At 38.7% G+C, this 72,089-nt stretch overlaps 1 protein-coding gene across 1 annotated transcript; it reads left to right on the top strand.

The window, feature by feature from the left end:
- The first annotated feature begins 30,535 nt into the window (after nucleotides 1–30,535).
- Nucleotides 30,536–33,368, top strand: LOC149173944 (uncharacterized). The gene is made up of 6 exons (XM_089428046.1): nucleotides 30,536–30,829; nucleotides 30,923–30,999; nucleotides 31,162–31,201; nucleotides 31,604–31,748; nucleotides 32,265–32,682; nucleotides 32,894–33,368. Exons 1-6 carry the CDS (start codon nucleotides 30,700–30,702, stop codon nucleotides 33,236–33,238), a joined length of 1,155 nt encoding a protein of 384 aa, XP_089284172.1. The 5' UTR covers nucleotides 30,536–30,699; the 3' UTR covers nucleotides 33,239–33,368.
- The last annotated feature ends 38,721 nt before the right edge of the window (nucleotides 33,369–72,089 follow it).

The raw sequence follows: 72,089 nt of genomic DNA, 5'->3' as shown, positions 1-72,089 counted from the left end.
GGAAGGGGGGGGGGGGGGGCGAGATGTCAGGAGAGAGCTAGGGGGAGAAGGGGGGACTTCATATCATTATGGTATGTTAGCTGCAACTTTTCCACATCCATATCTATCCATTGAGGCTTTATTTCCAGCCTACATATAACTCTCTTCATTTTCTTAAGGAATTTTTGTCATGCTCACGACATTGTTTATTACACATTTTTCCTCCTCCAAATGACTTGCCTTATTGGCCTATCTACCAACATCATGATTATTTCCCCTCAAGACATGATAAAAGGTCACCGAGTTGAAAACAAGGATCAAGTTCTAGGCTCTCACAATGATTTGATTTGGGTTAGAGATCTTAGCCTTTAAAGTGTTAATCATATGCCTTATAATGATCATGGGGTCTCTTAACACCTGGATTTTTTTTATATCCCATATCTTTGTGCCGGGATTAGTCCCAGGAGAATGCCATAAGCTTCATCTTGGTTATTGGTCTTCCGGCCTAGCCCCCAAGAATAACTAAATTCAATGATTCCTTCGAGATTAATGAGAATCCATCCCCCTCTTGCCACCCCATGTAAAATATATATTTATATAGAAGTATTATCTAAGTTTTATTTTTCATATTTGGTTAATTTAATTGATTAGAATGTAACTTCTATGTGCTTTTATTTAAATTTGATGTCATTTTAGCATCTACTTTAGAGAAAAAATAAGGATTCACATAGAACATCATCAAAGTTGTTTCATGGTGGAAGATGTCAAAGATGTCAATTTGATTATATGTGTGTGTGTATTTTGTATATTTCCAATTTAATTTGAATCAATACAAGAATCAATGACCTTAGTAGCAAAACAAGGATCCACATGGAAGCATTTTCCAAGTTATGTCCTTCATAAATGACCACTTTGATTACACACACAATTGGTACAAGAGGATCAATGTGAACATTAATGACCCTAGATGTAAAACAAGTATTGACATGGAAACATTGTCCAAGCTATGAATTTCATAAATCATGGAAGCAATGTCCAAAGTGTGCACTTCACAAAAAAACAATGTGAACGAGAGGATCAATTCCAACATTGTACCTACTAGCATGAGAACTAGTCAAATGTGAAATAACATTGGTGATAACAAATTGAATTAACCCCTTTGGATATGTAATTACTCATTATATAACTACCATAAAATCATATTTAATTTAATATATACGTAATTATTGATGAGATGCTATTAATTTAGATAGTAAAATAACGTTAAACTAATATTGGATTAATCTTATAAGTTTTCTAGATGTTACAATATGATATTATGATATGATATAGTTCAAAAGTAATGGAATAAATATTAAGATCTTACCCTCACCACACCCTTCTCCCCCTTCCCTCAATTATTTTGGGAACAATATTAGTTACACTATGTTCATGTGTGATGTAATAATAAAAAAGCTTCATTTTTTCTCCTCTTCCATGTTTACTAATGCATTCCTATTAGTAATAAAAAAACAAGGATGCCACAAACCCCTTATGCAGATTAAGTGCTATCCTTGGATGGTTGATAGGTGAGTCTCTAAGGAAAAAATGACTAGACTTATGTTAGTGGCATGAAAAAAATATAAGATATCTTGATCACATTAGGTGTGATTCTCAATACCTTATTCATGAATTAAGTAGTTAAAAAGGATGTTTTAGAGGCCAGCAATAGAAGATATTTAACATTGGTGGAATAAAAAAAGGACTAGTTCACCTGTGTGAAACTTGAAATTTTTAGTTTAATGTAAAGGAATCTAAGAACTAAATGTTGATCTAGATTTATAAGTCATTTTTGGCTTAGTGGGTCCTGACCCAGGTTCAGAGTTAAGTTTTCCAAGAAAATCCCTACACTACTGGCCATTTCGGCATCAATTCACGGAGTGCAGACTGAAATCTCACTCGAAACAGTATGGGGGGATGCTAGAACCAAGTTTTCGCACCTAGAGATGACTGTGATGTCATTTTATGCCCTAAACCTTCCTTCGCGTAGATCAATAATACCTTAAGGCTTATCGATATTACTTCCTATTACTAGCCTCTAGTCTTTCGCGAAGGTCTACGACTGTCTTTCGTGGACCCTAAACAAGTGAATCAATCACTTATGCGCCTCTGTAATTACTCCTACTTGTATATTTACCCATATCATCTTAAGTGTCTGATAACTTTACCATGCATTAAGGTATTCTTCGTGTAAATAGATATTATTACTTGCGTCCTAATAACAATGTCACATATGTAGAATCATGCATCAATACGATATTAAATCATAAACCCATCAATTATCATAACATGAACGCAATCATTCATAAAAGAAGTAAATGGAAAAAAACACAGATATTTCTAGAATAATCTCTTTATTGATACTTCAGTTCTGCTTACAGACTCAATACTACCTATGCACTCAGTTGTAGGGGTCTGTGCACTCAGCTGCGGACTCTACTCTAGGCCTCTGTGCACACACCTGCAGATCCTCTCTTCTGTTAAGCACACACATTGGTATTTTGGCTCTGGCTAGAACTCTGAAACTAGTGTGGCAGGTTTTGGCTCAGGCTCGCTTGATGTGGCTTTGAAGCTTGTAGATGACCATCATTTCCCCCCCTGTCAGATACAAGGTGAGGTGATGGAGAAAAATAAACTGCAAGACTGTTCAATACTCTTGAACAAGTTCTGACATGTGACTGAAATATCTTCTTGGTTGTTGATGCCCATTGCAAAGAAGCGATCCATCCAATATGAATCTTTGTTCTTGCAGGAGGTTTGTTTCTGAAGCATCTGTTTGAAGAATGACTGGTTTTATGACAGTGCTTACATGGATGAAGATCAAAACAGTGATATTTCAGATGGCCAACTCGATCATAGTGTTGGCATTTCAAAATCTGTTGTGGTTGTTGCGGAAGAGAACCAGAATATGAAATAGCTGAAGGTGAACTGTCATGAGGAGCAGGTGAAGATGAATCGTCTTGAAAAAATCCAGCACTTTGAAATTGGATTGGTTTGGAGTAGTCTAGAATATGAAAGGACATGTCCTTGCCATATCTAAGACCAGTTCTGTGCTTGTTGTGGACAAGATCTTCCCAAGGTCTGATGATGGGCTTGGAAAGTGCAAACTAAACTTTTGCATCTGCATGTAACCTTGCTGCTTTATTGGGCACGAGATCTAAATCAATTTCAACAATATTGATGTGCTGCTTATGGGAGTTTGACTCCTCTATTTTAATTCTTCTTGTTGAAGCTGGGATTCAAGCTCCAAAAATTCTACCTTTTCTTGTGTATAGTGCAAATAGGATTTAATACCACAGAGAGTGTTCATCAAAGTTTTCAAGAATTCTAATACTTCAGTAATTTGAGCCATATTCTCCATTGTCAAAATTACACCTTTTAAAAACTAATCACAACTATGACCCAATTTGGAAAAGTAACACCCACTCACAATATAAAGACACGACAATATCCTCTATAAATGTGCACCAATTGACCAGTGTGCAACAAGAAGCAACAGGTAGAATTCAAATACGCTGCAACCAAATCAACTTGAATTGATTTACAGGAGTCCAAGAGAGTCTTGAAGCATACCAGGAAGCAACTTAAGTATTCATTCAACACTATAATTCTTTCTTTCTCAAAATTTGCAAGGAGCCAACAAACTAGACAATGAAGATTGGTTCTTATTGAAAACTTTTATATCTCAACACTTGCTGCAAACAAAAATAAAAGAATGCCAAAATACCAATGTGTTCCCACTGGAATATCTTTTTTTTTGCTGACTTCACTCTTTGAATAGCATAAATCTGTTCAAACTTAGAGCCACTCCTACAACTGTGACTCTTCTACTAACATAAATTTGTCTTCAATGCACATATAAAATTTATTGAAACCAAATCACATATTTAACTCCAAAGTATAACCCGCACACATATAGTCTATAATCTCAGTAATAGCATCTACAATAGACCAATTTTTGGCACCCAATCTCATTATCTCATCAAAACTATCTCTCGCTAAAAGAGTAGCTGTCGAATCAAACAACTTACTGAGGCACCTTTAGTCAATATAGAATCCATAAATGGTGAGCTTCTTAGGTTCATCACAAGTACCTTTTGAATCCACCTCCTCGATAAGAAGAAGAATACAAGAGGATACATATATTTTCATCATCCACTAATTATTTCCACATCCTATGCCACAGAGAAATAGGCTTAAAGATTACTGGGGACTTTCCTTTTATTTTTCAGGATAATTATCATGTGCAAGTCATTGAAAATGTCAATCATCCACCCGTTATCAGCGACCTACTCTAATGGAGCTTGGATGGCCAACAATAATAGCATATTGGAAGAAAATTGAGTATGCATGTTACAAAAACAACAATGATTCCTTGATAACCTAAACAGAGGAGTTCCAAAATCAATTCCGAGAGATTAGAAGCATAAACATTTCAACAATAAAAGACCGACTATTTAGAAAATCTAAAAGGTTATTTACCGGAGATTCTGGCATATCTTGTTGGGAATTTGATATCTCAAGAATCCTTTTAAATTCTTTGGAAACGTTATCTCTGTTCTCGTTATGTGTGGAACGATAATGTTTATGTTCATTGTCACCACCAATCCCCTGAACCCACTTTCGTCTGTGCTCAGCTACAGCCCTCAATCTCCCGCCATCGTCTAGCTTCACCATCAAAACTCTATAATCCTAATGGAATATTAATAGTTAACAGTTCATTCTAATGGAAAATATCATAACTTCATCCACCTAAAACTGTATAATCTTAATGGAAGGTTAACGGTTAAAACGCCTTAAGAATTGGCATTTTGTCAGATTCTGGCACTCAGGCGAGCAATAATTGGCAATAGCATTGAGCCCGTCGATGCATAGTCTAAAACTCTTGAGAGGCACTTCCAACCTCGTCTCCTTTCCCTTTCCAACCTTTTTGGCTAGTAAAACACCGTGAATATTTGGAAATACACCACCATTGGCAATTGTTACAGCACCTAGCAATTTGCTGAGCTCCTCGTCATTTCTGATAGCTAGCTGAATGTGTTGAGGTACAATCCTGTTCTTCTTGTTATCCCTTGCTGCATTTCTAGCCAACTCAAGCACCTCTGTTGTCAGATACTCTAAAACCCCAACCATATAAACCAGAGCCCCTGCACCAACGCGCTCTGCATACTTGCCTAACTTTAGGCAATGAGCAATCCTTCCAACCGAAAATTGCAGGCCAGCCTTATGAGACCTCGAAACAGACTTGCACTTGGTGGAAGAACGGTCTTGGAAATGATATGGGTAGGTATGGTGGAACAAAGAAATGTGTGCCCATTACGAGATTCTAGAGAGGGTCGGGAGCGGAACTTATTCGGATGTGTACAGAGGGCAAAGAAAGAAGGAGCAACATTTATGTAAATACTATTATATACTCGAAATTAGCTGGTAATGAATTTAAAAGTGGTGATGGATCTGAATACGTAAAATTGAGGGTGTCAGGTCCTCTGATACTGGCAGTGCAAAGGTTGGCATGCAGAGAGGAATTTTATTTTTTTTAAATGACAATTCCAAGGAGTTCTAGGGAAGATAGATAAGGAAGGTGAGTGTTTCCAGCAAAAAGGTACATGGAGGAGAGGCAGCAGATTTCTAACAGACAGTAAATTAATGGAGTGTTACAGATAGTGGGCAGAAATGGGATGTAATGCATAGGCTGTCGAGAGGGCAGATGGGTCAGGTTTCAAACCAGAGGAGCGCTCAAGTGGAGCATATTAACATAATTTCTATATTTGGATGACTGACCAAATAGAGAAATGACAAACAAATTCTGGAAAATCTGAAAATGCCGAGGCCTAAACTTGGCTCACAGTGATTATGTAGGGCAGGAATACGCCTGCTACTCTGACACCATGTTAAACACACACATGGCAGAAACATAATATGAAAGATAAAAACATGAGAGTACATTTATTATTAACAAATGATATACATTTATAGTACATGGTGTGACCGTTGGGTTTCACATCCCAAGGTCTCTTGGACTTCCTTAGTCTATTTGGCTTCGTCACTAATCCTTAGAGGATTAGGTGTCCAACATCTTCTACTCTAAGACTCTTTGCTCTTCACTTCTAATGACCCATTACATCAATATCATCAACTATGAACTTGACTGAACTACCTTAGACTCTCTAAGACTCTCATTTTTATACAATCCCATGGCCCGTGGACCATGGGTAGATTTACTAAAGCTGACACATATTACATAAAATAAGGGAAAATCCCTTTGTGGCACATACTATCTACGCACTCCACGATCACAACTTTTGGAGACTTTACACTTTACATAATAAAAACTTGGGCTTTCTGCCCCAAAACTTGGGCTTTTTCCCCAAAATTGACTGTATGGGACCTTGTCCCAACAGGCCCGCAACACAAATATTGTGACTCACCCTCGAGTCACTCTTCTGGCACAAAGATATTACTACAGAGACCACCCAACTCGACCTGTGCCACTACTACCTCGGTCACGCTCTGTGTGACTAGCTGCTTGATCTGCTCCACCAGCTGCTCGGTTGTTGGTCCTGCGCTATCTTCCTTTACCTTTTGTTGTGTCCTTTGTAGGCTCACTGGCTTCTCTTCAATGGAGGCAGAGATAACATAGGCCTCATCTAGCGAAGGCCCCAATCTGGCCTTGAGGACAACCTCTTTTCGTTGTGTTTCCTCCACCTATTTGAGCAATTGCTTTGCCTCATGCAACTTACCCAGTCACTGTGATATAGAGACAGTGCGCACAGTCGCTCTTGAATCGTCATATTTCTGATGCAATTTCCAAGCCTTTGTGTTCAACCTCTTCAGGTTAGGATCCTTCTGCAGAGTCGTAACGACCTCCATCAACTATTCAAAGAGTGCGGTGCAATCTGCCACCACGACATCTACTATTCCAACTACATCCTTCACAATGGCTTCGCATTATGCTTTGACCTCTGGGGTAGTTGAAGGCTGTGACTTCAACTCAAGCTCTATGATTTTAAGGTTTAGTTCAAATTGAGCCTTGGCCATCTTTGTCCTTGCATCGTGCACACCTGCCACCAACTTCCTAATCTTGGCCTCCACTAGTGCTTCTTTTGGGATATGCAGCTCTGGAAAGGTTCATCTATCACAACTACGGTTCACTCATTCTTCTCTTGAACCTTCTTCCATGCTTCTAGCATGGTTGTCTTCTCAATGAATATTTGTTTTTTTTTTTACTTTCTGCTCGTTGATCATGCTCAACGCGCACTACTCTCGGGCCTTAAGCTCTTGAATCACACCTACTTGCGACATGTGAAGGAATTCACTCGGGAGTGCGACCAAGTTGAGGCCAACATTCTTCAACATGCTGAAAGTAGCCTTATCAGCTTCCACCTCCGCGCTCAGAGCTCCATACAGTAGTGCGACTACCCAGAGATCCAAGGACCGAACCAACTCTGCTTCTTGAGTGGTCCTCGGTGCCAAACTAGTTGATGTTGCACTGCTCTGCCCCGCACCTTCTTGTAGTCTAGTTGTTTGGATCTGTAGCTCGAGCAGACCCGTCTGCATAGAGACCCGTGCTTGCTTCTGTTGTTGCTCAAACTGATGCAACAGTTCTGTCATCTTGTCCCTCACGTTGTCTCCAATATCATCCAAGTCACTCTCCGTCAAGCTGATTGGGTCGAGCAACAATTTTGAGGCTTTGGTCTTCTTTCGTTGTCCCTCCTTTTCCTGTTCCCTATGTTGCTTTACGTGGAAAGGAATTCTTTCCAGATCTCCACCTCCCTATTTTGACTATTCATTATCCTCCATTGGGGGCGAAGGAGATTTATGACTTCTGTTAGAGTCGTGCTCTTCCTGCTCTTCTTGCTCCTTTGCAGTGCACTCCACTTCTGCGTGGGCCTTCTCCTCTGTCTCCTTCTTCCTCTTTTCTACCAATTGCTACACCTTCAGTCGGGCCTCTTCCTTTTTCTGATTTTCCACAGACTTTCTAGTCCTAGTAGCCAAATCCAATGGTGTGTTCCAATCTGCTGGCCATTGCTTAAGGACTTTGGCAATGGAATCATATGTAGCCAAGTAAGGAAGATCATACCACTTCTGATCTATATCCTTCAACTCCCTAATGTACACACAGTGGAAGTCTGCTTTAAACTCCGCGTACCCAGACAGCTGCTCAAAGATGGTTGGTGACAACCACAACTTTCGGTTGATGGCCATACGAATGCTCATCTCCATCAATACCCAATAAAATTTAGTTTCTCGAACCCGCGCAGCGTCCTTTGTGGCCCATCGCGAAGAAAACTTCGCTTCTTCTGGTAAATCTATCTGAATCGGTGGAAACTGGCTGTCCTCCGGAAAATCCCATGCGACCAACACAATTGACAGTAAGAGCCATGAGAAATTGAACGTTTTACTCAGGTCTTGTGCCTCTCTACAGTTTGCAAGGAACTCATTGCACAGGTAGTGCCCCCAGTTGAACTGTACACCCTCCACACACTGAGCCCCTAACAAAACCATTGGTGTTACCGGGAAAAGTGTCTATTTAGAACTGCTATATCCCACTAAGGTGTGGTAGCTGCCTTAGAAACAAACAGAGAAAACTACTTTTGTATTTCCTTTATGAACTATAAATAAAGAGGAATAGGAAGAACCAACCTGTGTCTTGCGCTAGTCCTTTGATCCAATCTCTCTCCTCTTTGACAGCTTCCAGCTACCTGCTCCCTTACTTGCCCAGCTTCACCAAGTACATGTAAGATCACAGAAGAAGAAAAATATACAAAGACATGGATTTATATTCATAAATAACTTAGGATCAGATTTAAGTTAACCATACAAATGTAACAAGCATCAATGATACACAAGAATGGAGGAAAAACTCAAATAGTTTTTATTGATATAACAAGAAGATCCAGGAGGAGTTACAACCGATGATTCCTGACCCAGCATCAACCTCCCAGCAAAGAAGCCCCTCTTCACCTCCAACAAAGCATAAATCACCCAATACTCTGATCTCTGTCTCAAAACCAACATCAATTCCTTACAATGTGCAAGATTCCAGCCTCTGGATCTCTGGGATGAGGGATCCATATATAGATGTATGCAAGGAGGATGAGTCAGCTTATGATTTGATTAGTGGCTTCTCTCTGTCAGTTCTTGCTTCCACTTGGAGACTGAAGGCCTCTTACTCATCCTTGGTCGAATTCAGTGAGGCAAGTGTCATAGGAGAAGATTCTGGAAGCTTCCATTGTCTCTCCACCTCGCGGAATGACACTGCCATTTGTCATTTCCCGCTCAACGCACCCTGATAGTGCATTTAGGTGCATTGCAACGCACCCAGCTAGTGTGTTTAGGTGCTATGCAATGCAGCTAGCCAGTGGAGCAGCTAAAATGATCCTGTTTTGACTTATTCTGAGCAGTTTCTGGTGGAGAACTTCTGGGAGAAGCTGTAATTTGTTGACCTTGTTCCTTTAGGGGTTAGAACAACACTTTTAGGGACTTAGGAGCCCTTGGTTTATGGATATTTCATGCTTGGAGATGCAAGGCACAAAAATGTCTATAACAGTTGCCCCCTAAAGTATGAGGCCGTTTATCGGGTGAAATGCTTTATTATGAGGATCCGAAGTTCTTTCAATGCTGGGAGGAGACCTGTAATAAGATTATAATACAATACATTATCTTCATACTGTTTTCATGATCTAGTTGAGGCGGGCATTCCCATGCTCAGCTTTATAAATTCATTTTCATGTACATAGGACAGACAATCGTCTGATGGTAGACTGATGATTCTGATAGAGCCATCATCCTTTTGGTAGGATGATTATCTGTGCTGCAATGTTGTACATTTTAATGTCTTTATTTTCCTGAATATATATCGCAGCCCAGATGGATGAAACTAGATCTGGGGTCTTCAATCTCGTCTGATCTTCACTCGAAGTACAAGTCGATCCATGTGAGAAATGTTTTGAAGTTGAACATGGAAAGACATCGCTTGATTACCAGTCAATGATGTAAACTGTTAACAAGCGCGAGAGGAATCACCGATAATGATAATGATCCTCAAGGTATTGCAGTACAATTCATGTGGTGTGAATAAAGGACTTGGCATCGAACACCACGCAAAATCTTTCGGTCGAAGGTCATTGATGTAAACTTGTCGCCGGAAGTGAGAAACTTGCCATTGAGGCATGCAAGCTTCAAAGTACTGAATGGGGTGTTCCTAGATCAACTTCTTGGATAATGAGCTGATGTCGACAAGAAGTGATCTGTCAAAGGAGGGCCTTAATGAATCCCACATCAATGACACGGAACGGAGCAAATGATTTTGATGGAGGTGAAAATGATCTGATGATATATGGTTCAGGGTGGCGGTCATGAAAGTATGGAGTAGAATGTATGGTAGTGGGTGGGACACAGGTGACTTCTCTGGATGACTTCTCTTGAACATGTCGGCGACACTTATGTGATGGATTGGTAGCATTAACCCAAAATGTGGATGGTATGGCGTGACCATGGCGATGTGACCGGTGAATGAAACAACCCAACCCGACTCGAACACGGAGCGGAAGTGTCATGTTCAAGAGCGACTTGCTACCAATAAAGGTTCTTTGAGTTTTCTTCCCAATTTTTCCCCAGTCATTGCTGACCAGTACCTCTTTATTTTTGTCAAGCTTGAGGAGGATAACATATGCTTGTTCTATAATTTTCCCTTCGGGCAAACCCATCGCATATTTTAACGAGCCTAGCGATAGTGAAACTCGTTCTCGTCTAAAGACTAGTTTGTCGCTATTAATCTTTTTAACGAGTTTAACGACAAAGATAACTCGGTCCTTTTCATTTTTAGAGATTCTGAAAAGGTACGTAAAGATAACTCCAAAATTCCTTTTTCGTCATCTAATCCCTTAAGTCCGAAAAAGTATAAAACAATACAGAAGGGATGAATTTTCGATAGCTTTAACGAGCCGAACAAAACAAGCGCTCGATCTTTTTGTGCAATAATCCCTGAGGTCCAAAAAGATTAAAATCTAGAGGAGGGATAACACTTCCTGTCCCTTTAATGAGCTGGAAGGCCAGACTCGGCAAGCTTTTCATATTTTACGAGTCAGAAAAGAGCTTAAAGAAGACTCGTCTTTTGAGGAATGAGTGATAAAATGGGTAGCAGCTGATTCCAGGTAAGGTTTGGAATTTTCCAATCACGGCAGTGTCACAAGGATGGCTAGTGAAATCACTCTTCGCAGCTGTTCCTCAAAATGGGTAAACAATCAGATGGAGGTGAATGATCGGCCAATGAAAAAGTGGAGGTGACGGTACAAACACGACCAAGGTTTTAATGGCTGAAGTACTACATTCACGGTGGTTATTTACCAAGGAATAGTTCATTTTTTAACGAGCTTAAACGCGGGTGGAAACATTTGCTCGGTCCGGGTTTATTTTTTAACGAGCTTGAACCTCGTGGCAACACTGCTCGATTAATCCAGTCATATGATAAGAATGTATCATATAAAAACGACAACTTTTAGATTTTTGCCCCACATCCTTTCTTTATGCAAGTTAGGTGATGACCAATCCTACGAGTTTAAAGGGTTAGAGGTCCTAAAAATTTAAAAATAAAAATAGTTTCCCTTCGCTTGCACTCCAAAAGGTTTGCATGCCCCCAGGCATAAAACAGAGTTTCAAGGTTACCTCTACTTCTTTCCATTAAAACATTTGTTTTACCGAGAGAGGCCTACCTCTTACAGGTTACCCAAAGATTGTTCTATTTACGACGTAAACAAAACACTTTTTCGGCGATGTTTACCGAGATAAACAAAGGTGAGCGATGATGCCCGCCAACTCACATAAATTTAACAAGAGAATCTTGTTCTAGAATAACCCCCTCTTCCAATCACGGACGGGGGTACAGACTAGTCATATTCTCCCGCGGAAACCTACCCTATACCCGAAGTTTTCCTGCCGAAGCAGACCAGGATGCATGCCCCCTGGGTTTCAGTCATATCCCTCTGAATTACTCGTGCTTATCGGGAGGATGGACCAGAGATTGAGACATTTCTTGCGTGAAAAGACCATTTAGGGACGGTATATGACTATTTTCTATGCGTGATCCAGGAAATGAAAGCTGGTCCACGAGCTTGACCACTCTTCCTTCGTGCGGAAAACACATTACTCTAAAGAGTGAGGAGACAATTGCTTCGATGTAATAAATATAGTCTCGTCCAAGGAGTAGGTTATAATCCAAGGGTCCTTGAACTACCATTACGTTCATGCGAACTGTCTTCCTTCTCAATGTTATTGGCACATCGGGAAGGATCCCTAACGGTCGACTGGTTCCTTTATCAAAGCCTGTCAGATTTGTCATCTCAGGAAAAAGCGATGGCGAACCAAGCGCTTTCCAAGCAGTTGAGGAAAGGATACTCACAGAAGCCCCCTCATCTATGATGGTACCAGCCATAACCATTCTATATATTTGAACAATAATTTGGAATGGTATGCTTGCTGGTAAACTGGGTCTGCCTAGTTGATTCCAGTCGAAGGAGACAACTAGGTTGCTTGGAGGTGGGACCGAATAGACGGTCGGGTATGGATCTGACGAACTTCCTTCCTGCGGTAAAGGAACGGGTAAATTGCCCCCATGTTCGTCGGAGTCTGTGTTTATGAAGAGAATTTGGACGGTGTCATCCTTATTCTCTTCAGTGACTGTATCATCTGAAGATGGAACCTCTGAAGGCAAGACCGGGTCAAATGCCGCCTCGACCTTTTGACTTTCATCTGGTATGGATCTAGATGGTTTATCTTCAATGATAGGTGCTTCAGCCGGCCACCTAAGCGGACCAGCTGGATTTTCAACTAGTGACGGACTCGGCAAGAGTTTTTTATATCCAGGAGGAAGTCGTAACGGTGAAACCAGATGATCATCCAAAACTCTTTTAGCTTCGTCTAAGAAGGGACAACGGTGGACGACATGATTGCCTTCGCACAGTTTACAAGGAAATCTAGCTTTCCCTTTTTGTCCTGGGGCTTCACTTTCACTAGTTGACGGTGTGCTTTCAACATGATCATCAGAGGTTGACGACACCGGGCTGTGCAAACGAGGAGACCAGTCCCTTAATATCCGTGGGATGCAAGGAAAATCTCTGTGAAAGTGGTCTCCTTTGCAAATGACACATGGCGATTTAGGCCTGGTCGGTGCAGTGTGTGGATTTTCGTTAGACGACACTCGTTTTCCCCCATTCGCCTTTGTCTCTTTCTTCTTCTTCTCTTCTTCTTCTTTTCCTTCTTCTCCTTAGGAACTTGACTTTTGGCTTTACCAGCCCCATCAAGCGAAGAGGAAGGAGGAGAGGAAGAATTAGAGGAAGTAGAAGGTTGGTGGGCAACTCTGGACTCGTCTAATTTTTTATTCGATTGTTCAGGAATAGTGGTGTTCTGAACGACAGAGGTTGAGAAGAGCCATACTGGCAAACCAATTTTCAGCCCTGGAAGCGACAATGGGGCCATATGGGGTGCACCAACATCTCCCCAAGAGGAGAAGGGACTAGGATTTCCACCAAGGGGAATTCCTTGGTTGGTAGACTCCATTTTCTCAACCCAAGATCAACGTAGCAAAGGGGTATGAATATTCTGTTTAAAATAAATTTTTATACGCTTTGACACAACTTGTTTTTTCAGTTTTTAAGAGTCGAGAAAAAACAAAAGATGACTCTAGTCTCCTTCGATTTTTAATGATCCTGAAGTGACAAGTGCTCAGATGGACCTTTTCCGTTAAAGAGTCTGAAAAGGAACAAAAGGGACTGCTCTGGAGGTCTAGGTAGAGGGAGTACCAAACCAATCGCAAAACTGCAGAATACTTTTTACGGTACGGCAGTCAATCTTCCCGAATGCTGTGTTCAGTGCATTGCGATCAGTAGGGCGGCCGACACGGCTTCCTATGGATAAAGGATTTAAGCCTATAGGGGTCTCCCAAAATATACACGATGGTACGTGGGAGCACAAGTCCGTACTGGCACTTATCGTCTCAAAGTGGAGGAATCACCCAACCATCAGTGAGGACAACAGTTACCAGGCTTTACGACGCCGGAATACGTCTCTAGCCTAGACCTCTAAATGTTGTGCATTAAGTTCCAAAGCGTTGTTAGATTCATTGAATTTATTTTAATTTGATTTTTCTTATGAAGTTTGCCTTTTGGGTTCACCACGAGATGTAGATGTAATTCCTAAAATGAAATCTAAAGATGATAAAAAAACTTTTATCTCTTTTCAGCAATGAAAATCCTAGCTACTAGGGGAAAAGAAAGACACAATCTTTTCACAAAGAGAAAAGGGCACACTGTAAATGCACTTTCCTAAATCAAGCCAAACAGACTGTCTTTATGCAAATGCACATGCATGTATTTGTTTTTCACTTTCTTAGTATTGATGCTAAAAAGAAAGTTGATGTACAAATCTGAATTTGCTTTCAAGCGACAAACACAAACAAGCTTCTTTTCGAAATCAAAAGGCAGAGATGATTACGACACTTTATGATTTTGAAATAAATACTCGTTTTGACACTAGAAAGTCACAAATTCAAACCAAAGGCAATAGTAAAAGCATAATCGACCATCAATAGCAAATAAACTTTCTCCTATGATCAAAATCGACACTTGCGACAGATTTAAATCAAAGGACGACAGTACGATTATTATACTTTTGCAATGGAAAACTGTAAACGACTCAACAAACACACAAAAATATCCACAGTTCTTTTGTACAAATGAGGCGGAATATCAGTAAGGAAAAGGGGTTTGAAACAGTCATATATTGATCACAGGCTGCAAAATTCAGAGACAAAACTGGAAATAATGAAGCACAAGAACCTCAGCCGCACAGGGCTAGGCTGATTAGCGCACCTGTTACACAGAGAAACTACATTGCAGCGCAGGTTGCCCTTTCGGGAAGTGCGTTGAAATGCAGAACCTCTTCACAGTGCCTGCACTGGGGGAGAAACGAGAATTCTATCCGGGTTCTGGGTCACAGTTTTCATTTTAGTCTTTGGTTTTTGGCCGAGTAAAAGCAATCAGTAATGCACAATCAGGGGTAGATCTAAGGAGGGTCTAAGAGCTATCACAAGGGCAATCAGATAGTCTATGAATCAGCTGTTCAAATCATAAACAGATCCAGTGAATGGATTTGAGGTAGCAGATGTCTACTTTGCATTTGTTATGGCAAATGCAGTTCGATTGCTACTTATAAGTTTATGAAACAAACAACAAGAGATACATAAACAAACTAATTAGACAATCTTCCCCAGTGGAGTCTCCATTTTGTTACCGGGAAAAGTGTCTATTTAGAACTGCTCTATCCCACTAAGGTGTGATAGCGGCCTTAGAAACAAACAGAGAAAACTACTTTTGTATTTCCTTTATGAACTATAAATAAAGAGGAATAGGAAGAACCAACCTGTGTCTTGCGCTAGTCCTTTGATCCAATCTCTCTCCTCTTTGACAGCTTCCAGCTACCTGCTCCCTTACTTGCCCAGCTTCACCAAGTACCTGTAAGATCACAGAAGAAGAAAACTATACAAAGACATGGATTTACATTCATAAATAACTTAGGATCAGATTTAAGTTAACCATACAAATGTAACAAGCATCAATGATACACAAGAATGGAGGAAAAACTCAAATAGTTTTTATTGATATAACAAGAAGATCCAGGAGGAGTTACAACCGATGATTCCTGACCCAGCATCAACCTCCCAGCAAAGAAGCCCCTCTTCACCTCCAACAAAGCATAAATCACCCAATACTCTGATCTCTGTCTCAAAACCAACAACAATTCCTTACAATGTGCAAGATTCCAGCCTCTGGATCTTTGGGATGAGGGATCCATATATAGATGTATGCAAGGAGGATGAGTCAGCTTATGATTTGATTGGTGCCTTCTCTCTGTCAGTTCTTGCTTCCACTTGGAGACCGAAGGCCTCTTACTCATCCTTGGTCGAATTCAGTGAGGCAAGTGTCATAGGAGAAGATTCTGGAAGCTTCCATTGTCTCTCCACCTCGCGGAATGACACTGCCATTTGTCATTTCCCGCTCAACGCACCCTGGTAGTGCATTTAGGTGCGTTGCAACGCACCCAGCTAGTGTGTTTAGGTGCTATGCAACGCAGCTAGCTAGTGGAGCAGCTGAAATGATCCTGTTTTGACTTATTCTGAGTAGTTTCTGGTGGAGAACTTCTGGGAGAAGCTGTAATTTGTTGACCTTGTTCCTTTAGGGGTTAGAACAACACTTTTAGGGACTTAGGAGCCCTTGGTTTATGGATATTTCATGCTTGGATCTGCAAGGCACAAAAATGTCTATAACAATTGGTGTCGGCACCTCATCCGCATGGCACTTCCTCATCACTTTTCCAGCCAAAATTTGGGTGTCCACCTTCACTGTGGGGCCAGTAATACTGGAAATAGAATACTCACATCCTTTCTTGACAACTTTGAACTTGTCCTTCATCTTCTCGACAAGGTCGCGCTTGCTCGTCTTTCCGTCAAATGCCTTTTTAGGATTTAGTCCAGATTGAGGTAACGATGTGATCCTATGGATCAACATACCAGTGATTGGTATGTAATCAGTCAACCATAAGCACCCATCATGCACAAGGCACAACAACTGCTTAATGACTATCAAATTTATGGGGGTGCAGTGGTAGTGAGGCACCCATAGGAGGTTCAACAACCCTGCCTTATTTACCCCGCGAATCCATTCCACCAACTCCAGCGCGGTGACACCAGACTCCTTGTAGAATACTCGCTTCATGAAGGTATCGGTAGCCAGGTGGGGAAACTGCTCAACGTCTCCCAAATCCCAATCTTCAAGTTTCAGATGTGGGACGCGTGCCAAGCGCGGACCTTCAAAAGTGATTTTTTCTGGCAGCAGGGGTGTGTTTAGGAGGAACTGTCCCTCATCTGGGTCCTTCGGGACCTTCACCTTGCCTTGGCACAGAGGGATGTACTCCGAAAGCTTCAAAATAGGGTCTACCCCCTCAACATCTATGTCTTTCGCACCCTCATCGGCCTCCAGGTCTACCACTTTTCCTTTCTCCTACATGGTTGGCTTTTCTTTCCATTGCACCTGTGTAGCTACATGTTTCCTTGGTGACTCACTTATCGAAAATGTCTTCTTTTTTTTATCTTTCTTTAGTTTGGGATCCTCCCTCGGCGGCACAGGCTTCGACCTAGGTGACCTCGGAGCCTTAGGTACTACTTTGGAAACCTCCATACTCATGCCTTCAGGGGCAACTTCCTCAGAGGCGACAGTGCCCCCAGTATTAGCGGTCTCATCATGTGCAGACATAACATTGTTAAAGAAGTTCTGATTGGACTCAAACATAGGGCTTGCAAGAAAATTATCAAAGAGTTCAAGCAACACTCAGAAATTCTTAGAAGGCAAAGTGTTTCTCACTGGATGACCATCTGTAATTTATAGGCAATTTCGAATTCAAATTCAACCATTCCCCCAAAATCCGTCCATAAATGCGAGATTAGCGAAAGATTTCCAAAGATTTCACAATTCATTTCAGCCTTAAATGTTGGTTGCCTTCTTCTCTTAATCATCTTCTGGCAGTCAAATCATGAACAGTGATGGTAATGGTCACTTTCTGGCTACGCTGTGTGGTCTCTCATCCTGTAGTGTGGCTCCCTTTGCGCTTCTACTGACACTATGACACCTTTTTATTCTGCGCGGACCCCTCATCGCACAGCTCAACAAACCAGGCAGTGTAGTTTATAGTCCCACACCCTGGAGCACTAAGACTGTGTTACCGTCATATAGTCATCTGGCTGGATCCCCGGTGTATGGCTTCAATCGGCTACCATTTACCTTTCCTGGAAACGAATCTCCATTCAATTTCACAAGTTGTACTGCTCCACCACCGTAATCTCCTTGATCACATATGGCCCCAGCCAATGCATTTGAAATTTTCCTGGAAATTTATCAAACCTACTGTCATATAATAAAACTAAATAATTTACCTTGAAGGTGTGTAGTTTGATGTGCCAATCGTGCAATGCCTTTTTGCACTCCTTATGAACTTGTTGATGGAATCCAGCCAAGAATCTATTTTCCTCCAGCTCTGTCAGCTGCACGATCCTCTCTTCTAAGGCTCTGCAGTCTGCCATTCTTGTGAACACTGTTATTCATAGGTCAGGTACAATGTATTCCATCGGTATCACTGCTTCTATGCCATATACCAGCCTAAACGGTGTCTGTCCAATCAGATTTTTACAAGTAGTTTTATAAACCCATAGCACTACTAGTATGCACACGTCCCAATCATTCCTCTGCGCATTGAAAACCTTTATCAGTGCATCTCCAATATCTTATTAAATGCTTCCATCGTCCCATTAGCTTGAGGATGATATGGCATGCTCTTTTGATGATACACTTGGAAGTCTTCTGTCAGCGTGCTGATCTTTTAATTAAGGAAGTGAGTACCACGATCACTCATTAAAATCTTTAGGCAACTAAACCTGGTTAGCACATCTTCAAACATGAACTTTGCTATTGTTTCCCCTGTAAAATCCTTTACAGGTTGTGCCTCCACCCATCTGGTCAAATACTCATTCGCGGTGATGATATACTGCACACCCATCTTCTTTCTTAGAGGCTGAATCAACCCTGCAAAATAAATCACTCATTTCTAAAATGGCTACAATGATACTTGTGGATTCAAAGTCAGCTCATCCCTTCGCGATGGCATATTGGTTCTCTGACATGCGTCGCATGCCCTACAATATGCTTTCAAATCCTTATGCAATGTTGGCCACCACAACCCAGTGTGCAAAATCTTCTGTGTTGTTGTTTTTCCTACATAATGGCCTCCCGCAGCTCCTCCATGAGCTTCAACTAGGATACTGCTTCATTCAAAATCAGGCACATAGCATCACAGTATCTCGTCTGATCCCATCTTATACAAGTGACCTACAATAACAAAGAATTCTATCACGCGCACCACTAATTCCTTCTTCTGTTGACTAGTGTACCCCTCTGGAGCCATTCCCATAGTCAGGAAGTGGATGATGTTTGCAAAATGATTGTTTGTCACACGCACCGCAAAGAGTTGCACGTTAGGCAGTCCTTCCTCCAAATTAGTGGGCTCCTCTCCTGTTTCAATGCGTGACAGATGATCTGGTCCTGCATTCAATCGCCCTAGCTTCACAATGACTTCGAAATCATACTCCTGAAACAACAACAACCATCTGCATATTCCCCCCCAACACATGCTTGTTGACTAGGTACTTTAATGCAGAATGGTCTGTGTACATCTTAAAGTGTCCGCCTAGCAAGTAATGCCTGAATTTCTGAAGTGCATACACCATAGCCAACCCTTCGTGCTCCATCTTCGAATATTTCTTTTTAGTCTTCAACAGCTTTCTACTTGCAAATGCTATCAAGTGATCCAATTCTCCTTCACGGTCTGTGTCAGGACTACTCCCAATGCAATACATGACGCATCCACCTGCACATGAAATTCCTTCTTCCAACCCAGGAATACTAATATTGACGCGGTGACCATCTTTTCCTTTAACACATCCAGACTCCACTCTCATTCCTCATTCCAACAGAATGTAGTGCCCTTCTTCAACAATTTTTTCTATTGCCGCGATGATCTAAGCATAACTCTTTATGAACTTTTAGTAATAACCAGTATGACCTAGTGTTGTGTGCAACTGTTTAACACTCCTTGGCACCTCCAAATTGATTATAACCGTGATCTTAGCTAGGTCCACAATTAATCCCTATCTGCACACTACATGACCCAACAAGATTCCAAAAGGTACACAAAATAAACAATTCTTCAAGTTTAACGTGATCTGATACCTCCGGCACATATCCAACATTAGGTGCAAACTAGCTACATGGTGTTTGACTAGTCTAAACACTGTCCAATCATCGAAGTATACCTCCAAAAACTTGTGAATGAACTCTTTGAATGCCGCAATGACTACGCCCAAAAATATTGCCAGTGCATTCTTAAGTCCAAATGACATTACAATATAATGAAAAAATCCCCACTCGATCATGAAAGTCATCTTACTCCTATCTTCCAATGCGATATTGATATGATGTTACCCCAAGAACCCATAATTGAATGATTATGCTTCCTGTCCTCCTATATTATCCAGCACTTCATCGGTGAACATAGTTGTAAAAGGATCTTGTACGCAAGCATCATTCAGCTTCCTGAGATCTACACAGATCCTTATTTCATCCTTCTACTTCTTTTCCTGAACTAACATGGGGCTTACCCAATCGAACTCCTCCACTAGTTCAATAATCCCTACTACAAGCATTTTATCCAACTCTAAGCGAACCTTTTATTTATACTTCAGATTAAGGTGATATGGCCTTTTCTTCACAGGCTTCGCATCTGGTTTCAACGTTATCTTCATTACTCCTAAATCGCCAATTATCCCCTTCAAGTCTGAAAAATTCATAGCAAACAAATCTAGGCATTCGCAGAGCAAATCAGCGGCCTTATTCACCGTAGCATCATTCCAATAGTCTCCTATCTTCGCAAACTTCGTCTCCGCCTCTATTCCAATGTTCACTTGTCTCATTTTCAGAGGTGCAGTGATGTCTGGGTTCTCTATCTACAACCCCTCAACTTCGTGGTGACCTTCTATCTCTAGGATGTTAATGATCCTTGGATCCTTCTCTTCTTCTTCAACAATCACATTGTAGCACTCCAGCGCATGGTACAGGTGGGTGGTCCAATCTCGCTGAATCAAATCCAAGGGATCCTGCGGGATTTTGAAGATCGTTGCCTTGACCTCCTGCAATGCTTCATCAATGCACTCGAATCCATATTCAAAGCTGAATGTCATTAAGAATCCCTATCTCAAAATATCCCATTCATCTGTGCCATGGCGGAGCTCTGTGTCCAACTACCAATTCATTGGTATTACATCTAAAGTGTGACAAAACAAATTCACCCACTCCGCTTGCGGTTCTTCTCCATAAACATCAGTCCATTTTTCTAAGTGATCGCGTGGATCACTCCTCCCATCATATTTCTCTATGAATCGCACCTTTGGGCGACCAAACCGCACCCTCATCATTCTTTTGTACTTGCGCCATCCATCAAAATTGTCTTTATGTGTACCTCACCATCTTGCAGGCGTAGTTTGCAGCGCCAAGTCCAAGGCTTGGAAGCGATGCTTCCTGGCACTTCCCTTTCAAATGCCTCCAAAAATTTATCAAAGTAAGTTAAACCATCATAATAAGGCAGACTTCTTACCTCCGATGATACACATCGCAGTGATTTAGTCATAATGTTACAACGCAGCTTAGATACTCTGTGCAATCAATTCTACCAGTGTTCCGATTCTTCATTTGAATCTGATGTGCAGGAGCTTTCACGGTCCCATGCAATACGTCCATCAACTATCGAATTCACCCAATCTTGATCTTGCAACGTTATCTTATAAATATAGTCTGAATCATTGTCACTTTCATAATCGTGGATTGGCTCAATATAGTGCAGTCCTTCCACAGGGTCCAAAGGTACTACTACATGGAGTGATTTTCTTTCAAATGACATCATCCGCTTCCTAAAATTGATCACCCCATTCATGTCAATAGCCCAATCAATCCCCAAGAGCACGGGGTAGAGATTTTTGTCATCGACAATCTCTATCACCTTGAAATCAAACAACGTGCTCGCACCTTCAATGTCTATTGTCACTCCCTACAATCTTCCCATGTGGATAATCTTTTGCTAATTCACCATCCTAAATTGAATAATAGACCACTACAACGCAGGTCTCCCTGTTCTCTCCCATGTTTGTTTTGGGAAAACATTCGCATCTGACCCAAGATCCAGAATAACTTGGACCATTTCATACTCTCCTATTTGCATGGTGAGCCTCATCTCACGCCTTGTTCTTGCCTTATGCTTACCAATTTTCCCGACCACGTGCGGCCCCTCAGGAGTATTTTCTTTACCAACGCATTTATTGATCAACTCCTATAATCCTTTCACGACCTTGCTATTACGTAGCAGCTTCATACAGGTCTCCAAAAAGGTGGTAAGCATGGATGGGTACATTTCTTTAGACTGCTTATCCTGACTTCCTGAGGTAGAAGCCTCAACAAAGATTTTCTTCACTTCCATGATGGTATCTTTCACACACTTTAAATCAAAGCCAACCTCCTTCTCTTGAGCTTTGCGGACCCATTCACTTTCTTCAGGCTACTTTCCCTTATCTTTTCCAATCATCATTCCACTTCGCAGCACAATATTCACATTAGGATCCTCTTCACGAGGTTTAGCACTCATCATCTGTAGGTTTTGGGTAGGCTGCTGAGGATGCATCCGTTTTTCCCACATCTTAGGTATTAATACAGGGCAGTCTTCTGTCGCGTGGTCAAACTGAGTATAGTATCGGCATGAAAGGCACGTCGGGTTCATACATTCCCACGCATAGTGTCTCGGCCCTCCATAATTGTAGCAAATAACTTGTCACCGACCTCGTGTAGCTCCTCCTCCGCCTTCGCCTCTCCCGCGCCTCTAATATCCTCCTCACACTCCCCCAGCGCCTTGATCCGGAGGCTGAGTTTCTGTCTGCATTCGATACATGGGCGTTCTCTCCATCATTAACTCATAACTATGACAATTGTGCTCCTTGTGACCTACTGATTTGCAGAAGAGTTGTTGTGGTGTCTATACAAATTTCTGCAATAAGTGGCAATTATCTGTCGCATGTTTTCCAGCTACCTAACAAATAGCACACCACAGTGTGGGCCCTATACTTGGCCTTGCTTAAGCTTCTGGCCTCAGAGTCATCAACCCTCCTCCTGCAACATAATTCACAAAGACAGGGCAATGATCTTTATCATGGCCCTGAATCTTACATTTCAAACACCAAACTTCTTCATGCACCTCTGGCCAAGTTGCTCTATCCATCTTCAAACATTGGAATTATAGGCAAAGGTTCTGCAATTCCGCATGAATCTGCTAAACTCCCAAAGTAGCATCTTGAGTTGGTGTCTCGTGCAATCTCATCGCAATCTCCAAGGCCTCCACTAATCTTTTGTTGTGATAAAACAACCCTTAAATGAGGCAAGAGTGAAGCCACAAACCATTCGCGGTGCTACCCATCTGTAAGATTCATGTTAGCTTCACGGATCTTGCACTTCAATCTCTGATCCAGCTCCCAAGGTGTCTCTCTAGGCTTCATCATGATCTCCCTGAATCCAACGATTGATTGCGCTTTAGATTTGGGCCTACTGAATTCCTTATTCAGCACAGTCTGAATGCCTGCCAACGCAGTTGCTGGGTTATCAGTGCAGTGCTTAATGTATCACGTTAGCGCGCATTCCTGTAAAGTAGTAACCATGTTTCTTTCTTCATTTGATTGTCTGTAATGTTTTGGACTTACCACACAGCCTTCTCGACAAACCAAAACTGGTATGGTTCCTCATTTCCCAAGCCCTAGAAAATGGCCAACTTCACTGTATTCACCATATTGAATGGTGTGGAGGTGGTGGAAGTGTGGGCGAAAGTGTATGCGATGGAGGTGAAGATGGAGGTGGTGTGGGTGGATTGGTATTCGTGGGAACCCTCGCCTTATCAACTGGACAATGCTCTACGGAGAAGCCTGTGTTGCTTCTTCGTCATCACTCAGAGGAGGCTCAATCAGCAGGCTATATTCAGGTCCTGTTCCCCTTCTATGCCTGAATGAATTTCCACTTCACATAGCTCCAAACATCAAGGTAGTTGCATAACCCACTTTTCACACAAGATCATTTTAATCCAAGTTTCAAAGATCTTAAATACTTACCTCGCGGTGCCTTGAAGAAGCGTTGCTCTGCTTCGCTGTAGATAACCGAGGTATCGACCGCGAACTTTATCACAAACCCTCTAAGGACACGATCAAACCAGTGATCGATAATGCACGTGATCTTATCTTCATAGGCTTCCAATCTTCACACTAACTCTAGGGTCCACACTATTGGACCGTCAAGCCTCCACCTTCCCTGGTCGTCTACCAGTTTAGAAATCCACTCGTATAATTTAATTGGGAAGGAACAAAAAAAAATTGTGTACCTCTGTGTACATATACCTGTCCAACCATTGTTCTTTCATCATTCGCAGATTTTTGTTTTCTTGTGTCCTGAATTCGTGTATCTTCCTATCCAACCAATCTTCAATTTATTTCTTTGTTGGATTCCAAAAATGCGACATCACACATCTCTTTATGAAAAGACTGGTCTTAGCAACAGAACCATTTGTTGGATTAGTGGGTCCTGACTTAGGTTCAGAGTTAAGTTTTCCAAACAAATCCCTACACTAATGGCCCTTTCAGCATCAATTCACGGAGCGCAGATTGAAGTCTCACTCGATTCAAGTAGTATGGGGGGATGTTGGAACCAAGTTTCCACACCCAGAGATGATTTTGATGTATTTTTATTCCCTAAACCTTCCTTCACGCAAATCGATAAGCCCTTAAGACTTATCGATATTACTTCCTCTTACCAGCCTCTAGACCTTCGCGACGGTCTACGAATGTCTTTCACGGACTCTAAATAGGTGAATCAACCACTTACGTGCATCTGTAATTACTCCTACTTCTGTATTTACCCAGATCAGTTTAAGTGTTTGATAACTTTACCATGCGTTAACATATTATTCGTGTAACTACATATTATTACTTGCGTCCTTATAACAATGTAACATATGCAGAATCATGCATCAATACAGTATTAAATCATAAACCCATCAATTATCATAACATAAACGCAATCATTCATAACAAAAGTAAATGGAAAAAACAAAAATATTTCCAGAATAATCTCTTCATTGATACTTAAGTTCTACTTACAGACTCAAGACTACCCTGCGCACTCAGCTGCAGGGGTCTACACACTCAGCTACAGACTCTACTCTAGGCCTCTGCGCACATAGCTGCAAAGCCTCTCTCTACTCTAAGACTCTTCACTTCTAATGATCTATTACATTAATATCATCAACTATGAACTTAACTGAACTGCCTTAGATTCTCTAAGACTCACCTTTTTATACAATCCCATGGTTCGCGGACCATGGGTAGATTTACTAAAGCGAACACATTTTGCATAAAAGAAGGGAAAATTCCTTTATGACACTTACTATCTATGCGCTTCGCGATCACAACTTGCAAAGACTTTACACTTTACATAACAAAAACTTGGGCTTTCTGCCCCAAAACTTGGGCTTTTGCCCCAAAATTGACCACAGGGGACCATGTCCCAACAATCATTTTCTCATAATGTCCTATAAATTTGTATGAGTGGATATACCACTTTGTTCAACAACAACCTGAGGGTGTTATGGTCGATTACCTTTTTTGGACAATACTACTTCTAGAGATATTGAAGCAGTTGAACATTGATTGCACCACAAAACTCAATTCTTAGTCATCATAAGGGAAATTTTGAGGATCCATAGTTATCTTAAACTGTATAAACATTGGTGAATCTTACCAATTCTTAAATGACATATGATTAATATTTGGTGATAATTTTGAAAATATATTCAACTTTCTAAGGATTTTATATTGCTTTTAGAAAATATTGGTGATTTTTAGAGTTATATAAATTTTATCATATACAATTTGGGTGAACCATTTCTAGGAAGACTAAGGAAATTGGCAAATCCCTTTTTACAAAAAAAACATGAAAATTAACCCATGGGAAAATTTTAAAACGTAAAAATTTCCTTGATCATTATCTCTTCCAACCATAATGTGTTAGAATTTGTAATAGATACAAATTATTCATTTCATCTTGCAAAAGATTTGATTCATAACAAATTATGGAAATATATTTTCGAAAAGTGATGTTAGTTGAAAAGGGTATCATAGAGACCTTAAAGTAATTAAACATTGATTGACAGAATTTAATTTCTAGCCATCATCTACATTAATGAGTATGCTTTAGAATTTGAAGTAGATAAAAACTCTTCTTTTGATTTTGAAAAAGAGTAGTTCTTGTTAGGTTATAGAAAAATTCTTGTACACTAAAATGATTCTAGTTGTGAAGGGTGTCATATTTCCTTGAGGTGGGAATATTACGTTATAGAAAGATTCTTATGCACCAAAAATTATTCTAGTTGAAAATGGTGTCATATTTCCTTTTCATAATTGAGAATAGATGTGGGCATGTATGGGGGTGCCATTTTTGGTGGGAGATAATTATATAGAGAAACTTCGAAGAGAAAGTGATGAGTAGTTAGAGATGGATGTCTCATTCAAAAAAAGGATAGAATGAGAAGAGAACTTCAAAAATTGAAGAACAATATTGATAGTTGACAAAATATCACAATATATAAAACTCCATCATGAAATATAAGTTGATGTAGATAAGAGGGGAAGACAACAAGAGCTTATGTAACCTAATTTGAGAAGCTATTAGTGAAAAAGTTAGATATAGGATAAATTTATAAAGTAGTAGGACAAGGATATCAAATTATTGTGGAGCGCTTTCAGTTAGAAACTAGAATGATGAATGCACATTGTATAGACCTAAGCACAATAAGGGCCTAGCCTCAAAATTAGAAAGATACCATTGAACAATTTAAAAGAAAACTTGCAACAATGAAGAGAGCAATACACAACTAGAAATATATGTGATTTTCTTTGGCAAATCCCTTGGAAAATTTTCATTTGTGGTTAATGGTAGAAGGATTATTAAACATGATTGAATATGGTGTGGATACTAAGAAAACCAAATGTTTGAAGCTCAATAATCATAAGATATTTTGAACAATTAAATCATACACATATACTCAATGATACATTGTAGATTCTATCACTAATTTTTTTTTTTTTTCCAAGAATATCACTAGTAGTATTGGTGATCATATGATTAGAGATGGATTCCATTTTTCTTTTATTATAAAACAATGGATTAGTATCACTAGTAGTATTGGTGATCATATGATTAGAGATGGATTCCATTTCTCTTTATTATAAAACAATGGATTAATATCACTAGTAGTATTGGTGATCACATGATTAGAGATGGATTCCATTTCTCTTTTATTATAAAACAATGGATTAATTACTACATAGAGAAAATTAGAAAAACAATTAAAAAAGTCAAATATCTTAATGAGATGAAGTTCTAAATTTTTATATTTTTTCTTATAAGAGTATTCAAGCTATATCTTAAATAGCATGTACTATCCTACTTATAAGTGACACATAAGCAAAACAAGGATGGCATGGAAACATTGTTCATGTTTTGTATTTCATAAGAGATCAATCCGATTGCAATACAATTATTTTGTACATTTTCATTCAAGTTTTATATAGGTGGATGAACCTCCATGATCCTACTAGAGATAAAACAAGAGTTTACATAGAAAAGTTATCCAAGTAATGTCATGGCATAAATGACAAATTTGACTAAAATATAAGTTTTCTTTCATATGTTTTTCATCTAATTTAGCATAAGGGTTCAATGAATGTAAATGACAAATTTGACTGGAATATGATTTTTCTTTCATATGTTTCATCAAATTTAGCATAAAGAAATGAATGCAAACATCAATGACCTTGGTGATACAACATAGATTCACATAAAGCTATGCTCCAAGTTGTGTCCTTCATAAAAAAAACTAATTTAATTATAATATATTTTTTTATAACTTCAATAAAATGTGGTACAAGAGAATCAATGTGAACATAGACAACCATGAGAGTAAAACAAAAATTTACATAAAAACAATGTCCAAACTATGTCCTTCATAAAAGTCAATTATGCCCTTCATAAAAGTCAATTTGAACCCAAAAAAATCATTATTAAATAGATGAACCTAATGAACCAAGATTACACATGGAAAGATGGTCCCAAGTTGTGTCCTTGTTATATATTCTTTTCTAAGATATGTCCTTTATAAAAAAATATATTAAAGTTGTGTCCTTGTTATATATTCTTTTGTAAGATATGTCCTTTATAAAAAAATATATTAAAGAAAAGAATCAATATGAACATCAATGACCTAAGTCATATCTTCAAAATCATGGAAACATCGTCCTAGGTATGTCCTACTATGCATAAAAAACAATGAAAACAATGTCCAAGGTATATCCTTCCACTAAATTAAATTGATTAGGAGACAATGTTTTTAGTATTTAGTGAAATTATATCCTTAAGAAATCAATTTGGGTGGGAGATAATCATTTTGGGTATGCCCTTTTATACTTTCAGTGCACTTTGACACATTAAAATTGAGGACAACCCTAGTGATTGGGGTGGATGCTATGACCTTATTTGTACACCAAAGAGTTAAAAATGGATGGTGATCATTCATGTAAAGAGGGTAGGGTGTCCCTGTACACCAGAGAGCAAGTAACGGATGGTGATTGTTCATGTAAAGGGAATAAGGTGGGTGTGTACCATTAGAAGTCACGTTTTTTTACTTTTTAAATTACATTTTTCAATTTATAAATAGATTCAAACAGGTTAATAGCCTAAGAGACAGATATTTGAGATTAAATTATAATTTTTTATTTTTTGAATTATATTTTTTAATCTATAAATAAATATAAATATGTTAATAGTCTATGCAAATTATAACTTTATCTTTTGAATTATATTTTTTAATCTATAAATAAATATAAACATGTTAATAGTCTCAGAGCCATAGATATTTGATAGAGTGAAAGTTTGCGATTATCATATTACCAACAGATAATTTTAGGTGGTGTGGTTTTCCTTAAATTCTACATTGCTGATTTGACAAATAACTAGTTGTTACCACTGTAAAAATAAATAAATTATTATTTAAAAATTGTATGAACACTGGAATATTGCAAATTATGTAATTCAAATTGCAATTTTCCTTAAATCTTATTGCAAATTCCACAAGTAGTATAAAGAACTCACAGATTAACCAGAAAAATAATGGAAATTCAGGATCTGGTTACAACAACCAAACTTCAAGATTTTGGATACCAAAAACCCTAAATCCATTTCCACCCTTAAAAAACCATTCAAACACTTCAGCTTTCTGATTTTTTAAATTTTATTTTATCAAATTCCAACTAGAAACTTATCATGCAAGCGAACCAGGCCATTACATAATTCAAACTTACCATTTTCATTCAATGCAAATCTCTAATTTAGTCATTTTCAGGTTTTTCAGAGCTGAACTGTGAGCCAAATTGTTCAAATTACAGTTCAGATAGAGATAATATTGGCGATTTTTTCCGGTGAAAATCCGGCAGTAATTTATTGAAATCGAAGTTTGATAACTAGTTTCTGCACAATGAAAGCGTCCCAGGGGTTTTTGAGGGTGCTGAATCCGAATATGCAGTTAAAAAACCATTTTAACTGCAACAAATCATGATTTCATCTCAATTTCTTCCGCCGGATTCCGTCACCGGAATCTCAAAAAGTCGCATTATAGACAACTCCGATAATATTTTCCCTGAAGATCACAGAGATAATGGTAATTTTGATTGCCAGGACATTGGCGTACATTCATGGGGTTTGAATTTGAATAAATGAAGGGAGAGAATGTCGCTGATCCCAGTATCGTCGATGCGGCAGTCATTCTATTGCTTTGCAGCAAACTGCAGCGCGTAACGCGTTGAGTATGTATGTACTGGACTCTTAGTTGTCGGCTGCCGCAGGGCAGGCAACAATAATGATAACAATACACGCAACTCTGCGAAGATGCCGAATTTGCCGGCTTACGCGTCGTCTCACAAAGAGTTTTGACAGAGAACAGTTCGCCCTAAGTTGCACGTCATCGTACCAAAAATTAAATGGTAGGAACGCGGCTGAAAATATTTGTTGCCGTAGGAACGCTGACGCTCAGCATTCAATTTGAATTTAGGAAGAATATCAACATTCTGCGCGTACAGGGGTATCATAGTCCGTCCCTCTGCCAAGAAGTCAAGACAGGCATGACTTTATGAATTTTGTGTGTGGTAGGTTACCTATTCGGATTCTGACCCTGGCCTACACGAAATTGCGTAGCCTATATCTTCCAGGTACGGCTAGAAACCCTGGATCGAAGTCTTGGGAGGATGGAAGATTAAGAAGATTCCCGCGGCTGAGCGTTAATAAAACGTTTAAGTTTATTTTAATAAAGCCTCTTTATCTGGACAATCTTTTTTCCCTGAAGATATTGAAATCGTTATTTTAAGTAGTAAAATATGTATTTCTTTTAAAGTCTTTAAATTTTGTAACGATTCAGAACTTTAAAATGTGAAAACAACGACAAATTGCTTGGAAATTCCGAGTCTAAAGACTTTTCTCGAGAATCGTCTTCTTTAGCGTTTCAACAAACGTTTGAAATTGCTATTCCAATTTGTCAAATTCATAGACTGTTGGAATGTTTTAGGTAATGGAAAGAGAACGCCCTTCCATTTACCCTCTACGGCATGGCAGTGGCCGGTCGGTTCATTGGTCCACCGGATTTAAACCTTGACTAGACATTGTTTTCTCGGAACTTTTGTTCGACTTCCGAAGTTCCGATAATAAGCATTATTGATATATTTGGGAATCCGAAGTCACTGGGATCCTCTGGGTTGTGACTGAACAGTTTAGCTTTAAACCGAAGTCATTGGGATCCTCTGGGTTGGGACTGAACAGTTTAGCTTTAAAACTGAACAGCTTAGCTTTAAAGAGAAAAGATTGTCTTGGATCTGAAAAACTGGTAAAGAAATTAGGAATGAGAAAGTCTGGAAGGTCGAGCAGTCTGTTGAGGCAATATGTGCGCTCCAGGGTTCCTCGCCTCCGGTGGACACCTCATCTTCACAACCGCTTTGTAAACGCAGTTAAGCACCTAGGCGGGCAAGCTAGTAAGTTCTTTGATTTTCTCTGCTCTCACCTGAAATCTTATAATCTTTGAAGTTGAAATATGACAAATATTTACCTTCTCATTATTTACGCAGAGGCGACTCCTAAGCTTATTCTTCAGATCATGGGAATTAAGGGGCTCACATTATCGCACGTCAAAAGCCATTTGCAGGTCTATCTTTCATGAACATGATTTCTCACCTTGCAGGATCCTTACGTTGCTGTCATAAGGCGCATAGTTTAGTATGTCGTACACCACAATATTCCCTGTGCAAATGTTCCGCGTTTTGACAGGGGCATTGTAGAGTAAAGTTTGTCCCTTTTCTTACTGCAGGTTTATCGTAGTGTGAAGAACGACGAAAACATTAGCCATGGTTAGTACTCGTCTATATCAGAAATTGAATATATTTTTACTGTCGTAATCTATCTTAATCTGAATTCTTTAATCCATTTCCACCAGCAACACATAATAAATTTAAGGTTTAAAATGAATCTAAACCATCTAAAATTAAAATGAATCTCTACACAGATAAATAATAAATTTTCTACGGGCCTCTCCCCCACCCTGAGCACATTACTTTCCAGGTGCAACAGAGGTTTCTGTATAATCGGTATTGGTAACTTCAATAAAAGTTTCTGCATAATCAGTAATAGTAACTTCAGTCTTATACGCTTTGGGCTTTTTCCACCTTGAGCACCTCACTTTCTAGGTGCAAAAAAGGTTTCTGCATCATCTGTATTGGTAACTTAAGTCTTAAACTGTGTCGTCAGTGCAGAATCTGAACCAAAAATGTTTGGAACGATATTTCACATGGAGCACTCTCAAAATGCCCAAAATAATTTGGGCAACGACTCAGAAATTGGTTCCTTCCACAGAATATTGAATCAATCCCTTATTGCTAATGGGTGCTCATGCAGCAGGTATATTCTAATCTTTAATTCTATATTGTAACCATTGATACTGTAATTACAATGTACACAGCGAATCATTTGGGATTTGTTCTCTTCACTAGTGATTTGAAGGAAGTCTTTACTTTTATTGTAAATCGAATGATTACTGAAAATGGTTCTCCTCTTTTTTATCTGTCTATTTCTTTTTGTAATTGACATGCATTTTTCTGGTATTGATGAAAAGAGTAACCAAATGCCAAAATCTGATGAATCTGATGAATCTGACAAATCTAGATCATGAATTCTCAGTATCAGTGGAAGTTTCTTTACCATCCCTGAGATGAAAAACAATGCACATCTTTTTAAAAGATAATCCCTATGTGAGAACAGTATCGCAAATAATTCCTGGTCATGGTGTGGCAGTTGCACTTGTATTCCAAATTAACAACGTTTGTGTTTCTCTAAGTGTGTTATGAGTACTCGTGTGGGGTTTCGCCCTGTGATCCCCCTTCTCACAACCTTTTCCTTACGTGATAATCATTTCAGTAGTTCCCACACAGAAGAAGACGCTAATAACTCAGACAAACAATGGCCTGAAGCAATTTCAGCACGACACAGGCCCAGACCAGCTGATAGATTGCACGAGGTTTGGGATGTAAAAGGAAATGTTTCTCCTACTGTATTTTCGGGATCTGTCAAAGCAACAGTGGCCGAACCATATTTCATGCAGCGAATTGATGACATGTTGCATCTTAATCACACTTTGCATTATTGGGGTGAATTGGGAAGACTTGCACAATCCTGCCAGGAAGTGAAATACTGGGATGAAGGAGATCAAGATAAAGAAGTTCACTTGGATCATCACCAGGGTCAAGTTTCACGTTTATTTGCAGATTCTTGCGACAGTAGTCCATCGCAGACTCGATCAGGTCGAGATTCCAGGATGTTTCTTCCAAAGCTGCAGGTTCTCTGCTGAACTTACATTCTGTTTTGGGATTTATGGGCACTTTTTAGTATAACTTGCAGAGTGATTTGTATCTAAAACTTGTACCAAGAACTCATGTTCATCAGGAACTTATTTTTGTAGTGTCTGATCTGGTTGGAATTTGGCATGCGAATTAACAATGGAGTTAAAGGACAAATCATCTTAATGTTTGATTGGCATCTATTTACAGGTTGAGAGGAAGGATGAACTAACCATGGACTTACTCCAACAATGCTCAGATCAATCTGATGAACATTATCTGAACCAAGAAATCGATATCAGAAATGAAGGAAGGCCGAGGGAATTACAACTTATTGAGAGATTCTGCCAAGGAATGCGTAAAGTGGAGGACATGGACATGATTATTGCTCCTGAGAATATTAAAACAGTCAGCACCATTAATGGTGCAGAGTTTAACAGATCCAGGACATATGAGCATAGTGAAATTTCAGGCGAGATAGCATCATTTACTCGAGACCCTCGCGATGATATCAAATTAGACTTGACCATGTCAGTGTCAGCTGGCAAGTTTTAGACCGCTATAAGCCTATTGATAGCTTCATAGTTTTGAATCTTAATAGCCAGGCATACTTTGTTTTATGGTATAATGCAAACACAATTTCATTGTAATTTAGTGATGATTAGAAATATTGGTTAAATGATTGAAGTGATGGTGAACATGATTTTATTGGAAATTTTAGCAATCTTTCAGATTTGGAATTATGTGTAATATCTAAAATCCAAATATTTTTTACGGTTATTTATACTAAAATTTAAAATTTTAGTTAAATCAAATTTATAATAAATATAATAATTTAAGTTTTAATAAAAAATATATTTAATAAAATATTTTAACAATATTAAAATGAAGTATTTATTAAATAGATAAGAGAACTATACACATGTAGATGGAAGTATTTTGACATCTTGATATAAACAATTTATAGGGTTACTTATATAAAAATTTAAAACTTTATTTAAAATAAAAATTATAATAAATGTAATAATTTAAGTTTAATAAAAAATATCTTTTATAAGAATATAAGAATATAGAGCATTGCTTATAGTTTAATGGTAGAGAGGAGTGTTATAATTTAATTCGTAAATTGTTATTATAATGGATAATATGTTTGTTGCATTCGGCCACATGTCAATATAATCTAATCTTGAAAATTGGGTTGTTGGATATTTTGCCCTATATATTTAAGGTGCTAAGCAAGATCTACTCATTCAACTTGTCCTCATGATGAACCACCCTGGTGGGTTCGAAACGTGTCCACAAAAATTTCTCTATGTGATTTTCGCTGAAAAATCTTCAAAAAATGTGATGATGTTTATAAGTATCAATAAATTTAATAAAAAACAAATAGATTAAAAGATATTTTATATTAATTGTGTTGAAAATTTTAACAAATAGAACAATTTATCAAAATAGAAAGGTTGATATCTATATTGAGTGAAAAGAAAATTCAAATTGTTTTTATTAAGAAAAAAAATATTCTAAATAAATTTTGTTATATAAAAAAACATCAATATCATGAATAATTAGCACAACCACATTTATTTTAATAAATGTGGTTGGTATGCAATATATAAATCATTCACATTGGTAAATGATCACATCACCGGGGCTGCACTCAATGAACCTCTACTATAGTATATTAAACAATACCTTTAATTTGGCTATATATTGGAAAATACCCCTAAAAATCACACTATTTAACCTCCTACCAATAGGAACCCAAGACACCTTCCAAATTTAAAAAACTCCTACTCCCATTATATTTATACATGTCAATATAAAAAACTCTCTACACCCTATATATCCCCAAATATATCATATCATTTTTTCCTCAATATATATGCCCCAATATGAACCTACCTGGTATGGTATTGCTCCCGAGTGAAGCCCTATGGATCACATCCACAACCACATTGGTAAATGTGGTTAAAATTCACGATAGGCATCAAAAATTATCATTATTATTATTATTATTAACTTAATTTAAGTTTATTATGAAAAATTAAATATAAAAATTAAAAAAAATAGAATTAATATTATATTTTTTCATTATTATTAATAATAATATTAACATTTTTTTTGTAATACTTGGGAGGACCATCCATTTTCTATTATATGTATAAGGCAAATTTACACCACACAGTTTTACTAGGTGGCCTCAACTCGCCCTGAGGGGAAATCGAGTTTGTTGGCCACCGGTCAGCATTATATGCCATCTAAAAACAAAATTGCTTCAGTCTTTCTAGCAAGGCTAGGTAAGTTTCAGTATCATGACCAAATATTGTATAACTATGACAACTGACATAAACAACTAGAAATTTAAATGCTACCCGCATAAACAAAATCTAAGCATAAGAAGACTAATCTTTCTGGACATTTTGCTCCTCAGAGGCTGAGGTTACTGGGGTAGTGTCTTTAGCAGTTGCTTCTGGCATTCCATATAGCTCCACAATGCAAGGGATGTGTCGGTCAATACGGTCCATCCTGATGTCCTGTTTATGCAACTGGAATAGGATTTTCTCCATGTCTTTTTTGTAATTGGGAAGGCCCTGCATTGTAACTGCCATCCCCACAAAAATTTGCTCCATTTCTTTGCCAAGTAGACTTTTCATAAGGAAATACAGGTACATGATGTGCTTGAATTGCGTAATTCTCCCTTGAGTAGTCCCCGAGTTAGGCACCATTGTTCTCCAGACTTCTATCTCATCATCTGGTTCCATTTCATGTTTTACCTGATCTTCCTAGTCATCAATCAGCTTACGGATACCCTCATTTGTTTCCTCCTTGTATGTCGCAGCTGCCTCAACTATGAATTTCTCAGCAGGCTTGCGGCCCGTGCGACCTTCTGTCCTGCTTGGTCATTTAGTTGCGCGGAGGTCTGGGCCCTTGCTACCACGGCCACATCCACGTTTTCCTGGAGCCATTCCCTATTCCTTTGTGCCCTGTAGACATTCCAACATCGTTAACTTCATCGTTTCATTCACCTCAACCCGACGCGACTCCTCATGCATTGCTTCTCTGCCCTACCTGGCCTGCAACAGGATAAGGTATACTTGTGGCCATAAGTGCCCAGTGGAAGTGGGTTCCGAGCAAGGATCCCCCAGCTTTTCACCATGACTCTCCCCCTTGCCAAGGTGTAGTGGTTGGTCATGAACTTGTGGTAATAGCCAAGCCTTCAAACCCATCTGGAGCCAAGCAATGCAAGTGTTGTCATACCTGCATGCCCCTCCCTCTGTTGGCAATTTTCTACCCAGGTTCTGCTCGCCTCTCTGCCACTCATGCCACCCGGGGTCCCTAACTGCAATCGTGCTACTCTGCATATCCATATGCCAAGGTTCGCTCAACAAATTTCCCACATTGCTAGTGTCCCAGCCCCCTGCCTATAGCTCTCCCTTGCCTCGCTTGGCTACACTCAGTCCCTCCGGTGTGACTTTCCCTTTAGCCCCAATACCCTCAGACTTGGCATTCAGGTAGGGTCCTGTATCTAAGCTCTGTTCAATATCGATCATGCCAATGCCAAAACTTTTGCTTGAAAGCAATATAAATACAACATAATGCCAAGCCATAACCCCCCCTTGCCTCCCCTGGTTTCTCCTTGACTGAGCTAAGCCCCATTGGGGTGGCCTTTCGCCTCTTCCTCCCCCGAGCGGAACTCCCACTAGCTCATGGAATTACCACTTGAACTCGACCAAAACATATGAGTTAAATGAGGGTGAGACCAGACTACATACCATAGAGCCATCGCTAGCTCGTAGATGTGGTTTCTTCACTTCCCTTCCACTCTGCACTGCCCTCCGTCTCTGCTGCAAAATTCACCTGCCCAGCATGTCGAATACCCTTTCCAACTCTGCCACCCTTCCTTATTCCTCCCTCTGCCACCTTGCCAACCCACCTCCCATGCATTCAAGGCGAAGGACACTACACTCCCTGCCTTGAGCATGTGGGGTGCAGCTGCAATTATCACGGTTGTACTGACCATGTCAACTCAGGCCTGTCTCCTTTGACACCTTCCTCATCCCGATTGGGAGAATAATAATAATAATATTAACATTAATATAATGTTAAAAATAATATTTTCATAAATTTAGATACATAAAATCATTTCTTTAAATTTAATAATAATATTATTATTGACATATAAATTATAATTATATAAATAAATATATTTATATTATAATTTACATTTTAGCTTGAGTGGGCCTAATGGTTAAGAGCATGTGTTTCCTCTTAAGAGGTCACAGGTTCTAAACCAAATGGGGTAGAGTATGTATGCCTTCCTAGACTTAGCAGTCAAATAGTTGTGTGGAGGTGGGTCTCTTGTCCCACAAACAAAGGGGTCTCATACAACAATTTGGTGTCTGGTCGTGACCTTAAAATTGGACAATAATAATAATAATTACTATTTAAGGAGCTATTTTCTGAATTCTCAACTACAAAAAATATAGAAATTTTTGAAAAAAAAATGTAAATGCTTTGAACTGCGAAAAAAATATAAAAAATTTCTGAAATAAAAAGCAAACTCTCTGAACTTGAAAAAACAATTGCAACATAAAAAACAGGGGAAATTTTTTTGCAACATATAAAACAATAATTTAAAATATAATCTAAAATATCAATTTTATTGTTGTTGTTGTTGTTGTTGTTGTTATTATTATTATTATTATTAATGAGTCGGAGGTGAGAGGTCAAACCTTTCTATTTCATTTTCCAACTCCCGTCTTAGTCGACATCAGGCCACATACTGCAATAGAACAAAACTAGAATTGCAGGCCATGACCTCCCGAATCCCGACTTCCCTCTCATCCCAACCTCCCGAATTACCTCCTTTCTGACCTACCGACCTCCCTCTTAACCTGACCAAGCTCCACATGGGGCTCCCACTATCCACTACAATATACAATATATGATGAGTGTCCTGACTTCCGAACAGTCGACTTGCCACCCCTTTCAGAGGACGAAAGTCAGACATTGGACGTTTTCGAAGGACAAACCTTTTGAGGTCAGAGGTTAGAGGCAAGTCACATGGTCGGAGGTCGAACAATGCAACAGAATGAAAGAACATTCTCTCACCCTGACCTCCCGACTCCCGACTTCCCCATATTTCCATCCTTTTGACTCCCAACTTCCCTTTTAGCCCGACTACACAACACACCAACCTTGCGCTATCTGTTTCACTATACATTATATCAAGACCGTCCCAACATCCGACCACACGACTTGCCACCCCTTTCCAAGGTTAGGCGTCATACCTTTCTATTTCACAAAATAATACTTGTCATCTACCCGATTTTCTCACACCCGACTACAACACCATGTGAGAGAACACCCGAAAAATATGAATTTTTATATTCTCCACACCCAACTTCCCTCATACCCCCACCATGCTGAAGGTCAGCATCGCAACTTGCGACTACCCAACTGCCATGTGCTCCGTATCGAAATAAATTATACATTGGTATGTGTTCCAACCATAATTACTTTTCACATTTCCCTACTTATTTGTTTAAAACAAACACTCAAATAGGAATTCACCATTTAAAAAAAAAACATTCCCCCGTTCCCCACGACAAAATATTGCCTTGATTTTCAGATGCAAGTCATTGAAACATGTTGTCACTTGAATGATTAATTAGCACATCTCATGTGAATTTATTGTTGGACATCCCAAGGACCTCAAGAAAATATATCAACTTTCCTGCTTTTGGCTCCCTATTTCGCACTCTCTTCTCTACATCATGTTTACAACGATTCTCTAAAACTTGTCCCTCATTACAAGCTATCAAGTTCAAATTCAATGCAATCCTCCTCATTATCGTAAACATACAGTGTCATACACAATTCCATCAGTTAATTTCATATATCTCATACAAAGATGATTTTTTTTTACTCATCTGCAGGGCACAAGATGGGAAGGAAAGGTAGTTTAAACTTTGAAACAAGAACTATAAGCTTAAAACAAGAACTCTAGAAAAAAAACCAAAAAAAACAACTCGAAAGTGAAAAGTGTTAATGCTGAAATAACATTTTTTTCTAAGGTAAATTTTCAACATGTTTTAAAAATGGCAGTGAAAACCAATTTTTTTTGTGCAAAAGGCACCCTAAAAACAAAATGTGTTGGTGTGTTGATGTTGAAATAACATTTTTTTTTTCTTTTCAACATAAATTTTCAACATTTTGAAATAATGGCATAAAATATTTTATCATGTCTTTGAAAAACCTTTAAATTTCAAAATAATAATGAAAACAAAAATTTACAAATAAAAACAAAAATTAAAACAATGAAAAAAGAAAAGAAAAATAAAATAGAAAGTTAAAAATAATAATAATAAGTAAATAAAAATATATATTAAAGAAAAAAAAATCAAATATATAAATAGACAAAAGAAATCAAACATAAAAAATGTAAAAAAAAAAAAAAAAAACAAAACAAAATGAACCTATGAAAGAATTTTTATTTTTTTTAAATATAAAGAAATAAATAATAAAAAAAAATATTTTCAAAAAACATGATTAAAGACTCACATGATTAAAAACATGATTAAAGACTCATCTCAGAAAGACTCACATGAAATTTATCTAGGAAATTTGAGTTACATGATTAAGGGCTTACATGACTAAAAGCATGATTAGGTGTTCTTTGATTTGTTGTATGGCCTACTGTTGGGAGCAGGATCCCCCAAGGACAGTTTTGGGGCTAAAAGCCAATGTTTTGGTCAAATTTTGTAATAAACTTGTAAAGACTCTACATTTTCTGGTCGCAGAGTGCGAAGGTGTCATAAGTCATAAAGGGTTGTCCACCCTTAGTTTTGTAAAGTAAAGTCGATTATAAGAGATCTACCCATGGTCTGCGGACCATGGGATTGTATAAAAAGAGCTAAGCTCTAAGTAGTTTTAGAGATACACAATGGAATGAAGAATATAGTCGTAGCTCTGAAGTAAGAAGTCTAAGTTTCGGGCGTAGCATACGTAGAGGCTATGAGCTGAATGCGCAGAGGCCTAGGGTAGAAGTCTGCAGCTGAGTGCGCAAACCCCTACAACTGTGTGCGTAGGGTGGATAGAGTCTGTAATCACTTGGAAGATATCAATAAAGAGAAATATCCTGGAATTTCTATGTCTTTGTTATGTTGATGCATCTTGATATGTTATGTATGAATTTCATTTATAATGCTTATATGATGCACGAGTGTATGTAATTAGGTTGGTCAAGTGAACGCAAGTAAGAACATCTGTTTATGTGGTGCTAACTATAATTGTTTAATAAGATAAGAAAGTCACTTAGACTAATTTGGGAGTCTGCACGGTATGCTGCCATAGCAGCGTGAAAGTGCCTGAGCCGTAGGTCAGGGCTGCGCGAAGGTCGATCGTACCCTTTCACGGAGGTATTGAAGGGTGGAATAAAGGGCTCGTCTCGCAAGCCCTAGAGCGAAGCGACCTACATGAAGGCAAGAATAAAAGGAATAAACTAACATCACAACCATCTTAGGGTGCGGAAACTTGGTTCCAGCATCCCACCATACTGCTTCAGGTGAGACTTCGGTCTGCACTCCGCAAGATGATGCTGAAAGGGTTGGTAGTGTAGAGATTTTTTTGGCTAATTAACGTTGAACTTGGGTCAGGCCCTAACAAGCCAACAAATGGTTTCGTTGTCGGGACCAGAATATGCATAAGAGATTTGTGATGTCGTATCAGTGGAATCCAGCTAAGAAAGAGATCGAAGATTAGTTGGATAAGAAGATCCACGAATTCACGGTGCAGGAGAACAGAAACCCGCAACTGAAAAAGGAATAGTGGTTGGATAGATACCTATATACAAAGATCCATGAAATATTTTTCTTCTCCTTTCTGTTTGAGCTATACGAGTGGGTCGCGAAGCTAGTAGATAGCTAAGGAAGGTGGAAACTTGACGGTCCTATTATTTGGACCCCGAAGCTAGTGCAAAAATTGGAAGCATCTAAGGACAAGATCGCTCGCGTTGTTGATCATTGGCTCAATCACGTCATAGGAGGATTTGTGACTAAATTCGCAATCGAAACCTCAATCAGCTACAGCGAAATGGAGCGACGCTTTTTCAAAGGACCGCGAGGTAAGTACGTGAAATATTTGGATACCTAGATTAAAATGCTATTGTGCACAAAACGAGTTACACAACTACCTTGATGTTTGGAGCTACGCAAAGCAGAAAAATTTACAGGAACGAAGGCAAAAAGGGTCCTGAATATAGTCCATTAATTTCACCTCCACAAGGTGATGAAGAGGGAGTAGCACAGGTTTCTCTGCGAAGTGCTATCAAGTTAATAAGACAAGGATTCCCACAAATACCACCTCCACCCACACCACCTCCAACTTCACCACCATCCCTTGCGACTTCACCCATACCACCTCCACCTCCATCACAGTTCAGTATGGAAAATTCAGTGAAGCTGCCTTTGTTCAAAGGCTTGGGAAATGAGGACCTGGACCAGTTCTGGTTCATCGTGAAAGCCGTATGGGAAGCTCAGGGAGTTACATATGATCACATAAAGTAGGTGACATTGGTTTGTGCTCTGCAAGATTGAGCGCTAACTTGGTATATCAAGTACTCTAATGATAACCCGAATGCTGGAGTGGCAGACATCCAGACAACAATGAATAGAGAATTCAGTAGGCCTAAATCTGAGGCACACTCGATTGTGGATTTCAATAAAATCGTGATGCAACCAGGTGAGACATCTTGGGAATTAGATCAGAGGTTGAAGTGTAAGATACACGAAGCTAACATGAACTTAATAGACGGAGAACATCGCGAATGGTTTGTGGCTTAGCTCCTGCCACACTTAAGGGTTTTGTTTTCATAAAAAAATATAACAACTCAGGTGGAGGCCTTGGAGATTGCTATGAGACTACATGAAACACTGATGCAAGATCCAAATCTAGGGGTTCAGCAAATCCATGCGCAGTTCAAGAATATTTGCCTTGAAATGCAGAGTTTGAAGCAAGATAGAACGGTTTGACCAGAGCTGCGCGAAGAGGTATGGTGCCTGAAATGTAAGAGTCAGGGGCATGACAAAGACCATTGGCCAATCTTTGTGAATTACATTGCAGGAGAGGGACCGATGCCTTTGAGGCCAGAGGCTCAGGTAGGAAAGAGCGCAGGGCCTGCATCGTGGTGCGCTATATGTCAGGTAGCAAGAAAACATGCCACGAATAACTGTCATTTGCTGCAAAATTTTGTATAGACACCGCAACAACTGTTTTGAAACATTTGTAGGTCAGTAGGGCATTATGAGCGTAATTGTAGGAGTTATGAATTGATGATGGATAGAACTCCCACCTACAGGGTTCAGGCAGAAACGCGGCCCCCTGAACGGAGAGCAGGTATGGCATAGATAGGATTTTAGGGGCGCATATGAGGCTGAGGCAGAGGAGGACCTGGCAGAGGTTGGGGACAGTTGATCTGCTACAATTGCAGAGGACCAAGACACTATACCCACGGTTGCACTAACCAAACACGTCTGTCGTGCAAGTATTGCACTCTGCTTGATCCTAAAACATAAGATTGTCCTAAGTTGATAGCAAGGATACGTGACAAAGGGGTGCTACCACCTATGTCGACTCAGAACCTGCAGATGATGAGGTTTGAGCTATGTGAAGAGGATCCAAACGTGAATATAGTGCTCCAAAGTGGAATTGCAACAGGAGATGACAAGGGGAAACAACCAGAAGACAGTACATGGGTTTTCAAAGCTCTAGCGATGGAGGTTGAGTTCAATTTGGAGCATGCACGTGAAACCTTCATGGAAGTGAAGAAGATCTTCGCTGAGACCTCCACCTCTGGGAGCAAGGATAAGCGTGATGAGGAGATGGACCCTTCTATGCTCACAACCTTCCTGGAGACCTATATGAAGTTACTGCGCGATAGTAAGGCTATGAAGGGGTTACAAGAGCTCATAAATAGATGTTCCTGAAATGATCCGGGTGAGCCGCGCGTAGTGCAAAAGATTGGTAAGCATAAAACAAGGACGGGACAGGAGATGAGACTGACCGCGCAGATAGGAGAGTATGAAATGGATCAAGTTATTTTGGACCTAGGATCAGATGCGAATGTCCTACGAAGGCAGACTTGGGAATGGATGGGGAGACCCACGCTGCAATGGTCTCTGATTCAACTAAGGATGGCGAACCAACAAAAGATCATCCCCATGGGGTAGTTGCAGGTAGCAATTGTAGATATTGAAGGTGCGAGCGTGTTGGCTGACTTTGAAGTAATTGAGATAGTGGATGATAGCAACCCCTATCCTACGCTCCTGAGAAGTAACTGGGCTGTCGATATGAACGAGGCAATCAATCTAAAGAAATGAAAGATGATATTTGAGAAGAAATCACTACACGTTATAGTACCCCTAGATCCTACTGAAGGATCGTGCTATACTGAACCAATTCGCGATTATGAGAGCGATTACAATTTGGATTGTATCTATAAGATAACAACGAAAAACCAAGATTGTTTGAACCCAACAGTGGATGGACGAATTACATGGGATTGTGAGAGTTCCTACACCTCGGACTCTGATGAAGAACTAGTGCGCTGACAGAATCTATTACATGAGGTGACTACATTGAGCGACAACATGATGACCCGGTCGCTGTGCTTTGTGTCCTCAGAGGTAAGAAATTTGCCTACTTATAATGGCATGAATGAGGTAGATATTTTTTTGGATGCATTTGAGAGGGAGGTACCAGAAAAGTAGCGTTTCCAGGAATTGGACTGGGCACTGCGCGCTACACCCGCAAGATGGTGGGGTACGCTTAAGGGAAGCTTTGATGACTGGCACGAATTTCAAAGGATGATGAGAACATGCTTTGGGAAGCCGAAGATGTGAATGACAAAAAAGTATGATGGATAGGATGATTTGCACATGCACTTGGCCAAATGGGCCCAGGCTTATGGAGAGAAGACCCAACCTGAATGGGTGCACTTTTTCTGTCACACCCTGGACGTCGTCCTATTGAACTGGTATGTAGAAACAGAGCTTCGCCATGGTACAGGTGAATGGGATATTCTATGCGATGGATTCATAATGTCATTCAGTTTTGAAGATAGGTTTGACTATATTGATGAGGCGCTACAAGCGGTAAAAGCAACAATCTTTAGGATACCACAGGATCTTTTGGACCTGAATCAGCCTGAGTGGGCTACTTAGCTGAGTCGCACACTGGAATGCTATAATGTAACTATTGTAGAAGAGGATGAGGATCCATGAAAGATTAGCATCCCTAAAACAGAAGGCCACCGCGAGGTTGAAGGACTGCAAATTGAGAATCTTGACATAACCGCGCCACTAAAAACAAAACAAGTAAACATTGGTATGGAGGTAGAATCCAAATTCAAAAATATTGGAGACTACTGGGACGACACGACGGTGGATAAGGTTGCCAAATTTCTCCGCGAGTACTAGGATTTATTCCCTACCAAGTTTACGAATTTAAAAGGGATAATCGGGGACCTAGGTGTTATGAAGATCACATTGAAGCTTGATGCGAAGACGGTTAAGAAAAGACCTTACCATCCCAATTCGAAGTATAAGGATAAGTTATACTTAGAGCTAGGTAAGATGCTCGCGACAGGCATCATTGAACCTGTGAAAGAATCTGAATGGGTAAGCCTAATGGTGGTACAAGAGAAGAAGCAGAAGGATGAAATAAGGATATGCGTGGATCTCAGAAATCTAAATGACGGCTGTGTACATGATCCTTTCCCGACTCCGTTCACTGATGAAGTGTTGGACAATGTAGGTGGCCAAGAAGCATATTCCTTCACTAATGGGTTCTTGGGGTACCACCAGATCAAAATTGCACTAGAAGATAGGAGCAAGACAACCTTCGCAACTGAGTGGGGTTGTTTTCAGTACACTATAATGCCATTTGGATTGAAGAATGCACCTGTGATCTTCTCGCGCGTAGTCGTTGCTGCATTCAAGGAATTTATTCATAAGTTCCTAGAGGTATACTTTGATGATTGGACTATGTTTGGGCTGGTAAAACACCATGTAGCAAGCTTGCGCCTGATGCTGGATACCTGTCAAAGATACCAGATCGCGCTCAATCTAAAGAAGTGTCTATTTTGTGTTCCTTTTGGGACCCTATTGGGTCATCTGGTTTGCAAACAAGGACTAATGGTAGATCCCGCAAAGATCGTGGTGATGCTAAACTTGGAAGCTCCAAGGAGTGTGAAGCAACTGTGCACTACCTTAGGACACATAGGATATTATAAAAAGTTTATCAAAGGCTATGCCCAAATCACCGTGCCTATGGAGAAATTGTTGAAGAAGGATGTCACATTCTGTTGGAATGAGGATTGTAAGAAGAGCTTGGATATATTGAAAGAAAAGATGGTCACTGCGCTGATTCTAGTCTTCCCGGATTGGAAGAAGGAGTTTCATGTACATGTCGACGCATCATGTATAGTGTTGGGAGCAGTACTAACACAGGCTGGCGGAGGAGACTTGGACCATCCTATTGCATTCGCAAGCCGAAGACTATCCAAAGTGGAGAATAACTATTCCACCACCGAGTGCAAAGGGTTAGCCATGGTGTATGTGCTTGAGAAGTTTAGCCACTACTTGTTGGGTGGCCATTTTAAGATGTATATAGATCACTCTGCGCTGAAGTACCTAGTCAATAAGTCTATGTTGGGGGGTAGAATCTGTAGATGGCTCTTATTGTTCTAGGAGTATGATTTTGAAATTCTTGTGAAGCCTGGATGACTGAACGCAGGACCAGACCATCTGTCCCGCATTGAAACAGGGGAAGAGCCCACTAATTTGGAGGAGGGATTGCCTGATGCTCAGCTATTTGCAGTGTGCATTGTGGATGGTCATTTTGAGGATATAATACACTTCCTGACGACAAGAACTTCTCCGGAAGGATACACTATCCAGCAGAAGAAGGAATTAGTGGTGCATGCGGCAGATTTCTCTATCATTGCTAGGCATCTGTACAAAATGGGATTTGATGAGATATTGCGATGATATGTACCTGAGTTTGAAAGAAGCAGCATCCTCACAGACGCTCATGGGGATGCTGCGGGAGGACATTATCCAGGAACAACAACTGCGCAGAAGATTCTACGTGTAGGGTTGTGGTGGCCAACCCTCCATCAGGACTCAAAAGTGTATTGCAAGGCATGTGATGTGTGTCAAAGGACTGGCAGGCCATCATGGAGGGATGAGATGCCTTTGAATCCACAGATGACATTGCAACCCTTTGAGAAATGGGCGATAGATTTTGTGGGACCCATTCAGCCCCAAGGAAAGACGGGAGCAAGGTACATTATCACCGCGACAGAGTATTTGACTCGTTGGGCAAAGGCACAGCCTGTGAAGGATTACACAGGTGTGACTGCTGCAAAATTCCTTTTTGAGTATGTACTGACGAAATTTGGTGTCTAAAGATCTTGATGAGTGATTGTGGTATGCACTTTCTGAATGATACAATTAGCGTGTTGACGGAGGAATTTCAGATATATCACCAGAAGAGCACACCTTATCACCGTAGGCTAACGGGATGGTGGAAGCATTCAATAAAGTGCTCGAGAATGTGCTGACCAAGGTTTGCAATGCTCAATGAAGTGATTGGGACCTACGCATACCTACAGTGCTATGGGCTTATTGGACGACATGCAAGAAGTTGACTGGAAAAACCCCCTTTAGGCTTGTCTATGGGGTTGAAGCGATAATGCCTATGGAATATATTTTTCCTAGTCTGCACATAGTGGCGCTCACAAGTATGATGGATCACAGAGCCCTAGAGGAAAGGCTCGCACAGTTGGATGAGCTTGAGGAAGAGAGCTTTCTAGTTGGATTTCACCAACAGGTCCAAAAGTAGCGTGAAAAAGCATGGCATGATCAACACACTAAGCTGTGCACCTTTAAGGTAAATGACTTAGTTTTGTTATATGATAGCAGGTTTGATAAATTTCCAGGGAAATCTAGAATGCATTGGTTAGGGCCCTATGTCATTAAGGACATTACCGACGGAGGAGTGATACAGCTGGTCAAATTGAATGGGGATCCCTTCCCAGGAAAGGTGAATGGAATTCGCTTGAAGCCATACACCGATGGTCCAACAATGTGACTAGATGAAGGTAGCATAGTCTTAGTGCTCCAGGCAACTGAAAGGAGGCGCAGGACTATAAACTACACTGCCAAATTGGGGAGCTGCACGATTTGAGGACTATGCGAAGCAAGGAAGTGTCATAGGGTCCGCGGCAACGCGAAGGGAGCTGTGCTACCCAGGGAGAAATCACACAGGTCGGCTGGAAAGTGACTGTTAAAGTCATTGTTCATGATTTGATGGTAGAAGTGCGGCAAAATGGAGTGGGCGGACGACATTTAAGTCGAAATTTATGGCTCAGATCCTTGAAAATCTGCCACCAATCTGGCTTTAATGAACCTAATTTGGGGGGAATGGTCAGATTTGAATTCAAATTGCCCTATAAATTACAAGTGGCTGTCCAGCAAAAAACACTTGGCATTTTTAGAATTGAGTTGTTGCACTCTTAGACAACCATGAACTGAGAATTCTTCAAGGCTTTGAAAGAGACTCCAGCATTTGCAAACATTCTAGAGATGTCGCAAGCACTGTTAGAAGGAGTTATGTCAGCACCCACAGAAGTTAGAGATACCGAAGTAGAAGAATCAGTGCCAGAAGTTGAGATCGAGGCAGAAGTAACTGCTCCAGAGGTCACCAAGGTGCTCGCTGAAGTCTCTAAATCACCGAGAATGCCGAGACCAAAGCCGACCCCAACCAAAGAGAATGTGAAGGATAAAAAGGGCAAGCAACCTTCTATATCAGCATGTGCATCGCCAAGGAGAAACCCACCAAAACCCACCGCACAGGAGAAAGGCAAGTCCATAAATTTGGAGTCGGAGGAGGAGGACATTGAAGACATCTCGATGGATGATGAGGATGTGGATAGAGTCTGTAATCACTTGGAAGATATCAATAAAGAGAAATATTCTACAATTTATGTGTCTTTGTTCTGTTGATGCATCTTGATATGTTATGTATGAATTTCATTTATAATGCTTATATGATGCGCGAATGTATGTAATTACGTTGGTCAAGTGAGCGCAAGTAAGAACATCTATTTACATGGTGCTAACTATAATTGTTTAATAAGATAAGCAAGTCACTTAGAATAATTTGGGAATCTGCATGGTATGCTGCCATAGGAACGCGAAAATGCCTGAGCTGCAGGTTAGGGTTGCGTGAAGGTCGATCGTACCCTTTCGCAGAGGTATTGAAGGGCAGAATAAAGGGCTTGTCTAGCAAGCCCTAGAGTGAAGCGACCCGCGCAAAGGCAGGAATAAAAGGAATAAACCGACATCACGACCATCTCAGGGTGCAAAAACTTGGTTCCAGCATCCTCCCATACTACTTCCGGTGAGACTTCGGTCCACGCTCTGCAGGCTGATGCCGAAAGGGCCAGTAGTGTAGGGATTTGTTTGGCTAATTAACATTGAACTTGGGTCAGGCCCCAACAAGCCAACACCTATTTTGACATCAAGGAAAGTACCTTCAAATTTCACTTTTATGACGTCTGTAATTATGTGATAATTTCTTTCCATTAGATTATGTTTGGAGAAAACCCTCTCAGGGTTGATGAAGGCCTTAAAGAGGCCTTACAAGAAATAGGAGACTAGTTCATCGAAGAATTATTGACATATATCAAAGTCTATGGAAGTGAAGCTAACCATCATCTCCTTCCTAGATATATTCTAGGGAGGAAAGCTTTAAGAGGGGTAGCCAATCAAACTACCTTGAATGGAAAAGCTCAGAAATTGAGCAAACTTTAGAAGAAAATCTAGCCCAACTTCCCAATTCACTTTGGAAAAGTTTGCCTCAAGGACCGAGGACACGCATCTAAGGAGGGTGAAGAACTCAAACATTTTTGATTTTATTCATTGCCCCTTCATCACTATGACCCTTGCGGAATACTCTTTCTTCTTTTTTAACATCTTCTCGACTAAGTATGTTGCAAAATAACATTTTTTGGGAAATAAAACATTTTTTAAATCACATTTCCCGTGCATGCCCAAAATAGAAGTACAGCGAAAACCGTGTACGTCGAGCTCGCCCTCTGAGCCAACCAACTTCTACCACAAACCATTGCGACCTCCATCCACTCTACTATCTCCACGTCCCACTAGCAATAGAAAAATGTTTTACTTCTCTCAAAATCAACTTCATTTTTCTTTTAAAAAATAATTCAATTAACTATTCTTCATAAATAACATTGTCATAAAAAAACATTTTATAGATTACATTCCCCCCATGCCGAAAACACGAGCATGACCAAAACCGTGCATGTCGGAGTTTGCCTCCCCACCAAATAACTTCTACGCTTTACCATCCTAACCTTCGTCTACCAACTGTGTCCATGTCCAGCCACAAATAGAAAAATGTTTTAATTGATTTCTGTGCCACCAATCAGCTTCTCTTCTTTCCAGGAATTAAACCATTCAAACTTTCATGTTAGACATGAAAAAAAACATATCCTTCCTGAAACATTTCTAAAAACAAAATAAACTAAATGTAACCACATTTATATAGTTAGATTTTTTATTTATTTAAGAAACCACCAAAGCATCGCAACACCTTCCATGTCGGGGTCAATCTCATGGTTTTATCCAACTCCTCTACATTTCCATCCCACCTTCCAACCACCGAACTCAGTCCAGATCCAACAACGTTTCAAACTTCCTGAACTTCGTCCACTCGACTATTGCACTCACCCTAGCTCCAACCACATTTCAAATATTCTTTCTCTTATTTTTGCGTCATGCCTATCACTCTCCTCTACTTTCTTCCAATCACATTTTTTCAATTCGACCTTCCCCACTGTCCCTTCCTCCTGCCTCACCTCCATGCACATATAGTGTTGTGCCTCATTATCCCCTGAAACATAAATATATATATTTTTTTCTCTTTTCAGACGACATTACATATCAATCGAACGTGATTCTTGTAAACATGTCATTAACAATTTCTACTATTTAAACAAAGCAAATAATGTCATCTCCTACTCTGTACTTATCACATGCCGACAATTTTCAATCATAAGAGTCATTGCAAATTCGACAAGCTTGCCCGTGCCTTTGTTACATCCACTCATTGCAAGAAGAACACTCAAATCATATCAAAATATAACTCATACTTGTCCCAAATTCAAGACTGCTTTTACACTATCACTATAATGAGTCAAGACAATTGAAAATCAAAATACAACTTTTTTTCTAAACCAAAACCACAACCTATCCGCAATTATCTGACCACTCGCATCTTCCTACTTCCGCAAGCAGTCCCAAACTCTTTCCATGCCTACACGCTATCCATCTGCCTCAATCAGAAATCCGATCAATCCCAACCAAAGAATACGTCCAACAATACACAAGAAAAACTTGGCTAAGCAACAACACAAACCGTTCTTCTCTTCCATCTTTAAAATGCCCATATTCTCTTCGGTGTTGGAACGTTCCATTTGGTAAGGTGCAGTTCCATCTTGACACACCATGCTTGATCCACTGCCACAATGCTTGAACTCCATCGATCGAAATACATTTTCTCTATTTTTTAGTGCCCAACATTGCCTATTGCTAGTTGCATCTTGACACACCATCGTCGCCACCACACCCACCCTTCACTCTCAGAGGACCCTTTGATCCACTGCCACCACGTCTTGATGCCTCTTGGACCTCCCTCTCATCCCAGCGGTCCATTAGAGGAAGGATATTCCGCCAAGACATTCTTCCGCCGAGACTCCATCATGGCCATTGAAAAATAAGAAAAAATAATTTCCATCAATGGACTTCTAATGTGAGTTGAAATACATACACCTATCGGCAAATAAATAAATAGATATTATAGAAAAAAAAGACTCAAAATGATTAATGGAACATGCAAAAATTAAGAAGCTTAATGATGTAAGGGAAAAATTCAACCCCCACATAAATCTTTATTATGCCAATCAACACTTATGTTGCTTAATTATACAAAGTGACACATATGTTGCAATAATGAAAATGAGCATGTAGAGCTAGGTTGAAAATAAATATTGTAGTTTTTTTTATTGATGTCGAAACACATTTACATATGCATGTAACCTCAAACGGGTCCTTGTGTACAATAACTATGATAGAACAAAGCCAAACCCTAGCCAAACCATTTCTTGTTGGGTACCCTAAAAAATGCCAAACCTCCTTTGTAAAATGAATCTTTATTAATTGAAATCTCAACTTAGGATTACATCGACTACATGAAATTATCTTACTCGTGCCTCCATCTACAAATAAAAACTTCGTGTTCCTCTCTTACTATTTCTATCTCATCTTCAAAAACTATGAGCTCTTTTGGTTTATCAAATGGACATATGAAGATTCAGCTCGTCCTCCCAATTTCACTACCTAGCCTACTTCCCATTTTTCTTCTTTAATTAACTATATTGCGTCTCTTTCTTTCTAAGAAATGGTTCTATCTATTGTTATTTATTGGAACCACCTCCTTCCATTGGGGTCCACTTTCTTCTCCCAATACTTCTCTTTTGGTTTTTTCCCTTCATTACTCCCCTTTTAACAAGTGTTAATAAGTATTAATGAGTGTTAATGCGATAATCCTCACATACCCTTTTAACAAGTGTTAATAAGTATTAATGAGTGTTAATGTTTTGCACCTCATATCCTTTCTCGCTTCCCTTTCACACATTTATTACAATCATAAAGGGGACTACTTCTCATGTTTATTCTCATGCACAAGAGTTTCGAAGTAGCACCCTATTCCCCTATTATCCTACCACCAACTCTAAGAAATATTATCCTTAGTGCATTTATAACTATCAAACATATCATTTTAACCAACTTTAGCACGTACCATACTCCCAAAAGAAAATTAATAAAGGAGTGATGCTTTTATTTTTTTAAATATGTATTTTTGATTAGTTAGAATTGGCCAAATGGTTTGGAAATTTTATTTTATTTTATTTTTATTTTTATTTTTATTGTATTAGAGGTGGATGGGTGAATTAACTAAAAATAATTTATCTTAAAGATTTAAAATCAACACATTTTCAAAGGAAAATTATGAGTTACCTAGTCACTTTTTTAAATCCAAGCATATTCATTATGAGTCAGTGGATCAAAATCTCTAACCAAAGCTTATTAATGGTGGTTTTAAACGGGTTAAGTATTTTGAGATTTTGAAATTTCATTAAAAAAGTTTCACCTTTTGGAACCTTGCTGAAAAAGTGAAGTTAAGAATGAAATTTATATTTAATGTCTACATAATTAGGATGATGTAGTAGTTATGATAATGGTGCCATTATATCTACATAGATGAATGAAATTGATTGGATATCATTTTGATTTGGTATCATCACTAAATACTATTGATTGGATATCATTTTGATTTGGTATCATCACTAATCTAGTATTTAGTTATGATAATAGTGACATTACATCTATATGGAGGAATGAAAGTGATTGAGCATCCATGTTTAATCATCAATCTAGTGGGTCAATTTAAAATTTTCCTCAACACTTTAAACACATAAAATTGTGTTGGTATTTTTTGCACAAAGGTATGCCAGGATATGTTTTTTATGTCATGCTATTAAGTAAATGATAGTGTCTTTATTTATATTTAATATATTGGATATTTTGAAAAGTTTGGGAATGGTATAGAGACTAGTGAAATTTATTTGACTTAATATAGTAAAAAGGACATTTATTTGTTCCACATTTAGAACTTTTATTTATAATGAATATGATGAAAATGATTCATTAGGGTGGTTGTGCATTTTTTTGTTCACTTTGGCAAAACCTTTGATTTTCCTCCACCTTTAATCTTATTTTTATTTGGTCATTGCAAGGTTTTGTAAATTTTTTATTTCTTTATTTTTTCACAAGTTTTTCCCATCTTTGTTATGTGTAGTTTAACAATTGTATACTGAACTAAACTTTTGATGTACTAATATGGTTTTCCATTATTATTAGATGCATAACTATGTCATCCAAGAAATATTCCTCCAAAAAAGAGGAGGAGGAGAAAGAAAAAGAAGAAATCTCCTAGTTCTTTCTCTTCAAAATACTTGTCTCTTGATAAAATAAAACGAGATGAGACAATTAGTCTTGACAATAACACAAATGACTCTTGTTTGAGTAAAGAAGGGCATCGTAGAAGAGGAAGGGAATGAGGATGAGGATGATTAAGGCTCTTCTCATTAGTTGATGGTATATTATACCTATTACAATGTAGATTCTTTCCATCTAGGAAATTATTATAGCCTGCTTTAAAAGGATATTTAACATAAAGATAAAAATAAAATTATAAACATTAATGTTTAGAACATTTATTAAAAGCCTATTCAAAGTAATATCTATTGTTTATACAAAATTTCTATTAATTTATTTATTAATTTTGCTCAAAGAAAGTGTGCTTTATATAATATTGTTATAAAGTAATTAATATTGTCTCATTGTATCCATGTTATCATACAACTCATCAATATCCTCAACAAAAATTAAGGCCAACATTTAAATAACTCATGCACATGAACATCTTCAAGGCACTCAACCCTAACTTTTACCCCTTGAAAAAAATCAATATTGAAGTATTTTTGCACAACATAAATATTTATGTGTTAATTTAAAAATATATAATTTTAGTAATGTTTGTAATGAATCAACGTACATTCTCCAATTTGAATCATTCATTTTCATCTTGTTATGAAGGTTGGGCATGCCTTTTAGTGATGCTAGCCAAAAGTTTCTTGCTTTACTAAAGTTCATTCCTAGCTTCATTTATTTGTTAATTTGAGTGATTCAAATCGAAGTATGTTTACTTAAAAATACTCCACATTTATAAGATTTCATTTTTTATTTTGAGCGTTAATTTTTTTTCTTCAAATTTCCTTCATCATGCAAACTTTTACTTTGAGGTGCATTTTTTTCAGAATTTTGTATAAGTGGGAAATACACATATGTATGCATTTTAGCATACCTAATGCAAGGGTATACAAGTTTAGTGTTATGTAGTTATGTCTTTTTCCAAAATTCGTACATAGGGAGTACTTGGTTTGGCCACAAAGTGCATTTTTATACATACTATGAAAATTGGAAAATTGTATCAATTACTATTTTGGTAGACTTGGAGTTTAGTGTAGAAAATTTATTTTAGACCACTATGTCTAAGATGTAAAAAAATTTGATAGTCAAGGTTGGATTGTTTATGATTCCATTTCCCCTTGATGGGATGATAGGGATGCAATAACTACTAAAGCATGCTATCATGCCACTTGTACCCCTACCGCACTTTCAAGGTGCACTTCATTGGTGAAAGCATCTTCCAGACCATCCAAAACATTATTTCATAATATGTTCCTGATTTGGAAAAACACAATTGTTATTCTTATTCTATTAATCCTTGATCTAGCACAAACCCACATCTAGACTTTCTTTCAACCTCTTGCAATTATGAAGGCTCTCCATTTTTCTTTGTTGTTTGAGCAATTTCTTTATGATGATAAAATTTATTATGTTTGGCCCCTTATTATTGCTAGTCTTGTCCATACACATATTTGGCAAGACATTTTCCTCTACTACATTGTACATTCCCATTCTAGGTCTTGTTTGCATGCTTACAACCTTTAATTCTCTCCTAGGTCCTTTGATCCTTTCAAATTAGTAGGAACCTCTCATTTGGTGGTGAATCCTAATATCCATAATAATGTTCCACACTCCTTTTGTTCATCGAGGTTGCATAGTATCATGTCATCATCCCCTCACATGGGATCAACCTAAGGCTAAGTCCTCTAATATCCATAATATTGTTCCACACTCCTTTTGTTCATTGAGGTTGCATAGTATCATGTCATCATCCCCTCACATGGGATCAACCTAAGGCTAAGTCCTCTACTATAGTTTTTCATCAGTTCATTCCCTCGCAGATTAGAACATTAATCAAGAGTGTTGATGACAAAAATAAAGTAGAGAGAGACTTCATCCTAGATGCATAAATTCAGGATGTTGTGGCACCATGGATACCTAATGCTAGAACCTTAAGAACTTGAGACACTAGCTATTTCAAGACTATCAATCCCTACTAGGAAATTAAGAACATAATGGGCAAGTTGCTTGTGGAATTCAATGAGGAATATAATGCAATTCTACTAAAACTGTATGCCATGTAATAATAGATTGAAGAGTTGGACAACAATGTCTCAATTCTCGCCAAAAATATAGCAGGGCTCAAGTTTCCATCACTCAATAACGCCCTTATTTAGGTTTTTGACTCTACGAATGCTCCATTTTTTTTAGTTTTTAATCAATGTCTCTTAGTAATGGAAGCTCTAACACTTCCATTTCTAGGCACAAGAATTTAGATATTTAGACCTCATATATGGAATTCCTTATTATTTTTCTAGGATTGATACTACTTCACAAACATAATGGACATAAACACTCGTTTATTATAGTTGGTCTAGTTTCCATATTCCTAGACCAATTACACAAACTATGCAGTCATTAGAGAAAATTTGAGGTAAAAAATGGGCCTAAAAAAAATGTACAACAAAAATCAACTTTATAAGAACCAATAGGATTCAAGTTGATGATGTCAACCACGGGGAATGATTTGCTTTTTTCGAAGTAAAAAAATAAAGAGATGAAAAATAAAAAAACTACCTTTTCAACTCATATTTTCAACTTATCTTCCTATTGGTTTACTCAAATTTCAAGCGAAAGCACTCATTGGAAGCATAATTTAATTCCACATTCAAGGAGTACCCATGTTTCATACTTTCAATGGGCCCTACTACATGAAAAATGAGAAATGCATGAAAAAATTGATTGCAATCACACTTTTTCATGTATTTCTCATTTTTCGTGTAGCAAGGCCCATCGAAGGTATGCAACATGGGTACTCCTTGGATGAGGAATTAAATTCCATATCCAATGAGTGCTCTTGCTCAAAATGTTGGATTCAGGGGCTTAGACCCAGGTTTAGAGTTAGCTATGCTAACCAACAAAACCCTATACCACCGGCCCTTTCGGCAACGACTTGCTTGCACAGACTGTAGTCTCACCCAAGGCGATATTGGGGGATGCTAGAACCAAGTTTCTGCATCCAGAGAGACTATGAAGTGTGGTTGTATTGTTTCTAACAATTTAGGGCTTAACCCAACCTTCACGAACTGTTAACCTTATTGTTACAGTCGTAAAGTGTTTCCTACTTAACAGATTAGCGAATTGTGCGTAACAAGTCTAACATGTATTATTCATCATATAAAATATTATTTAAACCTTCGCGATGCAATTTCAAAAGAAATGTACGAAAAAGAATCATAAACAGGCTAAAACACAAAAACTATGCTAACATATGGAAATACACAGATCTGTCTCAATTCTTCTTTATTAGTTCAAGTTTCCACGGATACAATCTTTATGACCCTGCGCACACAGTTGTAGACTTACCAAGGTCTCCACATACACAGCTGCAAGAGGCTTCCCCTTTGCCTAACTACAGAAAGATCTCACAAAAACAGACTCAAATATATTTCATCAATTGATTCATTCTGTTACACTTGCTAAAACATCCCTTTATATATGCTTTTACCCTTACAATACCATGGTTCGCAAACCATGGGTGGAGCTCAAAATACTCTAGATAATCCCATCCCTTTACAAAATAAGGGGCTTTGACCCACCCTAAAGCCCCTTTGACTCTTATAACCCTGCACTACTTGCACTTCGCTCCTCAAAATGTGGAGTCTTTACATGACTTGGACAAAACTTAGACCTAGGGGACCCCTACCCAACAAGCCCCCAACATAAAGATGTGACTCGTCCTCGAGTCACTCAGCTGGTACATCCTCGATATTTTCTTTTAGGCCTCTGTATGTAGAATTTAAAGGATGGAGCATTGTTGTGCATTGCTCTGCGACTTGTCGAACTTCGTCCACGAGCTTCTTCGTTGTCGACCCTTCTACTACAAGGCTGACCATCCTCTATGTTTGCCGCATGTTCGTCAATTTTCCTTCTACTTCCTGTGAGAGCTGACAGGCATCATCTGCCCAAGGCTACATCCATGCAGAGATGATTTGTGCCTTCCTCCATATCTCATCAATTTGTCCCTGCAGAAGTGTTCCTTCCTGAAGACGGGTGAACCATTGCACATGTGCTAAGGTCTCCACCGTTTCTTTAAGCTCATTGAACTATAGTTGCTTGTCTCAGATCTACAGTTTGATCTTCTACACATGTGGGTTCCCCTACAACGAGGCCCACACTTCCATTGTATCTTCAAAAATTTGACTACAATCCCAGACTATAGTCATTATTTGTGTTGTAGAAGCTTTTATGGTAGCTTCACACTACTCTTGAACTTCAAGTGGAATTGTAGGCTGCAGCTTCATTTGAAGCTTTGTAATCTACATCTATAGTTCAAATCTAACCTTGCCCACCTCTTCCTTCGATTCTCTAACTGTTGCTGCCAGTTTCTGAATCTTTTCTGCTGAAGCTGCCTCAACTAGGATTTGGAGCTCTGGAAGCTCACTGCATGCTTTGGTTATGGCCTCTTCTATCTACTAGTTGCACGCAACTACCTCCTCGTGATCTTGCATCACTTTATTCTTTCCTTACATCTATTGGTTGTTTCTTTTGACTTCGTTGATGACCAACATAGCTTGTTTCTCCCATATCTTGAGCTCATCTATGATGCCCTGATGTAGCTCGTACAACATTTGAAGGGGGAGTGCCACAATATTGAGGCTCAGATTCTTTAATTTTTGTGCACTCTCCCTTTCTTCTGCAACCTTAATGTGTAGTGATCCTTCAGGCAGATGATTTGCTCAAAGGTCTGTAGTAATCTCGGTTGTCGAAGATACCACGCTCGTTTAATTAATGCTCGTCGAACCACGCTCGCTTGGATTACATTCGTCTGAACCTCCAATTCTTTAATGCTCTACTGGAACTTATTGAATACTATCCTGTATTGATCTTTGATATTCCCCAACATCTCCTCCATCGCAACGCGGATGGTGTTGCCAATTTCATCAAAGTCCCCCTCAGTGAGGACCAATGGTTCTATGTTGGTGCATTTAACAGACTTCTACTTCTTCCGTGCACCACCAGTACTCTGCTTCCACCACTTATTTATTATAAACGGGGAATCAACATATTTCGCGTCCACAACAAGGTCTCCACCACTATTTCCCCCCTCGTCCTTTTCCTACTCTACTACGCACTTGGTATTATTTTTCTCGAGGTCAACTGTGATCGTCGGAGGCACCTTCGTGGTATCCTTCTTGGCCGTGGATTTTTTGGCCTGAACACCTATAGTGGTCTTACTTGTGCCTGCCTTCTCTGTCACTGTTACATTTGTTGGGGTAAGCCAATTACTCAACCACTTACTATGAATATCAAGGTGTCATCTTCATAAACTAAGTACGATAGCTCATGCCATTCCTTCTCTAAATCTTTCTTGTCGTGGATAAAGACACTATGAAAGTCTACTTTAAAGTCGACAATGTCACTATATTGTTGAAATGATGTGGGTGATAGCCACGACCTTTGGTTGATGACTATGCATAGATCCATCTCAAAGAGAACCCATAATATTTTTTTCTCCATAACCTGGGTCGGTTCCTTAGATGCCCATAGTGAGGCAAACTTCTAAACCCCACACACATCGGGTTCCACATTAGGGAACTATGAATCCTCGGGTATTCTCCATGCTACTAATGCGATTAAGAGTAATAGCCATGCATAGTGGAATGACTTCCCTCCTTCCTGTGTTTCTCGGCTGTCATCCAAAAACTCCTGACATAGATACGCGACCCAATTAAATTGGAGCCCCTTGATGCTTTAAGCAACCAAGGATACAACTGGGGCCGACACTTCATGTGCATGACACTTCCTCACAATCTTACCGACCAAAATGGATGTGGAAAAATGCACAGCCTCATCATTAATAGAATTAATAGTATAGCCCTAAGACTTCTTAACTATGCTAAATTCATTCTTCATTTGATCAACCATATTTTTCTCCTGATATTTCCCTATAAATGCGTCATTGGGGTTTTCTCCTTGGCGAGGCACCGCAATAATCCTTCGGATTAACATATCATCAATCAGGATTGGCATTCTGAGCCACAGACACCCATCATGTACCCATGCCAATACTTGGCGCACACATATTGTGTTTATGTTGTTTACCCCAAAGTGTGGAAGTTAAATCATATTCAAAAAATCAATGTGTTGAATCCCTTCTACCCACTTCATCAGCTCAACCCTTATCACTCTAGCTTCTTCATAACAAATAGATTGTAGGTACTTTTTGGGCTTGAATTATGGATACCTACTACGATCATTCAAATCCCAATCCTCCATGCATAGGTGTGGCACCCTGGCCAACAACTCTCCCTCAATCGACACTTCCTCTGGTAACAGGGGTGTAAATACCTTGTATTTGATAGAATCTGGGTCCTTCGTCACCTTTGCAGTTGGCTTCCTCGACGACATATAGGGTGGAAACCTAGAGATTGGTTCCACCTCATCTGCGTGATATCCTCAAATCCACTGGCTATTTCTTCCTCATCCAGATCTTGGGGCTCCATTGGTTGCTTCTGTGTATCCATTTTCTCCTTACTCCATTGTTTTGTGGGGATTTTCCTCGGTGATTTCCTAACCGAGGTCCTTTGGGGCTTCTTCTGCTTCTTGGCCACTGTTTCCAGTAGTAGGCTTAGTTCTTAGTGATCTTGGTGTGGTAGTATGCATGGGTTGCAAAGCAGCCATGATGGATTCTAGCCCTCGACTCAGAAAATCCTACTGAAGATATTTCCAACTCCAATCAGACATGCAATAGAATGCTCAGCTCACATTTAGGCGCAAAATCTCACAGTGAATTCTCAACAAACAAAGTTTCCAAATGTGAAGTAGGGTGCCATATTTATATCCTTTTTCAAATTCAAACCACTCAATTCCCTCCAAATCTTTCTCATAAATGCAGTTTTGGCGGAAAATTTTCCTAGATATGCTCGTTACATGTGTTTCCCCTGCTCCTTTTAACAAAAATTTCCCTATCAAATAATCCCCAGTGGTCATATTTTGGACGAACTACATCAGGCCCCTCCCTGCAGTGCAGCTACCCCTTCTTCATCATAGCTTTCTCCACCTACACCATCCTCCTGAATGCCACACAACCCTCCTTTTTTGATAAGGTCCTCTTGTCCTTTGATATAATCTAAGGTCAATTAGCTATGCCAAAGCATCTAAAATGTTTTGTTTGATTTTAATGGTTGGATGACCAGTGAACTACTTTTAAACAAGTGCTTTAAACTTAGACAAATTTTCAATAAAACAAAAGGTTGTTCTTTAAATACATATGGTTATTTTGATTTTAAGTGGGATGGACGAGTAGAATATGAAGAAGTATAAATGATTTAATATTCAGACAGAGTATTTCACCATTCATAAGCAGAAATTAAGAAAACTATGTTTTCTTAATCAACAAAATATAATCAAGTCATTATAGAAATCTTGTGCAATTTAAATTCAAAGAGGAATTTACAATAACAGATAGTCCTATAAATTAATCTCTTAATTAAACTACAACTTCACAGTGGATTGAAAATGAAACTGAGATTCAATTAAATTTTCAATTGGATGACTGCAAATGAATTAAATTATATGAGGAATACATAATGGAAAGCATAATGAAAACAATGCACAGAGAGATAAGCCATATGAAATAAATCCAAAATATTTTATTCAATAAAAAATTCTCCATCTTAGTACAAATCTGTTTGCTAACTTGTTCAAGGGTGCAACCCTGAATACTTTGACAGAATGAAGTATTTAAAAAAAATACAAAATATTACAATAAATGCTTGAGTGACAAGGCATGCTATTATTTCTTAAAACTAACAAAAAGGGAAGGAATTCGATAAAAAAGAATGAATTTTCACATTCGGCCCTGTTTTGATGGAAAGTTATTGCTGAGTGGCCACTATTCTGGCACCATGCTGACAAAACTGATATGTCCTCTAATCTTGATATTCGCACAACTTTTCCCACCGTTCTTCATCTTGATTTGATATCTCAGTTACTTTATGGTAGATCTCATCTACCTCAGTATACTTGGCAAAAGTGGGTTTTATAGTAAAAATATGTTTTATCTCATTCTGAATAAAACATATGTTGCTGATGGCCTCATAAAACGCCCTGCCTATCATGGAACCTTTGATGTTGGAGGACTTGGTTGTGTCCTTGGAAATGTCCTGAAGCTTCTTCAAGTAATCCTCCCTGGTCATTAACTTATCATTGATGACAAACAATGAAGGAAGACCCTTCTTGTTTAATGCATCAATCCTTGTGAAAAATCTATTGACTGCCACTTCAAGAGTGTGACACTTCTCTGTCAACTGCACTACTAAGTTATTTTTGGTCAGAACTTTCTTCACCTCTAGAATGGTCTAAGTCTTGTCATCCACCCCTAGATCATCTAGTTCATACTTGTTTTTAGAAATAAGAAACCTGTTGTTGGTTGTAGCAGGCATCTCTCCAAATTGAACATTTATATTGGCAATTGTATGTTTGCCTTTTCCATTAACTCCTACTAAAAAATAATCTGGATAGATGGCCAGATTTCATCAATCTCCTCTATGATGTTGTTCCAGATAATTTCCTTGACATTACCAAGAGTGTAGCCAATGGAAGACTCAGTTGTTGATTTCTTCCATGCTTCTATTTGATTCTAAGCTCTCTGAAGCTCTGCTGCATGAAAAATGTCAAATTTCTTTTGATGATCCTCCAGTAGTTTTACTTGATCATGCAGTTTCTTAATCTCTTCAGTCTGCAGGGACATATTTTGGATTGCATGAGCCAACTGGTCTGCAGCATCTCTTGTATTGGTGGTAGCTGGTATGGCAGTCAGAATGACTGTGATAGGAAGTGCTTCTAAAGGGGCAGTCTTTTTAGCAGCTTTTTCCTTTTCCTTGATCAATTTCTCCATCTTTGTCTCCATTTTCTTAAGCTGAGCAGTCTGCTCCATGATGAGTTTCATCATGTTTGCCTTTTTAGTCTCTGTCTCTACAATATCCTTGGCTAGAGGATCTTGAGTAGCTGGGAGTTTCAACTATTTCCTTAGTGCTGCTATATCCAAATTATTCTTTTTGATCAACTCCTCTGCAACATTGATGTTTGCAGGATCATAACCCAGTTTGATTACCAAATCTTCCAAGGTTTTAATCTTGGTATATTTGGAAAGAGCAAAAAATTTCTCCATATTTAGCTGTGACTGGACGTTTGCTAGTGTGATTTGTAATTTGGACAAAGTCATAGCTATGTTAGTTATAGTAGAGAAGATCATTTCCCTAGTTTGGTTATGCATCTCCATTTGTTCAATGGGATGTATATCCTTGAAATAAAACTCAAAAGATGTCTTTCTATAGTCTGATGTTCCTTTCGATTGAGGAACTTGTGCCTGAAGGAATGCCATCTGCATTTTCCCCTTCTCTGAGTCAAAGGTTGACAATAGCCTGCTTTGGGCACCTGAAGTCTGCTTCCAAAACTGGTTGTATGTGTTAATATTCAAGGCTTCATTTTTTAGTTTTATTTCCTTGAAGATATCCATGATGCTCTTCTCTGGCTCGCTTGAAGTAGATGTACATGTGTGGATAATCCGATATTTCTCTTGTGAGGTTGTGGAGGTGGTAGGAGACTGTGTAGACTGATCACCCACTAATGAAGATACAAGAGGCTCATTAGTGGTGATAAGAGTCTGCTGCTCTGAATATTTGCTAAGGCTTAGTCTAGAACTAAGCTTAGCCTTCTTTTTGTACATGATTTTAAATCCCTCACTGAAGATATTAGTCCCTAAAGGGGACTCTTCCTCTCTTCTCCTTTTGGATGTCTTGTCTTGCATTGTAGGAGTTTGCACTGTTGATGAGGAGACCTGTTGTTCTTCTGCCTCCTGTAATGTGTTCTCTACCCACTCTAGATGATTCTTATACTTTTCTATTTCTGGCCTGGGTGTGTGAAAGTAAGGAGTAGACTTGGTTTCTACCCTTAATCTAGAAATGATCCCTAATGGATCATAAGACCAAGTAAAACTGAGATTAAACTGCATTTCCTTCAAAATATTGTCTGTGTCTTGTCCTGCTACCCTGCTGTTACAAATGAATGGGCCAACCTGCGTTTTTATCTTAAAATAAGACTTTTTCTTAGTAAGAAAAAATGGAATTCATCCATGTTGATCATCTGCCTGATGTATTCTAAGGCAAAAAACCTCATTGCGAGGAACTTTGGCAGCTTATAAGGTTCAAGATCACATCCAAAAATCCTTATTTTTGTGTAATTTTCATGGAAGTACCCGTCTCCTGTTTGGACTTGTTCTGACAGCTGCAAGACCTTTTTGATTTTTTCACTAATCCTTGGTTATTTTCTGCTACTTAGGAGGCTTATGGCTCGGTTAACAAACATCTTAGTAAACTGTTTATAAGAATATTATTTCTGCTCTTTCATAACCAAAGTAGTCTAGAAAGTGACTCACTGTTGGTTTCCCTTCTCATCCAGCTTTTGCAAAGACAGGTTCATGTTGTCCCCATAAAAATATAGGAACATGTAGACTAAGACAGAGGCATATTTGAATACCTCCTCTGTGGGAAACTTGACCAGCTACTGATGAATAGACTCTGCAAAAAAATGGATGAAATTGAACACAATTGAGGGCTTGGCATCAGCAGAGAAGATGGATAAAAATCCTATAATGGCCTCATCTACCCATTGATCAGAGTAGTAGCCAAGAAGGTAGGAAATGACAGTGATTATTTTCTTGGCTCTCTCAGGGAATATGGAGGAGGGTAAGGAGGATTTTTCTTTGGTAATGCAACATCTTGTGTCAAGAATAATTCAAGAGTTTGGGCTCTCTTAACAAAGTCTAATTTTTGGTATATTTCAACCAGAGATTCATAAGAAAATGGGATATAATTGTTTATTGTGGGGGCTTGCATCATTTGATCAATAGCCTGAGGGGTTATGGTGAATAAAATTTGTCCAGTGGGGTTGACTATGGCCCTTTGGCTTGGCAAATATGAGGCATGACATTTTCTAATGAAATCAGGAGTGTTGTGGGTGCGAGGAAAGATGTAGTGAGGTAGGTTTGACTCCCACAGTTGGATATCATCTAATTTATCAATATATTTATCTTCGAGCCAACAATACATCTTGAAAAGGTCGAGCTCACAGAGTGTTTCATGAATTTTGTAGTCTCTATCAACCATAGGGACATGGTGAAGATCTACAGGAGGATAAATTAAAGGATTGTGAATCTCCTATGGTCCTTTGTCCTTTGGAGGCATGTTGGTTATGACTGAGAGTGAAAATGGATTGGAAAGAGACAATTCACAGACAAACAGAAGTTTCCAGAGACAGGAACAAAAGGAGTAGTCCAAAAATGATGAGACAGAGAGTGTCACTGGCAGTTGGCAATGTTGGGATCTGGCGAGAAACTAGTAATCAAATCAATGGCAGTGATAGAACATGAATTATGTAACCTATAAAGAGATAAGAAGGAGGTTTATATAGGAATTCTGGTTTTCCGTTGGTGGCGCGGGTCCATTGAATTAACGGCTAAGAAAATTAAATGCTTAACGAGTTGATTGTGGAGGGACTAAATATGATTTGATGTAGTTTAACAGACGTATGAGGTGGTAGAAGAGGAATTGCAGGAGCATAATGGTCAAGTAAGCGATATAAGGAATAAGGAATCAGATTTTCGAAAAGGAGGGGGGTTAAGTGGTTTGTGATTTCACTCATGGGGGGTTTGGAATGCTGTGGAGCTGCCACATAGGGGTGGGCGCAGTTTGGAATACCACCCATTTCGAACCACCCCCCTCGGCGGTAAAGCTCGAATGACGAGGGGGGGATGAAATTGCGAGAGGGACATTAGATATGAGGACATAGGCAGAGATGAAGAGTGATATGGTGGATAATTGACCATGATGTGATGTGCTAATTCATTGGGGTCGGGGATTGATGTAATATGGTTTTGGGAAATGCATGATATAAGAGGGGCTCTAAACATAGGGAAAGTAGAATGAAGGGAATAATGAGCGGAGGGGTTATATGGGTTTAAAACTTAGGATAGTATTAATAATTAGGGATAGGGATTTAGGACTTAGGAATAGTATTAATACTTCAAAATTAATATATAAACCTTAGAGTAACCTTTACTCTTCTTTCTTTTTCTTCTACACATGAAAACACAGTTGATGTTTGATTGTGGCGCATTTAGACTAGCAGCCTGTGCATTTTCAAAAACATAAAATGAAGCCTTCCTTTTCTTTTGCTTTCCTAGCATTTTAGTTTCTTTTTCCTTCTTTATTTAGGGTAGCTAACACCTAAAATTTTATTGATATGGATCCCTATAAAACATCAAATTTTCCTAACATTTTATCTTTTCTTTCTCTTGCATCCATATCCTAACTTAACATTTTGAAATTATTTTGACTAACAGGGTAACTTATCAAAACTAAATAATGCTACAACAATAGCACCAGCTGGGGATTGCTTCCCCCTGTGGGATGTAGAGAACAAGCAGATCCAAGTTCCTTCTCCTTGGGCTATGGAGTCTTTGCTAAAACAGATACTCACTTGCAATTTTCAAAAATAAATAAACTCTTTGAATATTTACAGATGATGAATGAATGAAGAATCAATACTGAATGTAATGTTTCAGGTATCTCCCATTGACTGGCAATGAGGAATACTCTCCTTCCAGATTCTGTAGGATAAATGTATTGTTCCCTTTGACTTCTGCAATGCTGAATGGACCAAACCAGAGGTTGTCAAATTTTGCATGTTTACCTTTGTCTTCTCTCCTTGTATCCCATCTGAGCACTAGGTCACCTTTCTTGAAATTTCTTTCTCTAGCCTTTCTGTCAAACAATTCTTTCATCTTATTCTGGTATTTCCTTAGCTTGTACTGAATTTCATCCTTGTCTTCATTCAAATCAATAATTTCATTAACACTTCTTGAGAAATCATCCTTTTCTTCATAGGATTCCTGGAGGAACCTCGTAACAAGTAAAGCTAAATGAGTAGGAAAAATTGCTTCCTTACCATAAACTAATTGGAAAGGAGACTTGCCTGTTGATCTCTTAGGAGAAACTCTGTTTGCCCAAATGGCATGAATAAGATGGATGTCCCAACTCTTTTTATGGTATTCAAGAGTCTTCTTAATGATCTTAACTAAGCTCTTGTTACAAGATTCTACTAGCCCATTGCGTTGTGGATAGTATGGTGTAGAATGATGTAAAAGGATTGAATACTTTTGATGAAATTAAATCATTTTAATACTGCTAAAAGCTACTGCATTTTCTGTAATAATATGTTGAGGAAATCCAAATCTTGATAAGATGTTTTCTTCAATAAATTTAATCACAACAGTATCAGTGGCATTTTTTACACGTACAGTTTCTACCCACTTGGTAAAATAATATGTGGTAGTTAGAATCCATCTATGTTGATTGCTTGACTGTGGATGAATTTTCCCTATAAAGTATAATCCCCATTAAAGAAAAGGAACATCAACTAATACTGAAACCAAGGGAAGTGATGGCAGTTTCTATTTTCTTGCAAACAATTGGCATGGTTTGTAACTTCTTACTCTTGCTCCAACCTCTTTGAAAAGCGTGGGCCAATAGAAACCTGCCTTTAGAATTTTGTAGGTTGTTGCTCTCCAGGCATAGTGTCCACCACAAAACCTTGCATGGAACTGATCTATAATTCCTTCTGTTTCATTTTCAGTTAAACACAAAAGAAGGATATTAAGAGGGTATTTCTAGTATAAATTAGCATTGATAATGCAATATTTCACTGCTTTAAGCTTGAGGGATTTGCACTGTTTCAAATTTAGCTCAGCTGGACATTGAAAATTTCTAAGAAACTGCACAATATCAGAATACCAATCAGAAAGTAGATATTTGTGTTCTATGTGAACAAGAATGGCTTGATCTAAAGGAAGAGGTTCTTGTGGATTCTCCCCTTCTCTAAGAGGAGGAGGTTCTTGTGGATTATCCTTTGTTGTTAAGGAAGGTTCTTGTGGATTCTCCCCAGATGACATTAAGGAAGGTTCTTGTGGATTCTCCCTTGATGACATTTCAGAAACCAGATTTATCCCCAATACTTTGCAGTTGGATTCAACTAACAATTTGGCCAGGCCTTGGCCTTTTACTAGCTTTGTGGTTTTTATTTCAAGGTCAAATTCAAGGATTTTAGCAATCCATCTCCCTCTTCTCCCATCAGTATCAGGTTGAGTCAAGACAGTTTTAACAACATGATTAGGGACATAAGTTGTGATGTGTGAATGCAGGACGTAGGTTCTAAAGGCTTTGAGGGTTTGAATTAAGGCATAAGCTTGTTTTTCAATAATATCATACCTGAGTTCAGAATATCCCATTACTTTTGAAAAGAAGGCTATGGGATGGTCATCACCATTTGTATTCTTCTGTAAAGGTGCAACCACTAAGGTTGTTTCAAATGCAAAAGAAAACATGATAAAGGGTGAAGAATAGTCAAGGATAGCTGATGTAGGGGCCTCAGATATGGATTTTTTGATCTGATCAAAAGCATATCTAGCAGGGACTGTCCATTTCACTTCATTATTTTTCTTAATCATATCTGTTATATCTTTAACTATCTCAGCATAATTTGGGATGAACCTTCTAAGAAAATTGATCTTTCCAAGGAAGGTTTGAATCTCTTTCTTATTCCTTGGCAGAGATAGGGTCTGAATAGCTGAAACTCTCTTTGGGTCAATTATAACTCCCTCCTTGGAGATAATATACCCTAATAATTTCCCTTCCTTCATAGAAAACAAAGATTTCTTCAGATTTATGAATATGCCAAATTTCCTACAATTGTCAAAAACCTTGCTCAAGTGTTTTAAATGACTTTCATCAGAATCAGAGAAAACAGTTAAATCATCTAAATAAATAACAGGAAATTTAGATGTTTTACCTACAAATTCTAAATCCATAACTCTCTGCAAAGTTGCTCTAACATTGGTTAACCTGAATGACATTATGGCATACATAAATGTACCCCAAGGAGTGGTGAAAGCAGTTTTGTCTTGGTCAACTTCACTTACCATAATCTAGTTATAACCAGAAAATCCATCTAGCATAGAAATCCTATTAGCTCCTAAAACTTTCTGGAGTAGATGGTCCATTTTAGGCAACAAATAGTTATTCTTTAAGTACGATTTGATCAGGTTTCAGAAAATCTACACATAGTCTGATCTCACCCTTCTTCTTCCTAACAGGAACTAGGTTGGCTACCTAATTAGAATACCTTAAAGGCACTATGATATGAGCATCAAGCAACTTTTTAAGTTCCTTCTCAATAGTGGGCAATAGTATGGGATTAATTCTTCTTAGTTTCTGCTGAAAGGGTTTTGCTTTTGGTTTCAAAGGAATCTTATGTTCAATCAAGGATGTGTCATAAGTTTTCAATTCATTATAAGACCAGGAAAAAAAATCTTTGTAGTTCTTAAGAAGATTCAGGTATTTTAATTTAACATCCGAAGGTAAAGTTGAAGACAATTTAACATTTCTCACATCATCCAAAGTCCCAATATTACATTCTTCGATTTCCTCTTTTGGTGAGTGAAACAAGGGATTTTTAGAGACATCATTATTAACAAATAGTTTTTCCAATGGGACTAATCATTTAGGGATAAAATTATTAGATAATTGGATGATATCGTGATCAAGAATTTTAGGACTGAATGAAGTTTCTGGATTCTGTTCATCTAATTCTTGCACAACTTGTTGGTCTTCTTCAATTTGCATATTTGAAAATTCATCAATAACTTGAAGGAAAGATTTCAATTGTTCATCGTCTTTGAAAATCTGCCAGTGTTAAAAGTTATCAAGAATTGATGGTTGATACTTGACTTGGATTTTCTATTTTAACGATACTGGCTCAGGGATTTTGAAGGAGCTTGCTGAGACAACTAGTGAATCAATAGGCATATTTTCATCTCTGGAAATGACAATTATGTTAAATCCGTGGAATAAATTCTCAATTATGTCCCAAGCTTCATTTCTGTAGGATCTAAGCCTTCGGTGTTTAGTTTGACATAAAGTTATAACCTGGTTTACTATAAGCTTAGAATCAAAAAATACACTCAAGTTATGGACCTTTAGATTCCTAGCTCACTCCAGACCGAGAAGGAAAGCCTCATACTCAGCCACATTATTAGTGACTTCAAATACAAGTTTACATGATTGAGTCATGTTTTCTTTATTTGGTGATATAAGAACAATTCCTACTCCTGCTCCTTCCTTTGAGCAAGAGCCATCAAAATAAGGTTTCCAGATATTTGATTCTACCACTTTAGGCTAGGAAACAATATTTTCAATGGAAATTTGAGTGTTTGAATCATTTTGTGAAGACAAGTGAAAGAAACCAAAATCCTGATCTATTGCATAGATAGGGTGGTTCTTTGCTTGATCAGACCTACAAACAGTATGAAGGAAACAAACTTCCCTATATAACCTTAAATGCTCACCTCCATAGACTGGGATAGTAGCAAAAGACATGTCCATCTGAAGTGACCCTCCAAGTTTAGCACAACATGATCTAGATAGAAGCATGCCAAACTTGGTAGGAATATCAGTGACAACTATGTCTAGAACTATACTTTTGACAGGTATTTGAGCTAAGGTCACAACTAGGTCTTTGATCAATCCTAGGCATGGTACTTTCTTTGAGTCAAAGGTGTAAAGGTCATGATAGGAATGGGTGACTTGTAACTGAAGCTGGTCCATTATTACCTTTGGCATAAGGTTATGAGAGGCTCCAAAATCTAACATGCAGTTGTACAAAAGAAAATCATGAGCTTTTAATGTTACATAAAATGGTGGAACAATTTCATTGATCATATCCAAACTAGGGCCAAATACAACCGAGGGTTTTTCATCCTGTAGACTAATAACATCTCCCTCAGCATCTACACTAGAAGACTGTATCCATTTGGACACTTGATTTTTGTAACCAGGATTTTTGGAAAGTTCAGCTAAAGGTATAAGAATCTTGACCCTTTCCAATTCCTTTTCAATATTAAAAGTAGTCAAAATAGTCTTATAAAAAAGAAGGGTTTCAATGCATGACTCTGTAGTCTGAGGCATTGGAATTTATGTTTGAATAGTTTTCATTACAGGTTCAATTATGGTAGTAGATTTTGGAGGTCTACCAGGACCTGATCTAGGCCTTAGATCATATCTTTTATTCAATTCTGCAATTAAAAATTCAGAGAATGCTTGGTATCTGGAAATTTGAGTATCTCCTACTTCTAATTCAAAAGATTGAGATGAAGATGAAGGAACTATAGCCATTTTTATTACTGATGAATCAATATTATTGATATCTTTAGTGATTAAAGGGCCCGAGTCTTGTGATTGTTGATCATCAATGAGCAAAGGAGGATGAATATTTTGATCAGAACCTAGTCTCTGAAGAATTTGCATTTGAGGAGCTCTTCTAAATTGAGTTTGAGCTTGAGGTCTAACAACAGTTTGTTGAGTGGCTCTAGGCTGTGTTTCAATTTTTGAAATCATGTTAGAAAGGTTCCTAAGAAAAGATGTAATTTCATCAATTTTTTGATCTTCAAGTTTAGATTTAGAGGAGGATGAATCAACAATCTTAGCTTTTAGTTTTCTTTCTTCTTTTTCTGCTTTAGCCTTAAGTTTTCCATAAGTTGACCTATTGGCTTCTACCTCTATAGCATTTGTCTGCATGTCTTCTAAGGTATTAGAAACTCTTTCCCTTAGCATGACTACAATTTCATCATCAAATGATTTGAAAAATCTGACCTTTGCAACTGCTATTGGTGGTTTACAATCAACAAACATTTTATGATAGAGTTTGTTGAATCTTTTAATGAATTTAGCAACTGGTTCTCCTGGGTTTCTCTTTAATTCCTCAAATTCAGTAAGGAAGTAAGAATGGTATTTCTTTACCCCCCCATTGATTTTTGAAGATTTTTATGAGCTCATTCCAAGTTCTGATAGAGTCATCTCTGAGCTGCCTAAACCAGATCCTAACATTTCCTTCTAGAGATTGCACAAATAATCTCATATAAACATTTTTCTCTTCTATGTTCATATTGTCAGCAAAATCTAGGAAGGCTGACACATGATCCTTTGTTGAGGGACCTATTTTTCCATTGAATCTTGGGAGATGCTTTAGATAACCATTAGGAAAATTTCCCAAGTTTGCAGGGAGAACTAGAGAAGCATACCTAGGTTGCACAATGGGTCGAAAATCCATAACAACGGGAGGAGTATGGTGTGTCTGGGTAGATGATTATGAGGAAGAAGAAGATGATGAATATGAATGAGACAAAGATGAGTCAGTAGGTGTATTAATATGTGGAGGTGAGGGAGGAGACCTCTTTAAGGGTTTGAAAGGGGTTTTGATAACTAATTTCTGAACTCCTGGTGGGAAGTCTTCCTTATTTTCAAATAAAGGATTTGAGTAGATAGAAAATGTCTCTTAAAAATTAGTTGAGGATGATGGAATAGAATAAGGAGTTGGAGTAATGAAATCTTGAGGTTTGAATTCAAGTAAGTGTAAATTCAATTCTTCCTAAGATGAAGGTGATTTGATAGGAATGGATGGAACTTGATATGTTTCAAGTGACTGTATCAAAAAGGTTAATGGAAGGTCTACTCCTTTGGAAATAAGACTAGAGACCCTAGGAGGTAGTTCAGTCCAATCAGGGTGGGTTAGTATAAATGAGAATGGATCTACATATGGAATGTCTTCAAGGTGTAAAGCTGAAGAAGAAGAAGGTGTTCTACGTCTTCTCCTTGAAGAGGCTCTCCTGATGTGTCGTCTGGGTCTGGTAGAGGGTTAACAATCTTAGAATCAGAACGTGATCTTGTATGCTTATAGGGAGCCAACTTGGATTTGTGGAATCACCGGGTGATTGATTTTGACCTATGACCTTATCCTTTATTCACCTTAAAGGAAAGGGAAAATCGTTACCCCAAGGAAAATTTAACTTTCAGTTCTTCACTCCCAAGCAACGGTGCCAATCTGATGTTGTTCTCTGAGATAACCTAAGGTCAATTGGCTATGCCAAAGCATATAAAGTGTTTTGTTTGATTTTAATGGTTGGATGACGAGTGAACTTCTTTTAAATAGGTGCTTTAAACTTAGAAAAATATTCAATAAAACAAAAGCTTGGTCTTTAAATACATATGATTATTTTGATTTTAAGTGGGATGGATGAGTAAAATATGAAGAAGTATAAATGATTTAATATT

This window comes from Pinus tabuliformis, chromosome 4_2 (assembly GCF_031772625.1).
Source record: "Pinus tabuliformis cultivar Carrire ecotype Pingquan chromosome 4_2, CPIR1, whole genome shotgun sequence".
Classification (NCBI taxonomy): Eukaryota; Viridiplantae; Streptophyta; class Pinopsida; order Pinales; family Pinaceae; genus Pinus; species Pinus tabuliformis.
Note: the sequence above shows the minus strand (reverse complement) of the source record. Positions and strands in the feature narration are given on the sequence as shown.

What these genes read in the sequence shown, in the direction of transcription:
- LOC149173944 (XM_089428046.1), top strand. Translation starts at nt 30,700, where the DNA reads ATGAGAAAGTCTGGAAGGTCGAGCAGTCTGTTGAGGCAATATGTGCGC. An exon ending in GCACCTAGGCGGGCAAGCTA is followed by an intron (nt 30,830 to 30,922) that starts GTAAGTTCTTTG and finishes TTATTTACGCAG; the next exon opens with AGGCGACTCCTAAGCTTATT. An exon ending in CGACGAAAACATTAGCCATG is followed by an intron (nt 31,202 to 31,603) that starts GTTAGTACTCGT and finishes TCGTCAGTGCAG; the next exon opens with AATCTGAACCAAAAATGTTT.